Source organism: Pogoniulus pusillus, chromosome 19 (genome assembly GCF_015220805.1).
Source record: "Pogoniulus pusillus isolate bPogPus1 chromosome 19, bPogPus1.pri, whole genome shotgun sequence".
Taxonomy (NCBI): Eukaryota; Metazoa; Chordata; class Aves; order Piciformes; family Lybiidae; genus Pogoniulus; species Pogoniulus pusillus.
The window spans coordinates 22672979-22730899 of NC_087282.1; the positions used below are offsets into that span (position 1 = coordinate 22672979).

At 54.8% G+C, this 57921-nt stretch overlaps 4 protein-coding genes across 13 annotated transcripts; 1 reads left to right on the forward strand and 3 right to left on the reverse strand.

Moving 5' to 3' along the window:
• Nucleotides 1-9769: 9769 nt before the first annotated feature.
• Nucleotides 9770-17224, reverse strand: CNGA2 (cyclic nucleotide gated channel subunit alpha 2). The gene is made up of 7 exons (XM_064158928.1): nt 17211-17224; nt 16978-17100; nt 16643-16753; nt 15985-16152; nt 13584-13691; nt 12917-13023; nt 9770-11747 (listed from the first exon to the last, which is right to left on the reverse strand). Exons 1-7 carry the CDS (start codon nt 17222-17224, stop codon nt 10324-10326), a joined length of 2055 nt encoding a protein of 684 aa, XP_064014998.1. The 3' UTR covers nt 9770-10323.
• Nucleotides 17225-20495: 3271 nt separating this feature from the next.
• Nucleotides 20496-35974, reverse strand: FATE1 (fetal and adult testis expressed 1). Of its 3 annotated transcripts, none has more exons than XM_064159615.1 (7): nt 34941-35974; nt 32907-33203; nt 31046-31212; nt 29701-29789; nt 28576-28740; nt 23088-23169; nt 20496-22535 (listed from the first exon to the last, which is right to left on the reverse strand). In XM_064159615.1, exons 2-7 carry the CDS (start codon nt 33100-33102, stop codon nt 22404-22406), a joined length of 831 nt encoding a protein of 276 aa, XP_064015685.1. In that variant the 5' UTR covers nt 33103-33203; nt 34941-35974; the 3' UTR covers nt 20496-22403. The 3 variants fall into 3 exon arrangements, with proteins under 3 accessions (XP_064015685.1, XP_064015686.1, XP_064015688.1); XM_064159616.1 differs by lacking the exon at nt 34941-35974 and adding an exon at nt 34274-34769; XM_064159618.1 differs by lacking the exon at nt 28576-28740.
• A 27-nt stretch (nt 35975-36001) lies between these two features.
• On the reverse strand, nt 36002-45873 carry PRRG3 (proline rich and Gla domain 3). Of its 8 annotated transcripts, none has more exons than XM_064159620.1 (4): nt 45802-45873; nt 42773-42814; nt 38791-38951; nt 36002-38278 (listed from the first exon to the last, which is right to left on the reverse strand). In XM_064159620.1, exons 2-4 carry the CDS (start codon nt 42777-42779, stop codon nt 37742-37744), a joined length of 705 nt encoding a protein of 234 aa, XP_064015690.1. In that variant the 5' UTR covers nt 42780-42814; nt 45802-45873; the 3' UTR covers nt 36002-37741. The 8 variants fall into 8 exon arrangements, 4 of the variants coding, with proteins under 4 accessions (XP_064015690.1, XP_064015689.1, XP_064015691.1 ...); XM_064159619.1 differs by lacking the exon at nt 45802-45873 and adding an exon at nt 45562-45734; XM_064159621.1 differs by lacking the exon at nt 45802-45873 and adding an exon at nt 45270-45528.
• A 4737-nt stretch (nt 45874-50610) lies between these two features.
• On the forward strand, nt 50611-51892 carry CLDN2 (claudin 2). Its single transcript, XM_064158893.1, has one exon. It carries the CDS (start codon nt 50721-50723, stop codon nt 51414-51416), a length of 696 nt encoding a protein of 231 aa, XP_064014963.1. The 5' UTR covers nt 50611-50720; the 3' UTR covers nt 51417-51892.
• The last annotated feature ends 6029 nt before the right edge of the window (nt 51893-57921 follow it).

The window sequence follows — 57921 nt, forward strand, 5'->3', positions numbered from 1 at the left end:
TCATTTCCCACACCACAGTATCACAGTCTCACAGTATCACCAAGGTTGGAAGAGACCTCACAGATCATCAAGTCCAACCCTTTACCACAGAGCTCAAGGCCAGACCATGGCACCAAGTGCCACGTCCAGTCCTGCCTTGAACAGCTCCAGGGACGGCGACTCCACCACCTCCCCGGGCAGCCCATTCCAGTGTCCAATGACTCTCTCAGGGAAGAACTTTCTCCTCACCTCCAGCCTAAATCTCCCCTGGCACAGCCTGAGGCTGTGTCCTCTTGTTCTGGTGCTGGCCACCTGAGAGAAGAGAGCAACCTCCTCCTGGCCACAACCACCCCTCAGGTAGTTGCAGACAGCAATAAGGTCTGCCCTGAGCCTCCTCTTCTCCAGGCTAACCAATCCCAGCTCCCTCAGCCTCTCCTCGTAGGGCTGTGCTCAAGGCCTCTCCCCAGCCTCGTTGCCCTTCTCTGGACACGCTCAAGCATCTCAATGTCCCTCCTAAACTGGGGGGCCCAGAACTGAACACAGCACTCAAGGTGTAGTCTAACCAGTGCATAGTACAGGGGCAGAATGACCTCCCTGCTCCTGCTGGCCACACCATTCCTGATGCAGGCCAGGATGCCACTGGCTCTCTTGGCCACCTGGGCACACTGCTGGCTCATGTTCAGGCAGGTATCAATCAGCACCCCCAGATCCCTCTCTGTCTGGCTGCTCTCAGCCACTCTGACCCCAGCCTGTATCTCTCCATGGGGTTGCTGTGGCCAAAGTGCAGCACCCTGCACTTGGAGCTATTGAAGCCATCCCCTTGGACTCTGCCCATCTGTCCAGGCGGTCAAGGTCCTGCTGCAGAGCCCTTCTGCCCTCCAACCCAGCCACATCTGCCCCCAGCTTGGTGTCATCTGCAAACTTGACCACCTGCACTCCAAGGGCCCCTGGGGGGAGCCCAGCACCAAGGGCACAAATAAATGCCAGTTTTGACTTGCACAACAGCTTGGAACTGCAGCACTGCTGAAGACATTTGTTAAGTATTGACTGCAGAATCGATAGGCTGTCGGTGTCAGCATCGGTTTTACTGGGCTAACAACAACAACTGTTCATTGCATTTGGGGTTAGACTGTTATAGGTTTTAATTAGACTCACAGTAAACTCTTGGCTTCACCATAAGAAGGTGTGGTTGGCTTTTGACAGATAACATCCCCCAGCTGCATCAAGAGAAGTGTGGGCAGCAGAGTGAGGGAAGTGATCCTCTCCCCCTCTACTCAGCTCTCGTGAGACCACACCTGGAGTACTGCGTCCAGTTCTGGAGCCACTATTACAAGAGGGATGTGGAGATGCTGGAGCATGTCCAGAGAAGGGCCACGAGGAAGCTCAGAGGGCTGCAGCACCTCTGCTATGAGGAGGGACTGAGGGAGTTGGGGCTGTTCAGTCTGGAGAGGAGATGACTCCGAAGTGACCTTCTTGTGGCCTTCCAGTATCTGAAGGGGGCCTACAAGAAAGCTGGAGAGGGACTTTTTAGAATGCCAGGTAGTGATAGGACTGGGGGGGGGAATGGAACAGAGCTAGAAATGGGTAGATTTAGACTGGATGTTAGGAAGAAATTCTTCAGCATGAGGGTGGTGAGAGCCTGGAATGGGTTGCCCAGGGAGGTGGTGGAAGCCTCATCCCTGCAGACGTTTAAGGCCAGACTGGATGAGGCTCTAGACAGCCTGATCTAGTGTGAGGTGTCCTTGGCCATGGCAGGGGGGTTGGAACTGGATGATCCTTGTGGTCCCTTCCAACCCTGACTGATTCTATGATTGTTAAGTATCACAGAATCACAGAATTGATCAGGTTGGAAAAGACTTCTAGGATCACCCAGTCCAACCTATCACCTAACCCTTCCAATTAACTAAACCATGGCACTCATCCAGCCTCCTCTGAAACACCTCCAGGGATGGTGACTCCACCACCTCCCCAGGCAGCCCATTCCAATGCCAATCATTCTTTCTGCAAATAACTTCTTCCTAATGTCCATCCTAAACCTGCCCTGGTGCAGCTTGAGGCTGTGTCCTCTTGTTCTGTCACTGGGTGCTTGGGAGAAGAGCCCAACCCCACCTGGCTCCAACCTCCTTTCAGGTAGCTGTAGACAGCAATGAGGTCTCCCCTGAGTCAAACTCAATCCTCTGCAGCTCTCTGTCCTGCAAAGCAACATTTGTGGTTCAGGGCACAAAGTCACTGCCTCCCCCTTGCACGGCTGCCTACTGCAGCCATTGTTGCCACTGAAAGCCCCTTCAAGCCATCAGTCCCTGCCCTGCATCAGAGACTTTGGCAGGAGAAGGCACAGTGGGAAAGCACAGAGCTTTCACTCGTCTGCTACCATTGCAGAGGCAGGTTCAGGGGTTAACAGTGGCTGGCACACCACAGTCACATCCTCAGGAGCAGCCTGGGTCAGAGGCAGCAAAGGGAAGATCTAAACCTCTGTGAAGGACAAGTCTGCCCATGGGACACCATTTCTGTGTCAGTGCAGATGACAGCTCACTACAGGTTTGTATAAGCTGCTGAGGTAATTACATTACTCTGAGCTCCTGTAACAACAAGGATCCTTTTGCAGGATCCATGCAAGATCCGTTTTCCATGCAGAGGACATCCCCCTGTGGCTGCCAGGGTTTCCCATCTGCATACACCATGCAGGGCTGAAAGGATGCTGCCGAGCTGAGAAAGGGATTCAGGATACCTGCCAGCAAGCAAGAACTCTGCCCCATGCCAGCTCCAAGCAGGATTCATCCCCGTTCGCTCCATCTCCTGCAGCCTCCCCTTCCCAGGGACAGAGATAACAGCTACCATCCTGAAGGCTGGCATCCCAACAGCCCTCCTATATTCTGCCCCTCTTGGTATTGTCTTGGGCTGCTGAACTATGGCAAAGTATCACAGTATCACCAAGGTTGGAAGAGACCTCATAGATCATCGAGTCCAACCCTAAAAACCTTCTCTGTGCTCCTGCCAGCTGCATCCTCTCAGTCCAGAGGCTTTCCTCACCACAAAAAAACAAACCCAACCAGGTAGAGGGCTACAGATGAGTTTGGCCACCTGCCAGAGAGCTGGGTGGCCCCAGGTCCCTGATCTCAGCAGAGCCACTCTGCTTAGCTTCCTCCAGCATCCCCAGACAAGTCAGGCATTTGCATGCCTCTCCCTACCCCTTTTCTCAGCTCCTGTCCCAGTGCCTGGCAGCCTCCCAGTCCTCCTGGGGGCAAGAAACAGCCTGTGCTCACAGCCCACCCAGGGTAAGGGTTCACCACAACACGCTCACTTCTAATTTGCTTACCCAAGCAATAGAGCAGAAACAAGGAATGGCAGCTAATTAAAATTATCGATTCATGTGACATTCATGTGCATGCCAGGGGGGAAAGAGGGATGAGGAGCCTGGAAGAAGTGAGGAGATCAGGGCTGCGATGCCCCAGATGGGTGTATCCTTGTTCCCTATGATTTCTTACCAAGGGGAAGACTCTTCTGCTCTAACAATCCTGCTCCTACAGTGCACTGACCCCAAGACACTGAGCCTTTTCTTTACCAGAGAAGTCTGCAAGGTTCCCATTACATCAGCTCCACGTGAAGATTGGCATGCCTGGTGTGTTATTAAGACTGGCTGGTGGCAGGCAGACAAAAGCCCTGCAAGAGGGGAGAAGCACGGCTGGGATGTGTTTCTACAGCAACAGCACAGCACACTCAAAGGTCACCGCTTGCAGTCCCCTCTGACCTTCACATCTGCAAAGCCCTCTGCAAACAGAATGCATTGTGCTTGTGACTCAGGTGCACACAGGGCAAGGAGAGTGCCTAGGGCCAGCAAATCCAGACAACTTCCAGTCTAGGTGGCCCATAGCTCATCCCCTCTGCACACCACTGAACCTTCTCTGCCTGGAGAAGTGCACCAAAGTCAGGGCCTGTAGCTTCCATGGGAAGGGGAGTCGGGGAGAGGGAGGCCCCACCAAGGGCTCAGGTCTCTGCCCTGGCTAGGTTTCTCTCAATAGAAACACCCAGGTTCATTACATGCTGATGCCAATGACACTGTAGGAGCTGAGGCTGCCTGTGCCTGCCCAGCGTGGGTCTGCTTGGAGAAGAAGGTGGTTGCTGAATCCTTGCTTCTCAGCAAGAGCAGAAGTTTTGTCTCAAGAGACAAGCCAAGTGAAGGGCATCTAGACAGTGCTTCGCCAGAGAGAGAGCTGTGAACAGACTCAGAAGCACCACAGCCACCCATGAGGCATGAAACTGATGCTGTCTTGCTCTGCATTCCCCATGTCACCATCTCCCTAACCCTCTGCCTTGTGTGACAGCTGTCCTCGTGGGGTCTGAAAAGAGACAGAAACTGGGACTGAATTTTTTCTCCCCATCACACACACCAAGCAGATGCCACCACAGCCTGGATTACAAAGGCAGCAGGGTACCCAAGTGCAGCATCACCATCTGAGGACTTAGAAGCAAGGATGATCCTGTAGGCAAGGGCTTTTTCTCTGGATGTGCTCCACCAGAGAAGTGCCAGAATACCTTGCCAGAGACACCAACCAGCTCTACCCAAGCTATTGCAGACTATCCTACCTAGCTAAATGCCCAGGCAGTTCTTAGAGCATAGCTAGACTCTGGGAGGGCCAGTGGCCATTCCCTCTGGGCACTCCCCCAATCCCCTCCCCACCATCTCACACCACACAGAGGGGTCATAGCACTGCAGGAGATCAAAGGTCCTGCTACAACTGCAGGTAATTTGGCAGCAGGCAGAGTAATTTACTCTTTGTCATAGACTTTATCTGGCTCTAGGAAGGATAAGCCTAAATCTTCCACTGTGTTTCCCCTCCCATCTCTCCACCCTCTTACTCAGAAGATGTAATGTGACATGTGGTCAAGTCCAAAAGGCAATGCTTAGGACAGGTCTAGGAAAAAACATGTCACTTGAGGCAGGGAGAGGCCAAGGGTGGCTGAAACCTCAGAGGAAGGAGAGAGAAGGAGACTTGAAGTCTACGGGAGAGTTAGGATTAGAGTCAGAGATTCCTTCCTAGAAGCAGTGGTCGGAGAGAAGGAAGGCAACCCAGTACCACAGAATGCATTTATGGCTTATAGAATCATAGAACCAGTCAGGGTCAGAAGGATCAGCCAGTTCTAGCCCTCCTGCCATGCCCAGGGACACCCTACCCTAGAGCAGGCTGCACACAGCCTCAGCCAGCCTGGCCTCAAACACCTCCAGCCATGGGGCCTCAACCACCTCCCTGGGCAACCCATTCCAGCCTCTCACCACTCTCCTGCTCAACAACTTCCTCCTCCCCTCCAGCCTCACTCTCCCCACCTCCAGCTTTGCTCCATTCCCCCCACTCCTGTCACTCCCTGACAGCCTAAAAAGTCCCTCCCCAGATTTTTTTGTAGACCCCCTTCAGATGCTGCAAGGCCACAAGAAGGTCACCTGGGAGCCTCCTCTTCTCCAGACTGAACAGTCCCAACTCTTCCAGTCTGTCCTCATAGCAGAGCTTCTCCAGACCTCTGATCACCCTCATGGCTCTTCTCTGGACACACTCCAGCATCTCCACATCCCTCTTTTAATGGAGGCTCCAGAACTGGATGCAGTACTCTAGGTAGGGTCTCACCAGAGGTCAGCAGAGGGGGAGACTCACCTCCCTCGACCTGCTGGCCACACTTCTCCTGATGCAGCCCAGGATTTGGTTGGCTCTCCGGGCTGCAAGTGCAACTGATAATACAGACAATTGACAATACAGAACAACTGATAAACAGACAAAGCAGTTGAATGTGTGATGGTGCATGGGCAAGTCTCTGCAGGTCTCTGAGCAGAGAGATCCTCACAGTGAGCACCATCAGTTTTTCTTCCTGGATGCCAGCCTGAGGAGCATCTTCTTGCATCCCTGTGCTCCCCACCTCTAGGAGACCCTTACAGGGGGAAAAGTACATACCCAAACCACCTGTGAAATGGGCAACAGCCAAAGCTGTGTCTGCTGTGCTCCACGTCCACTCTGCCAGGAATTTAGGCAGTCCACAAATGCAGCTGTGCCGTTGTGTGCCTCGCTCCAACATCTGCCCATCCTGCACACTGAAACGAAGCCGTGGAGCTGCTGCTAATCTCATCCACGAGCAGGCCTGCCAAGCAGTTCAGCAGTCGAGGACTTCCTGGCCTGCTGCCCTGGGGAAACAGGCAGGATCTGCTCCAAGTTCCCAAGGCTATCCTCTGGGGCAACTTGCCTGGAGGCTTACAGTTTCTCAAGTGGATTATTAACTTGGATTAAAATGTGGAGTGAGAGTGCATTTGTGCCACTTTCTTCTTCTGCTTCTTCTTCTCCTTCTTCCTCTTCTTCCTCTTCTTCCTCCTCCTCCTCCTCTTCTTCTTCTTCTTCTTCTTCTTCTTCCTCTTATTCTTCCTCTTATTCTTCTTCCTCCTCCTCTTCTTCCTCTTCTTCTTCCTCTTCTTCTTCTTCTTCCTCCTCTTCTTCTTCCTCTTCTTCTTCCTCTTCTTCTTCTCCTTCTCCTTTTTCCTCCTCCTCTTCCTCCTCCTCTTCTCCTTCTTCCTCTTCCTCTTCTTCCTCCTCCTCTTCTTCTTCTTCTTCCTCCTCCTCTTCTTCTTCTTCTTCCTCCTCCTCTTCTTCTTCTTCTTCCTCCTCCTCTTCTTCTTCTTCTTCTTCTTCTTCTTCTTCTTCTTCTTCTTCTTCTTCTTCTTCTTCTTCTTCTTCTTCTTCTCCTTCTTCCTCCTCCTCTTCTGCTTCTCCTTCTTCCTCCTCCTCTTCTCCTTCTCCTTCTCCTTCTTCCTCTTCTCTTCCTCCTCTTCTTCCTCTTCTTCCTCTTCTTCTTCTTCTTCCTCTTCTCTTTTGCCTTTTTTGTTCTTTTTTGCCTTTTGTTTTGGGAAGTGGTTTTTTTTTAGGGGTTGGGTTTGGGGCTTTTTGGTCGATCGTTTTCCCTCCCTCTGCCCTGGAACAAACGCGGATGTGCCCTCAATTGCTGCCCAGCCAGCAGGCAGGAGCTGCCATGTCCCCAGCGCCCGGCAGGAGCCCAGCCGCAGCCCCCGGCCAGCCCTGCCCCACAGCCGCGGAGCCGCAAAGCCTGTGGGCTCTCAGCCCACCGCCCGCGAACAGGGGCGCGGATTAGCGGCGTGAGGCAGGAGAAAGGGCACTGGGAAGGGCCAAATGATAGAAGAGCGCCCAGCTCGCCCCCCAAGGAGCTACCACACAGCTCCATCGGGATGCGCTCGGCAGTGCATTGCCCAGCGCTCGGCTCCCCACAGCGGCGAGCGGCTGCGAGCCCACGGAGGGGCCGCTCCACCCTCCGGCAGCTCCGCGGTGCGGGCAGGCTGCGGGCGGCAGAGACGCAGGCGGAGCGGCGGCTGCCGGCGCTGCCGTCCCGCGGTTCGCAGCTCCCTCTCCTGGCTCTCTCGCCGCAGCCCAAGGGCACGGCAGCGGCCGGGGGTGCCCGCCCGGCGCCTGCCAGCCAGCCGCTGCTGCCCGGCCGAGCTGGGCTGGCCGAGCCGCCCTGCCCACCGCAGGCTGAGAGCAGCTGCAAAGCCTGGACGGGAAAGGGCTGCGGGGAGGAAACCCAAACCACAACAAACCAGAAATCCTACCATTTAATGTAGAGATGACCAAAAGAAGTTGTTCTCTTGCCCTACATTGTAATCCTGGTCACTTCACCTTCCCTCCCCTGCCAGTCCCCAAGAGCAAGGCCACTGGAAGATGCCAATACAAAATGAAGAGAGGCACTGCACTGGAGGGAAAAGCAAGGACAGCTTCTCCCACCTCAGGTTTCCCACCTTGAGCATTTCAGGACTGACACCTCCCCACGTGTCATCTCATTCACCTTTATAAACATGGAAGAGGTGAGTGCCAGCAGGATGGAGCCAGCCTCTTCTCGGTGGTGCCCAGTGACAGGACAAGGGCCAAAAGGTGGAAGTTGAGGCATAGGAGGCTCCATGTGAACCTGAGGAGGATTTTTTTCACTGTGAGGCTGACAGAGCACTGGCACAGGCTGCCCAGGGAGGTTGTGGAGTCTCCCACTCTGGAGATATTCCAGAACCATCTGGATGTGTTCCAGTGTGATCTGCTCTGGGTGATGCTGCTCTGGCAGGGGGGCTGGACCAGATGAGCTTTCAAGGTCCCTTCCAGCCCCTGACATCCTGTGATTCCATGATTTTAGTCAAACTGTTGGCTGAATTTGACCCAGAAAATTAATTTCTCCAAAACTGCCTTCTCCACTCAATGTTCTTCTTGCAAACCAGCCCCAGCCCACGCCATGGATCCAGTGGACAGAAGCAGGAGGTCCCAGAAGCCTGGATGTGGGTCAGGGAAAGCTACACAACAGAAGCAAGAAATGAGGTTGCACTCCCCAGGCCCACCCCCTGCACAGCACCATGAAGCACTGGCGGCATGGCTGCTGGTGGTGATGAGGTTGTGGTTGCTTGCAGCTTGTTTGGATGGCCTTCCCTGCACTGCATCTCTCACCAACAAGCTGCTCACACCATGGAGCCTGCAGGGCTGTAGCTCAGCCTGGCAGAGCTTTGCTGGTGCACATGATGCTGCCACGTTTTCAGCCTTGCACATGTGTCCCCTTGGTTCTGCCACTTATCTCTCCTCCAGAAGGCAACTGGCCTGCAAAGCCCCAAGACTCCCACTGTGTACAAGGAAACCTCCTGCTTAAGAGAATAAATGTGTTTTGCACTCTGTCTGAGCTACCCACAGCAAAGCAAACATGGGCACAGCTGGGTCCCATCACTGTTTTGTTGCTTTGAGATATGTCATTTCAGTCAAACCCTTCCTGGCACATCTGGCCATCATCAGACAGAAGAGAGAGACAGCTACTGTCTTCCCTCTGCACACAGGACAACAGGTGCTGCCAGGCCAATAAGCCACAGGCTTCACCTGTGTTTTGGGCTTGTCATCAGAGACATCCCCCAGTTTAGGAAGGACACTGAGATGCTTGAGCGTGTCCAGAGAAGGGCGACGAGGCTGGGGAGAGGCCTCGAGCACAGCCCTACGAGGAGAGGCTGAGGGAGCTGGGATTGGTTAGCCTGGAGAAGAGGAGGCTCAGGGGTGACCTTATTGCTGTCTACAACTACCTGAAGGGTGGTTGTGGCCAGGAGGAGGTTGCTCTCTTCTCTCAGGTGGCCAGCACCAGAACAAGAGGACACAGCCTCAGGCTGCGCCAGGGGAAATTTCGGCTCGAGGTGAGGAGAAAGTTCTTCCCTGAGAGAGTCATTGGACACTGGAATGGGCTGCCTGGGGAGGTGGTGGAGTCGTCGTCCCTGGGGCAGTTCAAGGCAAGGTTGGATGTGGCACTTGGTGCCATGGTCTAGCCTTGGGCACTGTGGTAAAGGGTTGGACTTGATGATCTGTGAGGTCTCTTCCAACCTTGGTGATACTGTGATACTGTGATCCACAGCCCAAACGGAGATCATACTGCTTACATAGCAGGAAGACTTGGGAACACAGCCTCCCAGGAAGGTGGGGTGCTTGGTGCACTGAGCCACCCATGCCAAGTATCATTTGACAGCCAAGTATCATTTGACAGCACCAAGAATAGCAGAATGGGAAAGAAAAAGCAAGGAGGAGGGCAGCAGCCTTTCCAGCTAGATGTTCAGCCTCAGTGCAGGTGGTGGAGACGACCCAGGTAGTGACAGTGACCCAGACTAGCCTCTCCATTTGCAGACAAAAGAAGCACAGGCTGGGCTGTCGTAGACCAGCTTTGGTATCTTGCAGGTAAGACTGGGTGTCCACTGAGTTACAAAGGCTGAACCCAAGGGTCGTTTGTAAGTATCTAGTCTGTGTTTTGTTCTTTCTTGGTGGGGTGGTTTTATTACCTGCAAGCAAAGTGGCATCTTCCAAAGCCTATCTCCCTTCTCGTCTCTGTATGAAGGGGTAGGTGGTACATGGCACCTGGTGGTACACAGCACTCTGCCTGCTGTGACTCTGCATGTCCTCAACACACATGAGAGGTCAGCGTGTCCAGGTGCCCCTACATGCAAGATTCATGCTCAACTTCTATTAAGGCAAACAGGTGCAAGAAGGTGTGATGAGCACAGACCTTTTTGAGAAGCTGAAAGGAAATGTTAGCAGTGGCATTATCCATTCTCCTCTTTTTAGTGACCCAAGTCCAAGGACTCAGATCAAGGCCACAAGGGAAGGGACAGTCCAGAAGAAGGAGCTAGGACGATCATCTGATGTGGAGCCATCTCAGGAGCTGCCGTGAAGGCAGTGGCTGCAGCAATGCTGAGGACCTGAGAGAAGTCCCTGGCAAGGCAGCCACAGGATCTGCCCTGTGAAATAGCAAACACCACCTGAGCACAAGGCCAGACGTCATCTAACTGACCTCTGCATCCCCTCATTGAGCCCCTCTAGGTAAAACTTTCTCCTCATCCTCAAGCAGACTATCTGAGCTGTCAGAGAAGAAGTCCTCCAGGTCCTGCTGCCTCATCTGGGACTCCAAAGCAGTGATGCGCTGCTTGAGTTTCATCTGGGCATCATTGTGCTCTGTCAGGAGCCAGCCCAGGCGGCTGTGCAGCGTGTCTAGGTTCAAGGCCAGCCTGTCCAGCCTCTCCTCCACGCTCTTCCCCTCAGTGCTAGCCTCTGCAGCCGACTCATCCAGCAGCCCTTCCTTGATGAGGATCTCCCGGCCACGCTCCTCCAAGACCCTTTTGGCATCAGGATACTCCGTGACTGCTTCCATAAGATCTTCCTTCGACAGGCAGAACAGATCAGAGTAGCCCAAGCTGCGGATGTTGGCGGTGCGCCTGTTGCCCATTTTGCTCCCTTTAATGTTGAGGATGCTGATCTCCCCAAAGCAGCCTCCTGCCGTGAGCAGAGCATACTGTGTCGTCCCATCGTCGGCCACCACGGCCAGCTTCCCTTCCTTGATGATGTACATCTCCTTCCCAATGTCCCCCTTGCGGCAAATGTAATCCCCTGGGCTGAACACCTGAGGGCGAAGCTTCAGCACCAGCTCCACCAGCAGACCTGCCTCGCAGTCCTGGAAAATCCTTACCTTCTTCAGCGTCTCCAGGTGAACGTTGATGGCAATCTCTGCCCTTAACTTATCAGGGAGATTCTTGAGGACTTCCCGTTCATCTACTGCCTTCTTGTTGGTCCACAGGTAGTCAAACCACTTGATGACTTTGGTTTCCATGTCTTTGCTCACCTTGCGGAACTGCATGTAGTGCTTGATGGCATCGATTTTGGCCTGGAACTCTGCCCTGGTAGCATTCATGTTGGATATCATGGATCCCACGTTCCCCACGATGGTGGCAAAGATGAGGACGCCGACGAGGAAATCAAAGATCACAAAGAGGTACTCTTCATCACGCACCGGGGGGGGAGTCTCTCCAATGGTAGTCAAAGTCAGCGTCGACCAGTAGAGACAATAGACATACTCCCTGCTCAGATAGCCGAACTCAGGGTCTGTGACATTGGGATAGACCCAGGTGTCCGTTCCAAAGCCTATGGCTTTGGAGATGGCATAATAAATGCATGCATTCCAGTGGATGATGATGAGGATGTAGAGAACCAAGTTGCTGATGCGGAAGACGTTGGGGTGGCTGGTTCTGGTCTCAGTCCTATCAAAGAACTCAAACATGCGGGAGAAGTGCAGCAGCCTGTTGAAACGCACTTCGGGGCGGTGCAGTCCCACAGCAAAGTAGGCCAGGTCTGTGGGCAGGATGGAGAGAGCATCCAGCTTGAACTGTAAGGTGTAGATGTAGTTATCCCGTAACTTCTTCAGGTCCTTAACCAGGAGACCCTGCTCCAGGAAACCTAACAGAGAAGCAACCGATAGGATTGCCTTGGGTTATGCCCAAGTCTTCTACAGGCTTTTGGAGGCACTTCTGAGAAACCTTTTCACAGAATTAACCAGGTTGGAAAAGACCTTCGAGATCATCGAGTCCAACCTATTACCCAACACCACCTAATCAGTTTTATGGCACGCCACGCACACGTGTGCACAGGGTCATCCAAACAGCACCAGTTCCACCTGAGAGGAGAGGCTGAGGGAGCTGGGATTGGTTAGCCTGGAGAAGAGGAGGCTCAGGGCAGACCTTATTGCTGTCTACAACTACCTGAGGGGTGGTTGTGGCCAGGAGGAGGTTGCTTTCTTCTCTCAGGTGGCCAGCACCAGAACAAGAGGACACAGCCTCAGGCTGCACCAGGGGAGATTTAGGCTGGAGGTGAGGAGAAAGTTCTTCCCTGAGAGAGTCATTGGACACTGGAATGGGCTGCCCGGGGAGGTGGTGGAGTTGCCGTCCCTGGAGCTGTTCAAGGCAAGGTTGGATGTGGCACTTGGTGCCATGGTCTGGCCTTGAGCTGTGTGGTAAAGTGTTGGACTTGATGATCTGTGAGGTCTCTTCCAACCCTGATGATACTGTGATACTGTGTGATACTGTGTGATACTGTGATACCCAGTTTATGAACTTCTCTTATCACTCGGGACCTGTATCTGGCAAAAGTCACCTGAGACTAGCACTGATTTAGTCTATTGCCATGAAGAAATGGAGACACAAAGGTTCCCATCCTCCAGATCATCAATTATTGCAGTTCCAGCAGTAAAGCCACCTGCCACATCCCAAGAACATTAAATTCTACCATTTCTCCGTGTAGATAATTCATTAGCTGAACTGGTGCATAATCAGAGCTACAGAGCTTCAAATGTGCCTGAATGCTAATAGTAATGCAGGTAATTTTGTACAGTTATTCAGAGGTGAAGTTGAAAGCTGGGATGATTAATCTTTCATTCAGGAACTTACTCCATTTCTTAGATCTTTTAATTAGATTCTTGCTCTGTAGGCTGCTTCTTACTAGCAAGTGTCAAGGTAGACAAAACCCTCCTCCTAAGAGAGCTGCAGATAAGGCCTCTCCCTTCCAGTTCACCTCCACTTTTGGTGAATTAAAGCAAAGCAGCCAGAAGCCAGGATGCTGCTTCTGCTTACCTGTGTGCAGGCGGATCACTATGTCCCCAAGGTAGATGGTGTCAGAGATGTAGTCCAACACCAGCCAGAGGACAACGTAGGCCTTCTGCAGGTCACTGAAGCAAGCCCTGGAGGGAGGTAATCATAGAATCATATAATCAACCAGGTTGGAAGAGACCTCCAAGATCATCCAGTCCAACCTAGCACCCAGCCCTAGCCAGTCAACCAGACCATGGCACTGAGTGCCTCATCCAGTCTGTTCTTGAAAGAAATAGTGTGGTGAGACCAACAAATCTCTGTAACATCTCCAACTATTGCAGCTGACTCGAGGCTGGTTCTGAGACTGCTAACTCTGCATCAGAGGCTGGCCACTTGATCCTCCTAGAAATTAAAAACCCACTCCCTGAAAAATCTGCCCTCTCTTAACCTAGGTGAAATGATGCCTTGAAACTACTTCCCAAATGCACCTTGCAGCTTCACTCCAAAGTCATGGTCCTTTCTGAGCCGGGCCAGAGGATGTCTTCTGCTCTGCCCCTGCACAGCAGAAGTCACAGTGATAGCAAAGGGCTTCCTTCCCTTTGGGTTCCCACTCGCCCCAGCACCAGCAGTGTCAGTTGTCTGGTCCTGGCTGAGCCACAACAACCAAGTGAACAGGAGAATTAGAGGATGCTACGACCTTCCAGCTCACCTGGCTATGAGCAGGCACCAGTTATAGAGCACAGGAACTGTAATGACAGCCAGCCAGTGGTAATACCAGTCCCCTGCAGGGTCTACCACAAAGATTTGCCATTTCTTCCTGGAAAAGTAAAAAGAAGCCAGAGCTGGCAATGTAAATGTAGAAAACAGGGCTGGAAGCAAACATCTGAGTCCTTCACCTTCTGCACTAGACTGGTTCAAACAGAGCTGCAGCTTGAGTGCCTGTCTGCAAACTAGAACCAATCCAGCAGTGCTGAGCAAAATGTCCAGCACTGCTTAAGCTCCTTTGTCCCCAAAACTGAGCTTGGTGATGTACCAAAAGAGAAACCTGCAGGACCATAAGGCAAAGCAGGTGCTCTACATGCACACAGCAGCCCAGTGGCACAGCCAGAAACATATATGGAAGAGGGTGATCAGAAAACTTCTTGTTACATGACGTTGCCTCTCCTAGATGAGGTATGGGTTGGTGCCAGACAGATCTGAAGAAAAGATTAATTAGACCAAGAAGGGAATTGTGCTGTAGATAAGTAGGAGTGCCAGGAGAGGACATCCAAGCCCCAGAGCAGCGACCCAGGAGGCAGCTGGCACTGCAAGGCTGCCAGCACCATGCTGGTTGCAGCTGCCTGCAGTCTCTGCTCAGCCTCTGGGTCCAGCCTTTGAACTGCTCCCAAGTGTTCAATCCTGCTCATCTTGGGACTCTGGAGATAAGGCATGTGTGTGCTCTAGTCACCAGATCTCACTGGAGAAGCCAAGGGAGAGAAACTCTGCAGCTGGGCTGATAGGTTTTAGCTGCCGCAGCCTGGTAAGGCAAAGCTCCCTCTCCCCCTCCCTCCTTCCCTCCCCTCCAGCTTTTGAACATGCAAAACTCTCCAGTGATAGGAAAAAAACAACCCACCTGCCAACAGATTCCCTGTGCCCACACCGCTGTGACAACTTCAAAAGCAAAACCTCTGCCTTGAAGCTGCTTCCCCAGTGGCACAGGCAGCAGCACCCGCAGTGCCCAGAGCATGAGGGCTGGCACTCAGCACAAGGCCAGCAGCTGTCCTTCACATTCACTCTGGGTACAGCCACAGCCAAGCAATACTCCCATTGCCCACGAAAGTGCTCAGCCTTTGCTCAGGAGGTGCAGCTTCCATGGTTTGAGAAAGGGACTCTGCTCCCTGGGACATGCAGCCCCGAGACATGGAAGCACGGATTTACCTGCAGCCAGCCACCAGCACCAGCCACCACAGTAACCCTGCTAGTGACAGCAGCACTTTCAGCTGTACATCACCAGTGCTGCCCACAGCAGCGGCCCAGAGTCACTGCCAGCGACAGTGGGGCCAGAAGTGGAAAACCAGGGCTCTGGGTTAAACCACGAGGAGAGAATAATCATCTGCCTCTTGCCAAAGGCTTTGCACCCAAGTTTGCAACCATGGAGGCTCCCGTGGCTGTGAACGGCAGCTCATGCTTGGAGTTACCACACTTGGGGTTCCTCTACGTGAGAAGCTGAGGATCTGGAGAACAGCAGAAGTTGCCACCCTCCCCCAGGAGCCTCCTGGCAGCACGCAGCCCTCTCAAGCAGCAGCCCGCAGCTGCCTCTGATAATTAACAAGCTCCCCTTAACTATGCAGGGAGAACATTTCTTTTTGCCGTGACTGGTAAAGACCCAGATACGAGGCTCAGATATTTTTCTCCTACAGAAAACAATTCTTTCTTGGTGGTTTAATTACCATCTACAATGTTAGGGTCTAGAGTAGTCCCTGAGCTTTGCCCTTTAATTAGCCAGCAGAAGAAAAGCCAGGTTATTGCTTTTCACCAGGAGCCTGGGCTGAGGAGATGAAAGGGATGGATTTGAAAGAGCCCTTTCAGAGAGCTGCTGACACTGTGTCTGCTCCTGGCGGGGGTGGGGCACGGGCAGCAAACACACTCCCTTCAGCTCCTTTCATCCCGCAGATGATGAATGAGACCGGCAAATCCTTTGCGCTTGTGCTCGCTGCGGTCTCCTGGGTGCGGACCTCGCATCCCTAGGCTTGGCCCCAGTTCCTCATGGGCACAAGCGGAGGGTGTGCCTGTTTACAGGACACCGGGGGGTCTGCCAGCCCGCACAACCCATGCGCTGTGCCTTTCTCCTACCGGGGCATGGACCGAGGCACAGAACACCCCAGGGATGAGGGACGGGCCACGTCTTTTCCACAGGGACAGCCTACCAGGTCCCGTGTGTCTGTACAACAGCTCGGAAAATCAGGCTGGCTGCGAGGACAGGAGCCAGACAAGCCGAGAAGGACCCTTCCCACCACTGCATCCTACTTTCCCATCTACCTCCCTTAGCTCTCACTGCTGGGAGCCCCCAAGCACCACGCACAGCTGATCTCCAGCTAGGGATGGCTGGAAACACAGGAAAGGGACCCTACTTTTTGGGTTTCTCCTTGTTTTCATCCTCTAGGTCATTGCCAGCATCCACCGACACTGTCTGGAGCTCGGGGCCCTGGAAGCGCTGGAGGAAGGGGTCGGGCCTTTGCTGCTCCTCCTGCAAGCTCCTGCTGGCCCAGTCCCTCAGCACCAGCACCAGTCGGACTACCCTGGACAGGGGAGAGAGGCAGAGTCAGGAGGTGTCTGCAGAGCAAGAAAGCAAAGGCAGAGAAGTTACACCCCTAATTAAAGTTGTCACATCTCCCTCTCAAGCCCAACTGTTTCCTTTTCCCCCTGCCCTGCAGCAATAACACCAGCAAGACAGCCCACCCTCACCAAGTCCCTCAGCTCCTTCCCCAGTCCTGCTGCCATTCCCACGGGGACAGGAAGAATGTGTGGGTGACTGAAGCAGAGTGAAGCTGCCTGCAAGGGCAAGTTGTTCCTGAGCTTTGCTGTGGCCCCATAGGTGACAGAGCCATTCCTTCCCACATAGCACCCACGGGCCTCAGGGCACCTAGAACATCGTTCCCAGATGCTGATCCCTGCAATCCCTGAATGTCCTCCAGCAGAAAGCGATCCTGACCCTAGGCAAGTCCTCAGTGTGCAAGCCAGACGCAGCAGGCTCAAGCCTCACCCCAGGCCAGCAGCACACACAGGTACCTGGCCAAGGTTTGCCTGCCTCGGGGAGCAGAAGCAGCCAGCTGCTCCCCACCATCCAGGGGAGCTCCTCTCTGCAGCTCTGAGGAGGTGGCATCTTGGGGCGAGCCAGTCCTGCAGCGGGAAAAAGTGGGGGGTCAGAGCCACACTGCACTGTTGTGGCACTGTCTGCAGCCAGAAGAACTGAAGGTCACAGGCAGCTGAGGCTTGGCACCACAGCCCTGCCCATTTCAGCAGACACACCAAGCTGGCCCTCCCCTGCCCTACCACTGCCTCCCTCAGCCAGACCAGGGACCAGCCTGACCTCGTGGTGCTGAGCCCTGGCCTCTCCACGTCACCTTCCACTCGAACACGGGTGGGTGGGCAGGGGTGGGGGCTGGCTGCTGAACTGTGTAGACCATTCCTCTTGGCTGTCATTCTCCATGCGAGGAGGCCACAGGCACACACCCTGCACCAGAGACCTGCAGAGAGCAGAGAACAGCCACAAGAAGAGCCATGCAGGATACATTGTGTGGCTGGAACACAGACACAGCACAGCAAGAGAAGGTCAAACTTCACAGACTGTGCCCACCCCACGCTGTCCATCGGCAGACATTGCTGATGTTGCAGTAGGAGTCCTGCAGCCTTCCCTAAGGGATCACACATCTGCCTGTGGCCCACGGAAGATGCTCTCCCTGTTGTTCAAGCCATTGCCGGGGCAACAGCATCCCCAGTGAGCTGTGCCATAGCAATGAGCCCACAGCTCTTGGCACCGCTGCCTGCTCAAGGGCAAGAAAATAGGCTCAAAAGGGAAGTAAGCACAAGGCCAGCCCAGGTCAGGAGATGGAGCACAGGGTAGATTTTGCATAGACAAAGGTGTTTTCACCCAAGCAGTCACCCTCCTTCCCCAGAGCACTGCAACCTTGCTTGTGGTCTACCCAGAAAGCTCCACCTCTCATGATCACAGAAATCTCCCCCAAGCTGGAAATTGGGGTTTGCTGCTGAAAAAAAAGAGCCTTGCTGAGGTTTCTGCCAGCAGGAACTACCACCTGGCCTCAGAAAGCAGCAGAAAGCCCTGCATTAATACCCAGAGGCTGCTGTGAAGTTCAGTTGTGGGGTTTAACTGGGATTTGTTTACCTAAAAAAGCAAGAGATGCCCACAGGGCTTGCCCAGCCTCATCATCACACACAGCCCTGGCTGTTCTGCTGCACCCTAGGACAGACCACAGCAGACCAAAGCACCCCACAGACACACAGACTGGCACACGCACCGAGGCAAAGGCATTGTCCCGCCCCACTCACAGACCAGCCCCCCTGCCTGCTCCCCTCGGGGGCACGGTGCACCCCCCAGACCCGCAGTGCACGGATGAGGCAGGCTCCTGGAGACAGCACACCCAGTGCTGCCACACGGCCCAGAGCCTGCTGCCGGGCAGGCAGTGCCCTCTGCACCCCTGCCAGCACGCACACAGACTGCACGCCCAGGCACACTCCAGCACACCTGAGCCACCTCCCCCGGGTAGCAGAGCCACTGCGGAGAAGCCACCGCTGTCCACTTACAAGCCTGGTGTCCCCCGAAGCCTTCAACGCTTGGCTGCTGCCTAACGCAAGCTAGCAGAGGTGGTTGGGGAGAGTCTCTCCCTTGGGAGCCTTCTGGGCTTCTAAGAGGTGTGCTGCAAAGCCAAGCCAGCACGAGTGGAGCTGCCCACGCTCCTGCCCTACTCCTTTCCCAGGCAGAGAAGCAGGAGAGGTGGCCAGACAGCTCGGCGGCACTAGCAGAGGATGCACACACACGTGTGTAGGTCTTGTCACCAGAGCATGCCCATCCCCTGAGCATCCTCAACAAGGTGCACTTCACAGGAGTTAATAGCTGCCAGCTTCGTGCCTGGGAGATGAAAGGGGAGGAGGGAAACATGCTGCTCAGAGATGCTCCACTTCCCAACCCACACCTCCTCTTCTTCCCCTGCCACCTCCTCAGGGGCTGGGGAGACTCCAGGCATCTCTCAGGGCAGAGCCTGGCTGGAGATTGCAGCTGAACCAAGCAGCTCTGGGTCCAGAGGCTCCTCAGTCCCCAGAAAACACTGGGGAAGGGCCACTGCCCACTCAGAGACACGAACAGCTGGCGAAGGTCTGATGCATGAAGGGATGCACCAGAATTGTCTACTGGGCTGCCTGCTCCTGCTCCCATTGCAGCCCTCTACCCTAGGGAAAAGCAAAGCTGGTGTCTTGCTTCACAGCCTATGCCACAGCTACCACTGTGATGGGAAATTTGCAGCAGCCATACTATAACATCCTCCCTTCCAGCTACATCTGCTCATGCTCAGAGAGTAGGAGACCTGCTCTGGCAGAGTGCAATTGCACTAGGTTGGGCTGGATGATCTTGGAGGTCTCTTCCAACCTGGTTGATTCTATGACAGATGAACTCCTGAGGTCTCTTCCAGCCCCTATCATTCTGTGAGACCTTATGTGCTGCTCTGGAGTTCCAGTGAAAAGAGCTGCAGAGTTTGAAGATGACCATGAAATGCAGCTTCCACCCACTCCTGCCCTCATATCTTGTTCACAAAGCCATTCTAATAATCAGTTAGCAAAAAACCATTGCATCCCCGAGGCAGCAAGGGAAAGTTAACTTTTACACCCCTCCTCCAGCATCTAGCCACTGGCAGTGGCTGAGTCTGGAACAGTCCCTGTTGCACCCTGTGCAGGGCTGAGTTGAAAGCATCAGCACTGGGAGCCCTCTCACTATCAAAGGTGCTTTTCAAAGTCTTAAATCCCACTTGCTCTGATCTTGCTGAAAGCCTGGACAGCAGGGAGCCCAAAGGACCACAGAGTTTTTGCTGCCTTGGCCGGGGCTGCTTGGTGCCATTGGGTGCTTCTTGGGTGAGCACCCAGCAGTGAGGGATGCACCACCCTGCTCTTGACCCTGGCACTGGGGACAGCTGACAGACCAGGAGCACTGGCAGTGGCTTCCTCTTCCCTTTTGGCTACCTGCCTGCAGCTGCCTTCAAAAGCAACATGGGAACTCCAGGAGCTGGCCCTTGCCACTCTCTCCAGCATCATGTAGAATCTTAGAATCAGTCAGAGTTGGAAGGGACCACAAGGATCAGCCAGTTCCAACCTCCCTGCCATGGGCAGGGACACCCTTCCCTAGAGCAGCCTCATCCAGCCTGGCCTTAAACATCTGCAGGGATGGAGCCTCAACCACCTCCCTGGGCAACCCAGTCCAGCCTCTCACCACTCTCCTGCTCAACAACTTCCTCCTCACCTCCAGCCTCCTCTCCCCACCTCCAGCTTTGCTCCATTCCTCCCAGTCCTGTCACTCCCTGACAGCCTCAAAAGTCCCTCCCCAGCTTTTTTGTAGCCCCCTTCAGATGCTGGAAGGCCACAAGAAGGTCACCTGGGAACCTCCTCTTCTGCAGATTGCACAGCCCCAACTCTTTCAGTCTGTGCTCACAGCAGAGGTGCTCCAGCCCTCTGAGCATCCTCCTGGCCCTGCTCTGGACACACTCCAGCATCTCCACATCCTTCTTGTAATAGTGGCTCCAGAGCTGGATGCAGTACTCCAGGTGGGGTCTCACCAGAGCGGAGTGGGGGGGGTCACACAAGTGACATTAGGAGACACCCAGCCCTGCCACATCTGCTGTCCTGAGACAAAGAAGAGCCAGGAGGAGAATGCAGGGAAGAGAAATTAAGTAACTCCAATGGGGACAGCATTAACCAGAAACTCTCCTCCTCCAGATCCCCCCAGGCAGAGCGGGAGAGACATCCAGCACTAGGTCAGAGTCCTGACGCCAAGGGAAGGAACCTTACCTCTGCCCATCCATTGATGTGTGCATGATCAGACTCCACGGCTGGTAGAAGCAGCACACCCAGAGCACACAGGTTTTATTAGAACATGTATTTTAGCAGTGAGTGTTTCCAGATTCACAGGACCTCCTGGACATTTGATTTATGCAGAAGTCACACTGCATCCCCCACAACCTGCCAGCAGTTAGCCCATGGCTTGATCACCTCTCCAGCAGGCATCCTTACACTTGGCAGGTGGTGTGCCCCCCAACCCTGGCCCAGGGTCAGCCCTTCTCACCCCACAATACAGTTTATACCCCCCCCCCCCCAAAACCACAAGCTTCCTCCAAACACATCCACACCTCCCAGCCAAACACATCACCTACCTTCCTGGCATGAGTCACACAGTGGGAGCCCCCTCATACAGACCCCTTGTGTAAGGTCCCCTGCTGGCCCTGACCAACATCCCTCAGCCACAAGCCGCAGGAGCCAGCCCTGATGCTCCCCTCCTTTACATACACCCCAGCACAGCACACCAAGCCCACCACATGATCTTGGCTCTCCTCTGCAATAAATCTGAGTGCTCTCCTCAGCTCAGCTATCAGGCACAGGTTCAGACCAGCAATTACCTGTGGGACAGTTATTTATTAGTCAGCATCCAGCTGCCAGATTTACAGTCACAGATGCTTGATGCAGTTGCAGTCAGAAAACAACCAAGCATCCATGTCTGTAAATAAGCTATGGAGGCACCTGGACGACCTGCAGATTCAGCTACCATCAGGAAGAAGAGGAGAGGTCCTATTAACCCAAGTCAAACCTGCCCCCAGAGCCTGCGAGCACAACTCCAACAGATGTGCTGGAGGAAGCAGCAAAAGCATCTTGAAGTCACATCAGATCCAAGCGCTACTGAAGTCCACAGAAGGAAAGAAACAGCAAAGGTGCTGAGTTGGGCTTGTTTTTAAGCTAAAGAGCAGATGGGCCAAGGATTGCCCTCCCTTCTGCCCTTGCACCAGGGCTGAAGCCACAGCTTGGCAGCAGAGCTGGGAGCAACCTGCCCTCTGGCGTTTGCCAAGCTGATGAACACCCACTGCTGCCCAAACGGGCAGTTTTCTGCAGCCTGCCTGGTGCTATCACTGCTGGTACAAGGTCTTACAATCCAGAAAGTCATCATAGGAATGTCTTCCATGTAAATCTCTCTGGGAAAGAGCCAAGCTCTTGGATAAGCCCAGACCTCAGCAAGGCTCTTACAGCCACTTTGGATCTGAACATTTGCAGAACTGCCTCCAGCAGGATGGGAGCTGAGATGGTGGCACAATAGCAGCTGCAGGGATGGGAGCTCCTGGCTCCCCTGGCTCCACTCCTCCTCGAGCAGGAGCTATGGCATAGAAGAACTGGCAGTTCTAGCTCCACCAAAGAGCACTGCACGAGAAACAAAAGCAAACCTACTAGCAGCTTGGAAACATTCAACCGCTCTGCAGAAGCTTTTGAGGTGGAAGATGAGGAACAGTCCACAGCAGTTGGCTAAGGACCTCTATGGGATCAGAATTGAGTTATTCAAGCTGGGGCACGGTCAGGGGACTGGGCCCACCACAGTTTAAGACAGCAAACCACCTTGGTTCTCTGTCTCCTCTGGCAGACAGCCCAAAGGTCGGAGGGTCTCCCACTGCAGAGCACTTGCAGCCACAGCCCAGCACTGGCACTATTCCTGTTGGGCCATGCTACTTGTAACCCACCTCTCCCACACTCATCTCCAGCTACTCTGGCACAAGGTCAAGCTTCATCACCTCCCCTCACCCACCTCTGATGCTAGAGCATGGGAAAGGGATGCCACCTTCATTGTAGTCTGGATCTAAAGGGCACAGATCCTCAGGGGCCTGGGCTGCAAAAAGCAGGGCAAGAGAAGAACAAACACCTTTCTACTGTTTGCAAGTATGCAAGCAAGGACCTTCTGCCTGCCTCCACCCACCCTGCCAGGGCTGGGGAGAGGAGGTGGAGGCATGGGCAGTCATCTCCTCAGCCAAAGCCAGGTGTTGATGAGGCAGGCAGAGATCATCACGGAGTAGACCAGGGCTTCCTTCTGGCGCCAGGCGTGGCACTGCTCCTCCAGCACACGCAGCCTCCTGGAGATCCTCGTCAACTGCAAGGGAAGCAGTGGAGCTGCTGTCAGCCCTACAAAGAAGTGCAGGACACTGGCTACAGCCCAGAGGCCTGGGACAGCAAGGGATAGGAGCTGCCATCTCTTTTAGGTCCTCCTTTTCTAGAGCAGTGGCTTTGTGGGGGATAATTTGCAGCAGTACCTCAGCAGATACTTCAGGAAAGGTCTCTTTCATCATAAGAGCACCTGAGCCCTTTACTGCCAGCAGATGAAGGGGCCTGGCTGTCTCTTGGAGCCCCACAGTCCCTGAGGGTAGGAGCTTGATGGGTCACAGAATCACAGAACGTTAGGGATTGGAAGGGACCTCAAAGATCATCCCCCCTGCCAGAGCAGGACCACCTAGAGTAGGTGACACAGGAATGTGTCAGGTAGCACACAGGTAAATCCTCCACTGCTTCTCCAGCAGCAGCAACAGCTGGGATTACTTTGGCAGTGCTGTCCCACGAGGACTGAGCAAAAGAGGCCTGGAGCTTCCTCACCCACCCTCCTACAGCTTTGCCAGGAGGTGTTTGCAGACCTTTACCCCCATCTCACCTGTTTTCTCATTGCTGCCATCTCACCCACCCCGACCTCCTCCGAGATGCTCTCTGGAGCTGAGCTGGCCTCCTGGGAGCTCCTGAAGGAAAACAGAGATGCAGGCAGACAAACACTACTCAAGAGGTGCAACTGCCTTACCACACATGTGGCACTGCCACAGGCAGCTCATCAGGATGTGCTGTCTGGATGCAGCACCAGGTAGAGAGGAAACAGCACCTGCACAGCACCTATCCATCATTCTAACCCCCTCACCATGCATATTTATACCCCTCCACCATGCACCCCATAATGACCAAAACAACAAAAAAATAGAGTGCATGCCAGGACAGACAACAGGTCAAACATGTGCTGCTGTTTCTTGAGAGGTCAGAGAGAAAGTGCATTCACTGAGCATCCATTCTCTACAGTCAGAGGAACTCCCTGAGGGTTGGATAAATCATCTTTCAAGGCACTCAGGTAAATATGTAACGCAGGCCTGATGCCAAAATGGAGGCAAGAGCTTGTTTACATCAGCAGACAAGGTCTCTGCTGGTAGGAAGCATCCATCAGCTATGGGAAGCATCTGAGCAAGGGCATCATGCAGCAGAAAAAGCTCTTGTGTCTGCTGAGAGGAGGATTTGTTCCTCTCCAGGATCTCCACGTACCACTGCTTACTTTCTCCTCCACTCCAACAGCCACAACAACAAAAACAGCATCATTTTTTGCTCCTATAGCAAGTGTTAGCTGCAACTGGACACATAAATAAGCAACCCATGCAAGAATCACTTTCTTCCATTCCTGGAAGCAAAGAGGCCACCCCTGAGATAGAGACAACAACCACAGATCTCCACCTTATTTGGTGGCTGGGTGCAAGGCTGCAGGGCCCACAGCACCAAGCCACAAAACAAAGCAGATGCACAGTTGTTGGGACTGGTGGGACTTTCAGTGGGGTACAGTTGCTTGATCTTGACCCATGGGAACATCAGCTATGGGTTCAGAATGTATAAAGGGGAAAAGTACTGAGTTAAGTAAATAGAGGGTCGAAATGACCTTAGAGAGTGTTGCAGCAGACAGAGTTATAGAATCATAGGATCATAGAATCAACCAGGTTGGAAGAGACCTCCAAGATCATCCAGTCCAACCTAGCACCCAGCCCTAGCCAGTAAACCAGACCATGGCACTAAGTGCCTCATCCAGGATTTGCTTGAACACCTCCAGGCACAGCCACTCCACCACCTCCCTGGGCAGCCCATTCCAATGCCAATCACTCTCTCTGCCAACAACTTCCTCCTAACATCCAGCCTAGACCTGCCCTGGCACAACTTGAGACTGTGTCCCCTTGTTCTATTGCTGGTTGCCTGGGAGAAGAGGCCAACCCCACCTGGCTACAATGTCCCTTCAGGTAGTTGTAGACAGCAATGAGCTCTGCCCTGAGCCTCCTCTTCTCCAGGCTGCACACCCCCAGCTCCCTCAGCCTCTCCTCACAGGGTTTGTGTTCCAGGCCCCTCACCAGCTTTGTTGCCCTTCTCTGGACACCTTCCAGCACCTCAACATCTCTCTTGAATTGAGGAGCCCAGAACTGGACACAGCACTCAAGGTGTGGCCTGAGCAGTGCTGAGTACAGGGGCAGAATAACCTCCCTTGTCCTACTGGCCACACTGTTCCTGATGCAGGCCAGGATGCCATTGGCTCTCTTGGCCACCTGGGCACACTGCTGCCTCATCTTCAGCTACTATCTATCACTACCCCTAGGTCCCTTTCCTCCTGGCTGCTTTCCAGCCACTCAGTCCCCAGCCTGTAGCACTGCTTGGGGTTGTTGTGGCCAAAGTGCAGAACCCTGCACTTGGCCTTGTCCAATCTCATCCCATTGGCCTCTGCCCACCCATCCAGCCTGGCCAGGTCCCTCTGCAGGGCTCTGCTATCTTCCAACAGCTCCACACCTGCTCCTAGCTTGGTGTCATCTGCAAACTTACTGATGCTGGACTCAATCCCCTCGTCCAGGTCATCAATAAAGATATTGAACAGGACTGTGCCCAGCACTGATCCCTGGGGCACACCACCAGTGACAGCTGCCAACTGGATGTGGCACCATTCACCACCACTCTCTGGGCTCTGCCATCCAGCCAGTTCTTGATCCAGCACAGAGTGAATCTGTCCAAGCCATGAGCTGCCAGCTTGGCCAGGAGCTTCTTGTGGCAGACAGTGTCAAAGGCTTTGCTGCAGTCCAGGTAGACTCCACCCACAGCCTGCCCCACATTCACCAGGCAGTAACCTGATCATAAAAGGAGATCAGGTTGGTGAGACAGGACCTGCCCCTCCTAAACCCATGCTGGCTGGGCCTGATCCCTTGGCCATCCTGTAGGTGCTTGGTGATGGCACTCAAGATGACCTGTTCCATGCCCTTGCCTGGCACTGAGCTCAGGCTGACAGCTCTGTAGTTTTCTGGCTCCTCCTTCTTTCGACCCTTCTTGTGGATGGGAATCACATTGGCAGCTTCCAGTCTCCGGGGACCTCTCCAGTGAGCCTGCAGCTTGTTAACCTTTGCTTATCTAGTTCCTAATGGACGAGGTCTGTCTCAATGAGGTATGTACTGAGGTCTGTCTTAATGACCAATTAGGATTTGGCATGATCTTTTAGCTTGCATGTTAAGGTATATAACCAAGTGCTGAAGGTACAACAAACGGAAGTTAGCTTGCACCAAGCTGCTCCCTGCCTCTCTTCACCACGGCACACAGTGAGAGAAAGCAAAATTGCCACCTTCAGTTTGTTGCCCCTCTCACCACGGGCTGGCCCTACATCAGCTCTTCCAAGCTCCCCTGTGCACACCAGTATGGTGCCCAGCATGGGTGCTCAGCTGGTACCGTGCAGGCTAATGAGTGTCTCTTCCAGAGACCTTGGGGAGGAGACAGAATTTATTTGTGCTTGCAGCATGGTGCTGATCTCACCGAAGGCAAGCATGAGGAGATTCAGTGACTATCTGTCTGAAATGGATTTATGAGGTAACACTTCCCTGGAAGGTAGCTGCAGCATAAAATGAAAGCCACCACAAAGCACAAATCCTCTTTGCCCTAGCACAGAGCCATTAAAAAAGGACACATTATGCAACTTCTGACTGAAAAATCTCAGCTGATAAAGGTGAACCCTTGAGAGCAGAGACCAGAAATTATCTTCTGGTGACTCAGACCCTTCAAGAGTTCACTGTCAGGAAAATATTCCAGCCTCTGTCCAGGACCAGACTTTTCTTGACTGAAATTGCAAGGCAAACAAGTCAGCTCATTAGTATTATTATTACTACTACTATTATGGCATAAGGGTACAGAGCTGTACTGAGTAGACAACAGAATGTATCTGAAGCGATGCAAAGGGTCAAACAAAAGCATTTCAAGGTGTCTGGCTTCAAAGGAATATCAAGACTTGGGGATAGTCCTGAGACTCACTCCACTGTGTCACAGGAGCTCCACAAGTCATCACTTCTCAGGGGGCTGGAACACTGCACTGGTTAGACACACCTTGAGTGCTGTGTTCAGTTCTGGGCCCCCCAGTTTAGGAGGGACATTGAGATGCTTGAGCGTGTCCAGAGAAGGGCGACGAGGCTGGGGAGAGGCCTTGAGCACAGCCCTACGAGGAGAGGCTGAGGCAGCTGGGATTGGTTAGCCTGGAGAAGAGGAGGCTCAGGGCAGACCTTATTGCTGTCTACAACTACCTGAGGGGAGGTTGTGGCCAGGAGGAGGTTGCTCTCTTCTCTCAGGTGGCCAGCACCAGAACAAGAGGACACAGCCTCAGGCTGTGCCAGGGGAGATTTAGGCTGGAGGTGAGGAGAAAGTTCTTCCCTGAGAGAGTCATTGGACACTGGAATGGGCTGCCCGGGGAGGTGGTGGAGTCGCCGTCCCTGGAGCTGTTCAAGGCAGGACTGGACGTGGCACTTGGTGCCATGGTCTGGCCTTGAGCTCTGTGGTAAAGGGTTGGACTTGATGATCTGTGAGGTCTCTTCCAACCCTGATGATACTGTGAGACTGTGATACTTCCACAAGGACAGGCTGGAACAGCTCTGCTACAAGGACAGGCTGAGGGAGCTGGGGTTGTTCAGCCTGGAGAAGAGAAGGCTCTGAGGAGACCTACTAGCAGCCTGCCAGTACCTGAAGAGAGCCTATAACAAGGCTGCAGCATGACTGTTTGCGTAGCCCTTCAGTGATAGAAAGGGAGGCAATGGTTTGAAATTAGAGAGGAATAGATTTGGATTGGATATTGGGAACAAGTTCTGCACCATGAGGGTAGTAGAACACCAGAACAAGTTGCCCAGGGAAGTAGTTGATGCCCCATCTCTGGAGATATTCAAGGTCTGGCTCAACAAGGCTCTGAGCAACCTGCTCTAGTGCTGGATGTCCCTGCTGACTGCAAGGGGATTGGTGTAGATGACTTTTGGAGGTCCCTTCCAACCCAAACCTTCTATGATTCTATGGTACCACGACCTAAACTTCCTTTATTGCTGATGGGAGATAGAAGAAGTCTTGCATAGCCCCCATCAGATCTATTGATAATGGCCAGAGTTTGTCAACAACAACAACAAAAAGGCACACAGGGTTTAAAGACAGTCAGCCTACTGTGGTCAAAAACAGGGGCATCACTTTGCATCCTCTGCAGAGAGAAGTCAGTTCCACTGCCTGCACCTCTCCACCAGCTGGGTAGGGAAGGCAGGTTGTGCCACCCATGATGGATGCTCACTCTCCTCCCTTTCTGCCTAGATGATTTGCTCAAGGAGAATTGGAAGTATTTAGACTTCCCTCTGGCTGCTTATGAGCATTAGAGTAGTGAGGACACCTCAAGGCTGCAACGATGTCTTTGAACATGTTACATTTACTGCCCTGGCACAGGGCATGGCAGGGACAGCTGCTCCAGCACATCCAAAGAGTCTGAGATCATTACATACTGGCTCCAGCGAGCACACAGGCATACTGCACCCTGGCCAGAGGCATCAGCTATGGAATGAGTAACTCAGTGCAGGCAGTTCGTGGAAAAGCTTAATTAAGAGTGCCCAAGATACAGCCAAGGGTGGTGGAAGCCTGTAGGAGAGGGTGTCTTGGGGGCAGGGCTTGGGGCAGGCCGTCTGCTCTGGATTTTGGTTCCCTTCACACATTACTTCCATCAAGCTATCAAGGCATGCAATAAAACCAGCACTTGCTTAGTAGTGAAGAGCAGATGAAGTCCCAGCAGTGCCACAGGCAGTGTCCCATCACTCGGCTTGCCCAGGGGACCGGCACTAAGCTAAGCAGCAGACGCAAGCTGGGCTGGGTTAGCAGCGTGCACCCAGGCTGGTGCACCAGGCACTCCTGGGCCAGGCAGACAGGACAGGTGAGAAGGAGAGTCTGGAGCAGCCAGGCAGGATCATCCTGCTCCTGCACCAAGCAGCCTGAGGCTTACAGAGTTCGTGCCTGGCTCACGCCTTAGCGAGGCAAAGCCAAGTCCTTGCAGAATGCCAGGGAGGTGGCTGGAGACAAGCTAAAGTCACCTGGGCAGCACTGGGTCTTGCAGAGAGCCCTGGACACGCTGGAAGAGCACCTGGCCCAGAAGGTACATGGTCTGGAAGATGTTCTGCATGGAGTAGATCCTGCCTGTCTCAGTGAGGAGGGGAACTGGCGGGGCACTGCCTGCAGGCTGGGGGCATGTGTCTGGCCTGGGGTGCACACAGAACCACACCTGTTATTTCCTGCCCTGGCACAGCATGGGCACAGCTTGGCCTTTGGCAGTGCTCGTCATCTCTTCAGCAGCAACAAGCACCTCTGGGCAATGCCTTCAGTATCCACGGCCCCACTGCACCAGGTGGGAGAATGCCCCCCGGCAGCCTCTAGGCTCAGAGGCAGTCCCTTGACTCCTCCAAAGCCATCCACGGCTGTAAGATAATCAAACCTTCACCAGCTGCTCTAACAGAGGTCACAGAAGGCAACTCTACTGCCACCCAGGACAGCCCTGGATGTCTAAGGGGAAAGTGGCTCTGCTCCTGGATTTCTCTACCTGAGAGTCGCTGGCCCAAGGCCATGAGCCAAGGATCACTCTCACCATGCTACTGCTCACATGCTCTAAGAGCTGAAAAGCAGTTATGCTCTCAGTCTGCAGGGCACCACAAGCTTCAACAACCCTTATAGAAACCTGTTTAATCCCTGGAGCCTCATTTGCCAGTGGTCACCTGCCTGCAGATCCCAACACTCTGCCATGCTGGTGCTAGAGCAGGAGAGTACACTGCAAAGCACTGAGAGGAAGATGGGCAGAGCCAGAGTGACTGGCACAAGCCAGGGAGGGCAGCAAGATCCTCTTGGCCTGATGGCCAAACAAGGACCACCAGTGCTCCCAGCCTGCTGTGAAAGGGGGTGTGGTGGTCTCCAAAGTGCATCTCAGCAGAGAGCTCATCACCCTGGGGACCATTGCAGCTGCCTTCCATGCTGCCTGGCACAAACCTCTCTGACATCAGAAGATACATTCATCTCAAGCAAAAGTAGCACTTGCCAGGTATTGCCTTGCCCCGTTCTAGACACTGTCTAGACACCTCAGGGCCCCAACACTAAAGAGCATTAAAGCAGCACAGATGATAGGAGATGTGAGCCCCACCCACTCCAAATGGCTCTGGGTTTGTGCTCACCGCTCATGCTGCTGTCCTGGGCTGTGCAAGGCCAGCTGGGCACAGTCACTTGGAGTCCTCTCTCGCCGTGACCTGCTGCTGGGATGGCCCTGTTGGCATAAAACACAACCACATCAGCCCAGGGGCCCTGCAGTGCCAGGAGCCCATCAGCACACGGAACACACTCAGTGGTGAGACAGTTACATGAGCTCCAAACCCGGTGAGCTGATGCTGGAGTAGGTGGGGAGGCACTCTCCGAGCAGGGCAAGGGCCACCAGCAAGAAACCTGCTGATCCAATCTCTATTCCAGATTGAAATTCCTGAACCTAAGATCCAGAAAAGGCTCTGGAATCTCAGTAAGATGAAAGCACTTGAGAAGGCAGATAAGCAGCTCCAGCAGGCAAACCAAGTCTTTGCCTGCCCATGTCAGGGACCTCTCTTTGAATCAGTGTCACACAAGTTTAAAACATGCTCTTGGCACTGACACTTGAAGCCTTTATGATGAAACAGCTCTGCCTTGCACCTCATCTAGGTAAAACAGGAGGTAACAAGGGACTTCAAAAGTAGGAGAAGGAAGCCAGGGAGGGGGATGGCATTGGAACCTTGTGATGGTTTGGGTGTTCTCTGCCCCCCCACACTTTAGAAATCACCCAGACTAGACTCGGCCAGCTCTGGAAATGGAATGAAGCTTTTATAGCTACAGCTTAGCACATTATACAAGCAGACATTTACAATCTATACAGCTAGATACAGAAATAGACAAGATAAAAGGTAATACAGAAACACAGCAGCCCTCCCAGAAACCTGAGTCCCCAGGAGGGGCTCCCAACCACCCTTCCACCTTCTCCCACCCCTCTCTACCTTACCCCAGACATTGCCTTGTGCCCAAGGAAGAATGGAGGGTTGGCTAGGGGGGTTAGGAAGCAGGTGGATTAATCAGGTTAGGTTAGAGAGATAAAAATGCAGCTCAAAGCCCAGACAGAGAGTGTCTCCCTTATCAATGTTTGGATTCTTACCCTTATCCATCTCAGCAAGCCTATGAGTGAAGTAGACATCACCACTGTTTCTCTTTCACAGCCTGTAATCTAGTTCTTCTCACCAAAACATTCTAGCTAGCTTCAAACTAGCACAAACCTACCCAAACCTATCTTCTTCTCACAAAATGCAGGAGGAAAGCTGGCTAAACTGCTGTCCCAGCACACCAGACTGCACTGGCTATGGGGCAGAAGGATCCCACCACTCCCACGCCCTCAGTCCTAAGTCTCCTAGGACCTCCTGTGAGGAGAGGCAGCACTCTGGCTTGGGCTGCTGTCTCTGGAGAAACCCCAGGCTGAGCTTGCTCCCCCATCTGCTCCCAACACCTTACCGATCGTTTGCGTTTCTGGAAGCTCGACCTGCTGGCTACATGCAGAAAAGGGAGCTCCCCGGGGAGGGGGGGGTCAGCAGAGCAGTCTGGGGACATGTGCACCACCACAGAAGGGACCTTCCTTTGCTGGTTCAGCAGAACGGGCCTCAAACTGGCATCTGATATTTCTACAGGGAGGAGAGAGGAAAGAATTAAACCAAACGACCTTAAAGGCAGGAGAGGAGAGAGATCCACCTCTGCAGGGGAGCCTGCCCTGGGTTATAGCAGGGGGACATCAAAGCCCACATCTTGCAGGTGTGAGTGGCAGGACAGCCCAGAGAGGCACGGGGTGGAAAGCAAGTGGACATACTCCTGAGGAGAGTGAGGTTTTGGAACTGTTTTCAGAGACAGAGCCATGCCTCTGCATCCCAAAGCAGACAGCCTTCCAGGTTTCAGCTGAGATAGGTGCTTGGGATTTTTATTCCCCTTCTTAGGAGCCAGAGTAGTCTGTGCTTTGGATTCAGTGTGGGATCTGGGATAAGAAGAATGCCAATAATACACTGATGGGTTTAGTTGTTGCAAAGGAATCAAAGACTGAAAAGTCCTTTCCATGTCTTGGTACTGTGCAGGTGCACAGAGAGCAATGGACCCCAATCAGCCAAAGAAATATCCCACTCCATACCACCTCATGCTCAGTACAGAGACAAGGGTCAGCTGGGAGCTGAGCTGGCTCTCACTTCCAGGGTCTCTCTCTTCCAGGATTGCAGTTTCATGATTCTATCCTCTGGGATCACTAATCAGGAACGGGCTGGGCCTCAGGCACAAGTCTTCTTACCTCTACCCCTCCAATTCTCTCCCACTCCCTGGGGCAAGGGGAGAGTCAGTAAGCAGCTGTGTGCCAGCTAAGCTCAAACCATGACAGGAAACTATCAAAGGCCAAGAGGGAACGGCAAGAGATACTGAGGGACATGCCCTCAGATTTTGTTCTTCACCTTCTGGAACTAAGGCCCATTCTGCTTTATATTGGTTACCTTTCCCAACCTCTCCCCAGACATCCCATCCTACCTTCCAGAAGAAAGCTGACTATAGTATCTGTCCCCATCCTCTTCTCCTGCAAAGCAAACCTCTGGATGTTTTACAAAGGGATTGGACTCCCTGGGATGTTGCAGAGCCCAACCAACCTTCAGCCACTCCAAAAGGCAGGCTCACAGGATGTCAGGGGTTGGAAGGGATCCAGGGAGATCATCAAGTCACAGTATCACAGTATCACCAAGGTTGGAAGAGACCTCACCGATCATCAAGTCCAACCCTTTACCACAGAGCTCAAGGCCAGACCATGGCACCAAGTGCCACGTCCAGTCCTGCCTTGAACAGCTCCAGGGACGGCGACTCCACCACCTCCCCGGGCAGCCCATTCCAGTGCCCAATGACTCTCTCAGGGAAGAACTTTCTCCTCACCTCCAGCCTAAATCTCCCCTGGCACAGCCTGAGGCTGTGTCCTCTCGTTCTGGTGCTGGCCACCTGAGAGAAGAGAGCAACCTCCTCCTGGCCACAACCACCCCTCAGGTAGTTGCAGACAGCAATAAGGTCTGCCCTGAGCCTCCTCTTCTCCAGGCTAACCAATCCCAGCTGCCTCAGCCTCTCCTCGTAGGGCTGTGCTCAAGGCCTCTCCCCAGCCTCGTCACCCTTCTCTGGACATGCTCAAGCATCTCAATGTCCCTCCTAAACTGGGGCAGGACCACACAATCTAGCACAGATCACAGAGGAACACATCCAGACAGGCCTTGTCAGTCTCCAGAGAAGGAGACTCCACAACCCCCCTGGGCAGCCTGTTCCAGTGTTCTGTGACCCTTAAAGTAAGAAAGCTCCCCCAAGACATTACCTGCAAGTGAAATCCTATCAGGGATGTGCATCCGAAAGGAAGCAGGGATATCCTCTGCCACTGGCTCCTGGTCCACAGGGCTGAAGCTGTCTGCTACCTTCAGCCTGTTGGGAACCTGCATTCTTTGATTGATGGCTTCTGTGAAGAGCAAGTCACAGCGGGCTCGGCTCGGGTCCAGTCCCCAAAACGACCACATCTCCTTTGATATCCTCAGACTACTTCAACACCCAGGAGCTTCACACAGAAGAAAAGAGAGCTGAGCAAGCGTGGCAGCAAGCAGCTCTTCCAAACTGGCACCTGCAGAGGGACAACACATCTGCTCGTAAGACAGCTAAAATGCAGGCAGAAACACCAACACCACAGACGTTGTCTGAGCTGCCCTGGAGAAGAGGGTGTCCCACAGAGGCTTAGCTGGCAGGGGAAAGGGTGCAGAGCCACTGCAGGTGGGAACCCAGGTGTGACAGATGTGTCACAAGCATGCACAGCCTCCTGCACTCTCCTTGCTGCCACTTTTTGAGCTCACTGTGGCCAAAACCATGCCACTTCACTTCCAGATCAAAACCCCCACCGTAAGAGGGGCCATGCACCCGAGCACAGCCCAAGCAACTGGAGGCAGAAGAGGCTTTCCAAGGGGAGGAAATGGGAGGAGGTGAGCAAGCTGGAGCATGCAGAGGCCCTGCCTTCTTTGGTCACATCCAGTCACTATATTTAGCAGCCAGGTCTCTGTTTCAGCAGCTCTCACCTGCCCTAGCCCCTGTCACCCCCAGCTATCACCCAGAGGAAAGGAGCAGAGGGAAATCCCTGAGGAAGAGCCAGGACATACATGGGAGACATGGCCCTCGAGCCACCAACCCCATCCCCTGCGCCAGCCAGGCCCTGTAACCCCAGGCACAAGAGGGTGGCAGAACAGGCTCCGTGTCTGCAACAGCCAGCAATGCCAGTGGTCACCTGCCTCGCACTGCTCTCTTCCCTGTCATTGTAAGCCTTTAAATAAGGAGACTGAAAGCTGCCTAGTATCAGCTGCAGTGATTCCCTTCTTCCAGCTGCAGAGAGACAAAATCCTGGTCCCTGCAACTGGTTCTGCTCTTCAGGACCTCAGCCCGTGTTAATAGCAACGCATCTGGAGAGGGCAGATGGTTCCATTTTCCAATCACCTCTGAAACTGCTACAGCACAGAGTACTGAAGTGGCTGGATTTCCTCCTGTAACTTTCTTTAAGGCTTCCTCTAGCTGATGCCAAACTCCCCTGGCCGGCAGAAGCAGCCTGCACCTCAGCCTCAGCTCCTGCACTTCTCGCTTTTGCAGCGAGAGGCGATCTCTGGCTCACTAAGCCTGTGAGTAGGTTTAAATCCTGAAAGCCGGCAAAACCTGTGCTGGGGTGGGAAAGTCCAGCGACATCCTTCTCTGGGTCCCTCCGCAGCCGAGGATGCTCCGTAGAAAGCAAGGACAGAGCAGCCTGACGCAGTACCCTCCTGCAGCGCTCAGGATAGGGTGCCGGACAGAGCAGCTCGCAGCTACAGGCACTGCCCCCGCTCCCAGCGCTGCCCCTAGGCATGGCAGAGGGGGTAACGGGGAGGCGAATGGGGGGAACGAGATCCTGCCACAGCAGAGCCGAGGTGGCCCCTCTGCCCTGCCTCGCCCCCACGTCTCGGCTAAGGAACGTGCCGGGGAGCGAACAGCTCCGAGGACCGCGGACGCGGCGCCCGGCTCCGCTCACCGCGCCGGGGGGGCGCTGAGAAACTCAGCCCAGGGCACAGGCGGGAGCGGAGCCGACCCCTCGTGGGGCGGGAGGCGGGACGGGAGCGGGGCTGGGGCCGGCTCCAAGGCACGGAGGGCTCCCACGCCCGGCCACAGGAGGCACCCGCCCCGGGCCTCCCCAGCATTCCGCCCCGGGCCGGGACAGCCCAGCCCCCCCCAGCGCCGGCCGCGCTCCCCGGCCGGGACCAGCGCCGCCCGCGGGCGCCCGTCCTGTGCGCGGCTGCGGCGCCCAGCAGCTGCGCGGCGTGCGAAGGGGGCACCGCGGGGAGGCACTTACTGCTCGGGGTTTTCGCAGCTGCAGACAAGTGCCCGGGCCCGTAAACAGCCGCGCCCGCTGCCAGCCGGGGCGGGGCGGGACAGGCCCTGTCCCGGGGGCGGTGACCCTCCCGCCAGCCCCCCCGCCGCGCTTAAAGCCACAGCCCAAGGGCGGTGTCGCTGCCCCGGGGGTGCCCCCCGGTTCGACCCCGGTAGGAGAGCCTCTTTCAGCACCGGTGGCGGAGGAGGAAGCATGCGAAGCGAGAGGATCGCTTTTGCCAGGGCGAACCCGCATCTTCACCGCCCCCGTCCCCACGTCGCCCAGAGTGCTGCGGACAAACCGAGCCACGCATCAAGCTAAGGGCTCAGCCTGGCTCCTCTGCTACCCGGGGCAGTCCCAGCCACAGCACGTCCCCACGCCGCCGTGGGAGCCCGGCAAGGAGCAGGGACGGCGGCTGTCGAAGCGTCGAGCGGTGCCAGAGCTCATCTCCTGACTCAGTGGAGTCTGCGGTGATAAAATGATCCGTTCGGGATGAATGATGGCTTGAAACACTTCTGAACGAGGACAGAGTCCAAGACCTGACCGTAAAATCTGGGTTTGAAAGGGCTTAAAATAAATCCCAAGCTGCCCTAGTCTTGCTATTTAAAGGGGATTAACTAAGAGGTTTAGGAACACACAGAGGTACAGCAAGGCAACTTGAGCACCTAAATCTCCTCAAAGACCTTCGGGCATCCCTTCACACTTCACAGCCAAGGCTCACAGGACACTCTGCATCTCTCACCAAGAGTTGCACCACAGGCCCAGGGAAGTCAAAGGTACCTGTCAGATGTGTGGGGCTCATTCTCAGCTCCTCAGGAGCACGTACCTGATCTCCAGAGCTGGTCCTCTCCTCACTGAGGACTGTGCTGCTGCTGTGTCTGGGGAAGGGTGCGGTGTCATCATCCCATAAGGGGAAGAGCATGGTGTCATCATTCCATAACTGGCCCCTGCAGAGCTGAGCCCCAGCAACCCCACGAGAAGGAAATGCAGCTGTGACGAGTGAGACATGCCCCTCGCAGGAAAAAGTCACCCTGTGCCACTCAGACTGTGAGGGTTTTTTAATAAATACCTTTTTCTGCAGAGAAACAGATCAGGTTGTACAGAATACAAACGGCAGGGACAATGACCGAGCAGCGAAGACAGAAGATACTGAGGGCCCTTCTGTCTCACTCTGGTCTTTTCCAGGCTGTGACCCTGACACTCAGTCACATCTGCCCATAACCCCAGCTTACTATGGCCAAAAGGCAGAATAAAGGCCTGGGAAGGGACAGACAAAAGTGCCAGCAGCTGCAAACACCACAGGTCCTGCCTCAGAGATGGCCGTGCTGGGCAAGCCTCAGCTCTGGGCTGAGGGTACCTGCTGTGAAAGCATCGCTGGGACCGAGCCCGGTGCAGGCAGCTCATGGATGTACAATAGCCTTTCAGTGCTGGTGGAGGGACTGGTGCTGGGGTGAACACCAAGAGGTGGCAGTACTGGGAGCTTCTGGACTAATCTGGGTGGGTTGGTGAGCACAACCACCTTTCTAGCCCATCAGACACGATGGGGAAAAAGACAGCGCTGTTGCTTGGACCCCAAACGCAGCTGCCCATGAAAAAGGGATGCTCTGGTCTCACAGCAAAGCACGTGCTTCTGTCCTGCCTTGGCACCACAATCACCTAAGTCAGGATTTGGCCTTACTCCCGACACGCTGGCATCACTGGATCATGGCATCGTCAGCCATCTCTCACCTCTGCAGCTGTTTCTGTCACAAGGCACTCCCACACCAAGACCATGACCACCAAGCACTCTGGCCACCTGAAGGGCTTGCAGGAGAGTAGGGTTTTGCATTCCCATTTACCTGCTCTGGAGGACAAAGAGCCCTGAGCAGAAGAGGTTTGGCCCATCCACATCCAGCATCCTATCTCTAGGGCAGACACCAGACTGGCATGCTCCAGGAAAGAAGAGCATCCCCATCTCTTAAAGCCATGGGACTACCTTTGGCTTGAGGTTAGAGATGACCCCCATCAGCCAACTTGGCTGTGGCCAGCCCTCCAGCTGGCTGGCACCCCACAGGGGGAAAGCAAAGATCATCAGGAAAAAGACCCACTACTCCAAAGTCACTTACCTGACATACAAGAGCACCACAAGCCTTTCCACCTTTGCAAAGGCATCTAGGAGATCCAAGAGCACCTCCCTGACTGCTCCTCCATGACCTCTGCACAGCAAACATCACTACAGGTACCGGCAGGATGGACTGGGCTCCCCACTCCCACCTGGCAGCAAATCCACACAAGGTAGGAACCTTCCCCAAAAACAGAACATGGACACCAACTGTGGGGATGGGCAGAGATTAACTGCACCTCTCCTGCACCCCCAACTCTTAATCAGAGCCCTGAGCAGCAAAACAGGGCCCGATGAGGATGCAGGGTAAGGCTGAGCAACGCCCTAGGGAGGCTGTCATGGGAAATGCTATGTCTATTGGAGAGGGAAGTGAGGAAACCAAATGCACCATGGGGAGAGCCCCACATTGAGCCAGGAACAAGCTGCTCTGGCTGCTACAGCACTTATGTGAGCAGGGAGTGAGGGGCGGATGGCTGGCTGGCTCCAGAGCCAGCCCCTCAGCCCAGCCTCACCCCACTTGGGGACAGCTGGTTTTGGTTAGGAGGGTAAGGCTATTGTGTGATGGCACCAGCTTGTACAAGTGAAATGGGGTGCCAACTGGCACCTGAAGGGGGTCCCAAGCACAGCAAAGGGAGGGTGGGTAAGCATGAGTGTGTGAAGAGGCAGGAGGGAGGCAGACCCACTATTTGCCCACGGCAGGGGCAGCGGCCATGATCTCTTCATACTTGGGTGGTGGGTCACTGTAGGAGACGCTGGTCTCTTCACCACTGCTGCTCTCTGGGTGGCCTGTCACCTCCTCATAGGAAGGTGGAGGGGTGGCACTGGACAGTCTGGAGAGGACAGAGGCCGAATGCTCTGGCGGGTAAAGGGTGCCATCGTGCTGGGCTGTGCCCCCAGCTCTGCCATCTCCAGCTCCCCGGTTGCTGGTTTCTCGCTGGTACTGGGTCTCGCCTTGGCTCTGCGACCGCTCCCGATACACCATGACCCTGGGGAGGCTGCGTCCCGTTCGGCTGGCCAGGTAACGGCTTTGAGCATAGGAGGGGCGGTGGCGGGTGGCCTTTTGGAGCTGGCACCTCCAGATGATGAAGAGAGCGATGACTATCAGAAGAGCCACTCCCAAGAGCGGTACCACCACATACATAGCGTCTGAGCGCTCCGTGCTGTGCCCAGGGTCCTTGACAGAGTAGACAGAGTTGGTGTAACTCTTCCAAAACTCCATCTGTGGCAGGAACAGATAACAACACGCATTACAGGTGGGACAAGCATTTCCTGACCACCACCACTCATCATTGCCCTTCCTAGGTCCACAAAACAAGCATTTTTGCCCCTCAGCACTCTCACCAAGGTTGCCAGCATGTGGGGCACTCCGGGAACCAACACAAAAGATCATGGGAACCATCCCTCAACAGCAGCCAAGAACCCCCACAATGAGCAGGGAGCAATTTGTCTAACACCAGCTCCAGCCTAGAGAGTCAGGGACAACAGGACAGATTTCCCACACATGCCATGGGAGTAGCAGCTCGACCTGCAGCTGTGGCCATGTCGAGGACGGGGAATTGCCTGGGAAGGGAAAGTCATGCTGGAAAGTGAAGTCACAGCCCACTGCTTGCAGAAAGGACAAAGCCATCAGGAGAGGCTGTTCCCCCTGTGCTCTCCTTCCCTGCCTCCAGCTTGCTAAAGCTAAGCCCTCACACATCCGCTGGGGAGCAGGGCAGGACAGGACAAACTCACCGTCTTCTCCTTGTTCTCGAACACTTCCTTGACCTCCTCATAGCTGCAGACCTCCTCGATGCACTCCCGCTCGATGGTGCCCTGCCGGATCTCCTCCAGGAAGCCGTTGGCTCGGGGAAAGCGCTTGAGGACCGAGTGCGCGTTCCTGGCCCCCAAGAACACTGCAAGACAAAAGACAGAGACCTGCTGAGCAGGGACAACCCCACACTTGTCCTCTGCCCTGCCAGGCTTTCCCACAGAATTTTGGTGGTGCAGGCATACCGAACACTCAAAGCCCAGGGCCACAATTCAAGTAGCACAGCCGAGTGCCCACTGTGGAAGAGCACACCCAGAGTGGAACAGAGTTCCTGGGGTCCTTCCCAGGGACATGTGGCACCAGGAACATGCTTCCAGCAGGGCTGAGATGCTAGAGGCATTGGAAGTGGTAGCTGCAGACCACACAGGACAGATGAAGAAGAGACAGAAGGCTCCAAAAATACTTGCTTTCAAAACCTTGCCCTGGGAGGGATTTCACTTTGCTGTCCCTTTGCTGCAGGGCAAGGGAGATGCCACTGGATGAGCAATGGCTGGTATGCAGAGGCAGGCTTCTCTGCCAAGATGCAGGGCCAACAAGATGGGCTCACAGCTGCACATCATTCCACAGTCCCCACCCCTGTGCACCACCCTAGAGCCTCCTCTCTTGTTTTGCACCTACACAGTGTCCTAGGAGGGCAGCCAGCCTTCTGGAAGCTGGTATCCCTGCTGGCAGTTGCTGTGGAATCATGTAAGCTCAGGTGTTCAGGCACCAGAAAATCCACTGTTTTTTTCCCCAGGCCCAAACCCAACAAGAGCAACACATGGAGACAGCACAGGGGCTCACGAGTCAGATACTGAAAGGATCTTCAGCAGTCTTCTCAGATGACATCACATTCTCATCCCCACTGCATTTTGGTGCAGAGGCCTCACAAACCTTCCTCTGCTCCCAAAGCCTGGGAGACATGGGAGACTGTGTTGTTCAGCTCAGATCTTCCCACAAAGCACGCAGTGAGGAAGCCAGACTGCAGGAACAGCACTTTCCTGCCTGACCTTTCAAAGCCTCTCCCCCAGTACTGCAAGAGGGAGACCTCCATGGGGTGCAGGGAGCAATTAGCTACCAGGACCTGCAGCAGCACATGAGAGGCAAACAAGTTGTTGCCCAGAAAGCAGACACTCCATACAAATCACAGTCCTTCAAGGATGCCAACATCCCATGCACTCATTTCAGAGAGGAGTTTCTGTAATGCAGCTCAAGACAGTCAGCTGTAGGCTGGCACCATCTCTTCCCAAGCCAGCCACAGAGTCATGCTGCTTCCCTCGAGGAAGACAAATAGGTTCAGCTGGCTGATCTGCAGAAACCTTTACCTCCTTCACACTCAGGCTCAGCCTTCCATTCAATCAACCAGATGAACCAACTTGCACTGCAGCAACATCAACAGATGCAGGGCAAGCAGGCAAGGGGACAGCCAGAGTCTCTCAGCAGAGCAGCTTGGCTGCAACACAAAGATACTCCTTCAGTAAGGAGCTTGGTGAAGATCAAAAGATGAAACACTTGGTGAGAAGCTATCAGCTTCTTTCATTAGGAGCCTTTTACCAGAGGGACTGGCAGGTTTCCTCCTCCTTTGCCTGCCACGTGTCCTGCTCCTAAAACAACACAGCAAGGTATTTTGTAAGAGTGTATGTAAATAAGAAGGCAAGGACAAGATCATGGCATAAGGAACTACTACTGTGCTACACCATCCCGTGCTCAGAGGCACTGTGCTCTTCTCGTGCTGTGTAGGTGCATTTTCCCTCCATGACTTATTAATGGATTGCTTCAGTGAGAGAGTTTGCAGAGGGCAGAACTGCTGAGGTGTGAATGAAGAGCAGTATGAATGATGTGAGTCAGAGACCTTTCTTCAGAATCGACTTTATTATGCAGACTTTGGGGGGAGTTGATTCTATTTTACAAGGACAACCAAAGAAAAGGCATTTTCAAGAGGCAGAGAAGGCATCTTGCAGGAGGGCTTTGACTTTTGCAGCTGAGGAGAGCTGTTCTGGTTGGAGAGGGAGCAGGCTGCCAGACCAACCTCCTCTTGAGCCTTCCCAGAAGGAGATGAAGTTTTACAAAGACACTATTGGTGCCACAAATGCCTCATTCCTTGCTGGAGAAGTCTGGCCTCACCTCCTTTGCCTCCCAGCTTGATCAATCTGGGGGTATCAACTCTCTTCTTCTCAGCACCTGAGTCTGAGCCTTCTTCTAGCTTCCCCAGCGCACCTTGGAGCAACAAGTTTGGCTGCAGACCTCACTGTCAGTTTTCCATCCCTGCACATGACCCTTCCCTGCTTTACCATGCTCAGCTGGGCAGGAAATCAAACCAGATACACGAGCAGGTGTCACAGGCAATGCTCTGAACAAAAGCATGCCACAGCGCAGGTGTGTGCCTCTTCCCACATCCAGTTTCCTTCAGGGACCTAGAAATGGTAGAAAAGCAGAAACTAAGACAGTGTTCACTCCCCTCCTTTACAAAGAGTTCCTAAATACCTGGAAGCAGGGCAGGAAAACGACCTTCATGAAACAAGAGCCTTGCCCACTCTCTTCTCCAGCCTAGATGCCCAACTGACCCAAAGAGCAGACAACTGAGCAGGTACTGTGCTCAAACCGCAGGGCACAAGAGCTTCCCAAGGCCCAGCAGCCTCAGTACTGACCTCTCCAAGTCTCCCCGCACCAGCTGGAGAACTGGTGCTCAGGAAAGATCAGAGCTTTAGGCAGGGGAAGCAGGCTGGCTTCACTGCATCCCTGCTGGGTTTCCTGAGGTGCTGCTGGCCCCTGGTGGAAGGCAGGCTTGGCCACACCGCCACCCCACAGCTCTGCTGCCCGGCTTGTGGGGACATCCCCCCGGGCTGCTTCTCTGCAGAGCGTGTGCCTGTGCCTGTAGAAGGCTGCACGCCGCTGGAGAGCACATGACGGTGAGCACACCGACCACCACACTGCGGGGACAGCTTCGTGGGGAACACTGCCACCACCGGGGGACACCTCCCACAACCAGTAAGCGCTGGTGAGCCAGCACCTGAGCTCTGGGAGAAACGGCAGCAGTGGAGGAAGGCAGGCACCCAGCTGTGCACCCACCTCATTAACAGAAGATTAAACCTGCCTTTTAAAAACACTGCCTGAAGCCCTCTGCTCCCTCCCCAGCCCGCACAGCACAGATAACGAAGCGCATACCTGTTATCCCTCGGGTGCTCCTCCTGCCCAGCGTGCCTACTGCCTCCACTCTCAGAGGTGGCTCTGGCGGCTCCTGAGCCCCGAGGCAGATCTCTGCAGCTCCCTGTTGCCATCACATCACTGCGTGCAGCCTCCGCACAGGCTGCCCGGAAGAGCGAGGAGGGAGGGTTGAGTCTAGCTCATCACAGACCACTCACCAGCCGCCACCCTGCACCCTCCACTGCCTCAGCACAGTTCTAGCTGCTGGCCCCGAGCAGGCACATGGTAAGCTCCTGGCAGGGCCAAGTTAGGCAGCTGCCCATCCACTGCCAACAAAGACCCCCCGTGCCACCAGCCACACAGGCACCCAGAACGGGCAGCTTGCGGGATGTTAGCCACAGGCCGTGAGGAGCACCACTGCTAGGACATTCAGCACACAGCAGCAGCCCCTGGAGAGAGGCAGGTCAGTCCAAAGAGCTTTAGGGAGCCTCACGCAGCAAGCATCACACAAAGAAACACTGCAGCATACGGGCAGTCTTGCAGAGGTCAGCCCTTCAGCACCTCATCTCGACTCACACCTTGCACGGGGAAGACAGAAGCATTAAGTCACGTTGGACTTCAAACCACATCCAGGGATAAGAGCTCTGCTGAGCTCTGCTACCCAGAGACTAACGCCCCCCAAGAAGCACAGGCACTCCTTCCTTGGAGAGATGACTGCCAAATATTCCCCTTCTCTTCTCCAGCACCACCACCACCTCTCCATCTGGACTGGGGAACACTTACTTGCCATGCTGCCTCACTCGGCTACAGGGGGCTCCTGCCTACCTGCAGAGAAGAAAACAGGAGAATCACTGACAGCTTCAATTTCACCCCTTGAATCCCAAGAAATCCATCACCCAGGGTGAGATTCATGCAGAAAGCATGGAGTGGATCCACAACAATTCCCAACCCAAGCAGTGATGCTGCCTCCTCACTCATCACATGCCTGGAGGACTGGAGCAGCTGAGGACACCCTTCAGCTTTCCAAGAGCCCGGGGCAGGTCTCTGAGGTACTTGTGCTGCACCAGCCCACGGAAGGCTAATGCACTACCCAGGAAGCCCAGAGGGATGTGGGCAAGTAAAGTAGGGAGAGAAGAAAGGGATGAAGGAGAATCCCCATAACTCATCAGCAGACAAGAAGACTCAAGTTATAAGCTGCTGGAAGCAGCCTGATGCCCTTCCCTCACACAAGAGATGAGATACAGGTAAAGCAGTCATGTTTTAAATCAACTTCACAGCCATACCAGTTCCCACTTCTGCAACTCCTACCCACATTCTGCAATAAACAAGGCCATACTGTTTTCTGCACTGCCAAAAAGCTGACTACACAAAGGGAAAGAAAAAGATAAGCATCTCCTAAAAGCTGTTGGGCCAAGCTAAGGGCAGCAGCAGGAGTGACAGAGCTCCCTGCACACCCAGGACAATAGCTTCAAAAGCAAAACTACACTGAACTAAAGTAAACGTTCCCTGCAGAAGCAGAGTACGTCCCTCTCTGCTTGCAGGAGAAGTTTCACTCACGTATTTTTCACCCTTTGTCATCTTCTTGTGCCCAGTGCCTCACCAACCACTGTGCTGAGCTCTAACTCCTCTTACTGTGCATGGCGCCAAGCTGTGGCAAAATCACAACTCTGTCAGCAGACAGAGAGGACAAAACTAACCAGCTCCTGCAGGGGTTTATAGAGGATGAGGAGCAAACGTGGCTAGAAACGGCAGGAACTAAGCCACATGCTGGTTTCAGATCCAAGACTTCAGATACTCAAGTTATCCCAAAAGCACTTGAGTCCACTTGGCTGCAGCAAGGTCAGGGAGACAGCACAGAGCCACTCCTGGGGTCAGCAGGGCTAGAAATGTTTCTCATTTCACATCAAAGGCAGGCATTAAGATACACGGAAGAGCTGGAGCAACCCACCACAACAGGCACTACCACTCCTCTCTGACATACACCTGCTTCAGCTAACCTAGTACCTCTCCTTGCCAGCATCAGGTCTCTTGTAGTTTCTGAGGTTCCTGCACCAAAAGTACCAAGAGGCAATGCAAGCCTGGCAATATGTGCAGAGGCAGAGAGCAGCTCCTTTCCAACAGTTTGCAAAACTCAGATTGTAAACTGCAGTCCGGAGTTTAAGTAGGAGGAAAGCAGCAGAGCACCAGAATTGCTCAAGATGGGTCTGCTACCTCCTGCACCCCACAACCCATACCAGAAGTCCTTTACAAGCTGTGCAGACAGTCCCACCTCTCTGAGCTGTTCTGGGGGCTGAGAACAGCCTCTGAATCCATGTATTTCCCCACAGCTCTGAGCAGGGACCACCTGATCTGCTTTTCTTGTCATCAGTTTTCATGAAGAGACCCAAACCCAGAGGGTAGAAGCACACACACGTGGAAAAGTTGCCACAGTTCCCACACACAACTATCACCCATCATGGGGAGAATATTCTCCCCTTTAACAAATACGACAGAAACACAGAAATAAGGATATTCAGGACCAGACTTATCAGGATCTCCAGCTCCGTAAGCCACACCACACATCAAGAAACACATTTATTAAGTCAGGAAGGCTTTAATTGTTTCCCAAGTATCCGTGCCAAGGCACCCAGTGTCAGTGCTCAGAGATGGTTTATTCCAGTGTAACAGTAAGCCAGGTCTACACAACCCTACAAGCACAGGCAACCCTGGGAAGGGCAATACTCCAGACACTGACTTTTATTTACACATGCAAAATCCTAACCACCTCCCCTAGCTCCGATGAGCAGGACAAGCTGGACCATACGGCACACAGTGACGCCGAGGCCAGCAGCATCCCTCCTGTCTCCGCACAGCCACGCACACCGAGAGCAGACTGAAGCTGGAGGCTGACCTAGCAGTCGCCCACGGGGTCCCGGTCCCACCGCCTCCAGCTTCCTAACACGCGTTGGCCTCCTCTATAAATACCCCATCGATAGGAGGTTGCCAAGGCAACCATGAGGAGGCGCGGGGGATGCAGCCGGGAGTGAGGATGCTGCAGTCGCACATTTGTGTCTCCCCCGGGCTCCCCCCCATCTCCGCCCCCGCTCCCGTCACCGATGCCAAAGGAGGAAATCGTGCTGGGAAAAGCTGGTGCGTGCGGCGCCGGCCCCCCGCAGACCTCAACCGGGTGAGGGGTATGGGGACCACACCTCTTCTCTATGCTGGGGGGCACAGGTACAAGTCAGGGGGATCCACAGACAACAGTGACGTGCCACAGGACGCAGGGAGGCTGCCCGCTTGCCTGGTATCACGTAGCCGCGGCTGCCAGCCGCTCAGCAGCATCTCAGCAATATTTGGGGTTTTCCGTGCCAAGATCCACAGCGAGGAGAAGCTGCACCGACTCCGCTTGCCAAGGATCGTGGGATCCCCACAAGGCGCTCCCAAAACAGCCTTTGGAACCCATCCGACCCCACACAGACAGTCCCCCTGGCCAGTCCCTGCCCCGGCCCCTCCACCCAAACCCAACTCCAAATGACTTCCATCACCTCCAGCTTCCAGTGTTATCCTACCGCAGGATCCCCCTCCGAACTCACCTGTCCCATCAGCCCGAATGCCAATTCATCCAACTGAGAGGCACTTTGTGGTCCCAGATGAACCCCGCCTCCACTCCCTGCCCCGCTGCCACAGCTCGGGCCAATGTCCCTAATACCTTCGCCAGCCTCACGACCCCCGACTCTCACCCGCGGGGCCCCAGCCCCTTTCTTCCTGCCCCGGCCCCACGCGTCCCGCCCGCCGCCTCCCGCCCCGCGCCGCCAGCGCCGCCCCACCCCTACCTCATGGCGCCCTCGCCGCAGCCGCTCCCGCCCGTGCGCGGGGAGGGAAAGGCCCCGCCCCCTCCCCCCGCCCCTGCTCCCGGCCCCGCCCCTCGCCCAATCAGCCCCTCGCAGCCAGCGCGCGCCCACTGCCTCCTCCTGCGATTGGAAGGCGGCGAGGGGCGGTGGGCGGGGCCGCGCGCTCCTCCCCCAGCCGGTGGAGCCTGGCGGCCAATGAGGGCTGCGGCTGCCGAGAGGCGCCGCGGGGGCTGCCGGCAGGTGTAGTCCCCCGCCCGCGGCGGCGCTGCCGGGACGTGCCGCTGGGCGCGGCCCCGCCGAAGCCACGAGCGTCGCCGACCCTGGGCGGGGAGGTCCCTGCCCGCTGCCTGTCTACGAGCTGCCCGTAGAGGGGCGTCTGCCTGTCTCCTCAGTGCTGCCGGGCCTGTCCTCCACCACACCCTCACACCGGCTTGCCTGGGCTGTTTGCCTGTGGCGGGGGATGTTCAGCGGCGTATTGTGCCGCCTCCTCCTCCTCCTCCTCCTCTTCTTCCTCCTCGCTGTCCGAGTCCTCATAGAGGCAGAGGGTGGCCTGCACAGGGAAGTTCTCCAGCAGCTTCTCCCCCACGCTATACAGATAGTCGAAGGACTTGGACTTGGGCCAGAGAAGCCTGTGTGGGGAGAGCCGGGATGAGAACCCCCTCCTGCCCACTGCCCTCGGTCCCATCCGGGGAGCCAGCAGCAGCAAACATACCTGACTGGGTGGTGGAAAAACAGCAGCGCTTTATCGGAGCAGCCATCCCCCGCCACATCCCGAGTCAAAGCCTGAGCAGAGAAAAATCAGTGTAGGACCTATCCCAGGGCTCCTTCTTCCCCCTGCTCCTGGCACAGCAGCAGCAGGGCACAAGGGAACACGGGCTGGCAGTGAGCGCAGGGACTTTCCTCTCCCATCAGAGGGGCATGATCCCCCACAGACCTGGCAGGGTCAACTTGAACTGAAACTGGCATTTCCTCCCTCTTCTGCCCCTGCGTTTAGATCCTGATGCCACCACCAAGGAAACAGACATCTACCCTCCCTGATGGGCTTTCTGCCAGCATAATCTCCTCGCCTGCCCAAAAGCTCATGCCCAGGCATCCTGCTAACCCCCTGAGGAATGCCTACCAAGCCTGGGAACAGGTGGCCCTTTCAGGTCCCGCAGCAGGGCTGTGCTGGTTGTGGGCGCCCAGGGGTTCTGCCTGGCCCTGCCGCAGCAAGGCTGCGTGGCTTGTGAGGCACAGGGTTGACAGGCCAGGGGAGGCAGGCGCAGCACTGTCATGCAGCTGTGCCGGGGGTGAAGAAGACTAAGGGGAGAGGGTTGTCTTCTGCCAAACAGGGACCTCAGCCCTAAGAAACTAGGGGGACACACACACAGCATGGAGCATAAAACTCACAGTGTCTGTCTGCACCCTCCGCTGCTCAGCTCCCTCCTCTGCTCGGGGCAGCCATGGTCTCCAGAGAGGCAGGGATCTAGGTGCAGGGAGCAGGTTCAGCACTACAGCCACCCACCCTGGCCCAATGCCCCATTCCTTTCCTTCCCCCTGCTGCAGCACACACCCCCAGCCCCATACTCTCAGCCCTGCTTAGCACCTGCCTGGGTGCATGAATATGGTGTCAGGCTCATGCAGGTGCACATGTTACACCTTGGCTTCAGTGCTCCACACCCAGCTTCAGCCTACAGAACCCCTGAGAGCCCCTGGCATCTCCCCATGCTCTGCACCCTCTCTCCCACCCGCGGCTGCTGGGATCAGAGGGATCCCCACCATAGCAGGCAGCCTCACAGCCTTTGCCCCAACCCAGACGGAGCCTTTCCCATCCCACCTCCCATGTACCCTCTGTTCTCCCCACCCTCCCCAGTCTGCACAGCATCCAGGTACCTTCCCCCTTGCTCCGCTTCTGGGGATGGATGAGCACTGGCCACAGGCACATGGAGTCTGTGGGGAGGCAGGCAACCAGCAGCAGCTTCCATGGTGGCAGGCAATGATGTCCCCTCTGATGCTGCAGACGCTTGACAAGGACACCTTTATAGCCCTGCCCTAGTCAGTGACTCACAAATTCTTCAGGGCAGGGGCAAGGGCAAAGGAGTGTGGGGAGAGTGGTCCCCAGTGTGTGAAATTTGTCCCAGTTGTGTAAACAGAGAGTCAGGGGATGGCTGGAGACAGAGGAGCTGCAATCCCTGGTGGAAAAGCAAAATACAGAGGAGAAAAGTTAGACACCATTTGTGAGAAAATCCCCAGGGGGTAACAGGGGAAGGCAGAGACAATTAACAAGGATGATTAAGTGCTCTTTGTAGCCATTTGCATAAGGGAGTAGGAACGTGGGGAAGAGAAATGCTGGGGCAGCAGAAAGGGCACAGAACAGGGACAGTGTGGTGGGCTTGTGATGAGGACAGCACAATGGGCGTGATGAGGACAGCACAATGGGCATGATGAGGACTATGTGGTGCACATCAGCTTGTCACCAGAGCACGTACATGTGATGGGCTGCAGTGAGGACAAGCACAGAGCAATTAGGAAACTGGGGATGGGATGCTCAAGAGGGGACAGAGAGGGAAGATGAACAGCAGGGGTGGATCTCAGGCACATCCAGGCTAGTGGTCCCACTCAGGCATCCATGGCTCCTGCTCAGATCACCCTGGGGAGTTGACAGGCCCCATTCCCACACTGCTGTGCACTGAGAGGAGCACACACTTGCCCATGCTCCCTACCCTCTCCTGTGGCTTTCTGACATGTGGACCATACCAGGAGGTACAGAAAAGATTCTTGATACAAGAGTGCAAAGCTGGGGCACCTCCACCCCTTCAGCACCACCACACATCTTGTCTCTGCCCACTACTCCTGCCCAAGCTCTCCAGGCAAGGTGCTGGCTGGCAGAGAGATTACCTCCCACTCCCAGGAGGGTTTCAGTTTGGGACAAGGAAAGAAAATAGCAAATGGTCTCTGCCATAGTTCTGCTATCAGCATCCAAACACCCCTGTCCAAACACTGGCTGAACCCTGCTCAGCTCTGAGCACAATTTGTCACCAGAGGCCCTCCCTGCCCCTCTCCATCTGCAGCAGCCGGTGAGCAGGAGGGGGCACGGGGCCAGCACAGCCTTCATTACCGTCTCCATTTGCTCCTCATTTGGGCCAGGAGTCTTAAAACAACAAACCCCACAGAGGACCAGCAGCACCAGAAGGAGTGAACCAAAAGCCCAAGATCACCCTGCAAGCATAGGGAGTTCAACCTGCTGGCATTTCACTGCCCCTCCGGTACCTGAACAGGCAACACAGCCCGAAGCAGACACACGGACACTAGCAAGCAGTCACCTGCTGACCACCAAGGCTGGCCAGAAAGGTGACAGCAAGCCACACACCTGAGCCACTGAAGCAAGCCTACCCTGATAATTAAACAACGAGCAAAAGAAGGCATCCCAGCTCCTCAATCCTTCCCGACACTGAAAGGGTTTAATTCTGATCTGCAGTAAGCCTCTGATCCAGGCTGACATTTGCAGATGGATTTTGCAAAGCTGTAGCTAAACAATTCCCAGCCCCTGATCCCCTGGGCTGGGGGCCCCGGCCACTCGCCCTGCCCCAGCCAGCCACCTCCAGTCCTGGGTGACCCCTGGCCACAGCCACCCTCGATCTCACCCTGCGTCTCCAGCCCCCTCCGTAAGTACCGCGGCGTTCCAACACCACCCTCCCCTGCCTTTTTGGCCAGCACCTTGAGCACTCCAGGTGTTTCTTGTGCAGCAACACCCCGAGGCAGAGTGGGAGGTCTTGGTTTGCACATAGGAAAGAAGATAAAAAGTTGGGAAACTCTGGTATTGAGCATCTGACTTGCCAGCAGAGGAGAGGGAGCGGAGGGAGAAGGAAAGGGAGGCGCTGGGTGGTGGTGGCACTCTCAGCTGGGAGCGTTCCCAGGGTGAGAGGCCGCTGGCCGCGGTGTCAGCCTGGTGTGGTGTGGGCTCGGTCTGGTTTCACAAGGCACTGTGGGAGGAGGCAGTTTGGAATAAGGCCCGTGCCTAGGACTGTGGGTAGGAGACTGGCACTGGCAGGAAAACCCCACCAGTGTCAGAGACCATGAGCTGCATCCCTGTGTGCTCATCCCACTGAGGGACAGGTCACCTCGCTCATCCTGGGTGTTCCTGGGAAGCATGCCCGAGACACTGCCAGCATGCTTTGCCCTGGTGTAATTCTGCCCTCTGTGGACCTCCAGACTCTCCTGGAGATGTAGGCATCACTGTGTCCCTCTCCTTCATTGCCCCCAGCAGCATGGAAAGGCCAATAGCCAGGAGTCAGCCTCGTGTAGGCACATAGCATTGTCCTGCCATAGCAGCTCAGAGTGGGTGCTGAGTGGCTGCAGATGCCTTAGGTGAGCCCCATGCAGATGGTGACAAGGTCACAATCCCCCTTCCTCAGTTTGAGGAGCATCAGGGTCACCACCTGAAGCCAGCTCTGGCAGGTCCCAAATAACATGGCAGAGCAGTGGCATTTTTGCTTCCCAGGGATCTCCAAGAAGGCAGTGGGCATTTCTTCCCCTCCAGCATCCAGCTCTCCATCCCTGCCCACAGCCCCAGCACGAGGGAGGGCTTTGGCATCCTTCCTGGGCAGCACTGCTCTGCCTCTCAAGCCTTGCTGGGGAGATAGTGGAGGTGAAAGTGCACTTGGCACACCTCCACGGGCTCGGGTCAATCGTTAATCGGGGAGGGCTCGCGTTCCACTCTTGCAGGTAGCTTCTCCTCCCCCCGGGTCCCACCCACGTGCCGGTGTCCACACAAAACCAGCACCCCTGGGAGCGGGGTGGAGCCGTGGCACTGCAAACAGAGCCGCCGGCATGGCCATGGGAAGGTAAGCGTGTGGGAGCAAGCCACTGGCAAGCCAGACGGGAAGCCGTGAGCCCCAAGGAGGTGACAGCCAGCCACCAGCATGGTCTCTCTGGGGCTCCAGCTGCTGGGCTACGCCGTGGCCTTTCTGGGCTACATTGGCACATTGACAGCCACGCTGCTGCCCAGCTGGAAGGTCAGCTCCCACATCGGCTCCAGCATCGTGACAGCCGTGAGCTTCACCAAGGGGCTGTGGATGGAGTGCGCCACGTACAGCACAGGCATCACCCAGTGCGACATCTACAGCTCCCTGCTCAACCTGCCTGCCGATGTCCAGGCAGCCCAAGCCCTGATGGTGAGCTCCTGCACCGTCTCCTCCCTCGCCTGCCTCCTCACCGTTGTGGGCATGAGGTGCACGATCTTCAACCAGGGCTCGCCGGGCAAGGACCGGGTGGCGGTGGCAGGCGGTGCGGTCTTCATCCTCGCGGGACTCCTCTGCTTCATCCCGTTGGTGTGGAACATCCACGTCGTGCTGCGGGATTTCTACAACCCTACCCTGCCTGACAGCATGAAGTTTGAGCTCGGGGAGGCACTTTACCTGGGCATCATCTCCTCCCTCTTGTCTCTCGTTGGTGGCTTCATCCTCTGCACCTCCTGCCCGCCCCGGGACACAACCACCACCTACTCAAGTGCCCGCCAGGTGCAGCTGCTGACAGGCAAGAGTCACACGCCCTCCGTCAGCCAGATACAGAAGACCAGGAGCGAGGTCAATTCCTACAACCTGACGGGATACGTGTAGCAGCTGTGGGTGGGAACAGGGCTGGCATCTCTCCTGGCTCCCCAAAGCATCTGGGCTGACACCAAGGGAGCACGGTAAGAGGAATGGACATGGCAGCATCTCCCATGCTCAGCCCTCTCTCTCACATGCTTGGTGGGGAGGGGGTTGATTCCACTCTCCCCAGAGCTCCTGAGAGCTTTGTGACAGCTCAGATATCCCAGCTGGTAGCTTGCTCTGGTGAAGAGCTACAAATCTAGCTTCTGTTCCCTCCTCCATGCTGCTAGCTTGCAGGCAGCCCTCGGCAGAGCTGGATCCCAGCCTGCAGCCCCAGCAAGACTGCCTGGATGGGAATGGGTGGGCTTGTGCCCCTAGAAACCAACCTACTGGCTGTGGAGGTATCACAGTAGGGTCAGGGCATCTGCATGGGCCCAGAGCCACACCTGTGGGGGTTATGCTGGTTGCAAACAGATATCACAATAAATTTGTGTTTCTAGCTAGGCTGTGGCTGAGCTTTTCTCTGGCACCAACGGGCCCTGCCAGCAGGGCAGGCTGTGGTGGGGGCCACACTCACCTTGCCAGGTCCATTGTGCAAAGGCTGCCCCGAGCCTTTGCTCTGACCTGTGTCCCCACACACCTGCCATGGCTTTACCACCGAGGAGGTGAGTGAGAGCACTGGGTGGGTGTCACTCCCCTGCACAGTTTGTCCCTGGGCACCACGCTGGGAGGCTGCAACGTGCCACCATTGTGAGGGTGCCACAGTGACAAGCATAGGTCCCCAGGGGCTAACAGCAGGCAACACCTCCACTTCCCCCAGCCCTGCTCACTTCTAGGCATGCAGGTGTCATGGGACTGGGACAACTCACAGGGGAATTTGCTGCCCCCAGATCTATATGGCACATCAAGGACCCCAGAGCCCACCACTCTGGGAGCACCAGCACCCAGGAGGCAGCACAAGCCTGAGCACCCAGCACAACTATCAGCCTCAGCAGAGGCTGAGCACTCCAAGAGAACTGCAGAGGGGTCTTGCAGATGGGTCCTGACCCGAGGAGTCCTTGCAGGGGCTGCTCTGGGAGTAAAAATGCCCCAAGCAAGAAATTGGTAAGCCCCAAGGGATGGACCAGCAGGTGCCAAGACTGCTCCACGTGGTGGGACATGCTGTGTGGTTGCAGCCCTGCACAGCAGCAGCATGACAGCTGAAACAGGCTGCACAACCTCACAGCCCATGAAGGAGCAAGTGCATTTTAAATACCATGCCTCCTCTGAACTCCCATCGCCAGCTTTTGCTGCTCTGTCACAGCACAGGGCCACATAGTGACCCCTTGCCCTGGATCTCTGTTCTCCAGAGAGCATGATGCTTTGGTCTACCTGCTGGCCCCCCATAAAGCAATTCAGGCTAGAACTCAGAGAGGAAAGACACATTTCCTGCTCAGACGTCACCACCATTACCCTTGCACCAGTGAAATCATGTTTGATGGAGGGTTTACACTCTCCTGATAACAGTGAGTTACTTTTCTCCTCCTCATGGAGCAAGAGGCCACCTGGGGACCTGTGCCCAGGGTGACCCTTGTTGGAGGGGACCGGCACAGATTTTGTGGCAGAGGCCAGTCACCCCCTTTCTATGGCCAAGGGACAAAGCATCAGCTCAGTCCTGGATTGAGATACTTATTGTTGCCCCAGGGGAAAAAAAAAAGTCCTGGGTGCAGAGGATGGAAAGCACAGAAGTAGCTTAGCCTGCCAGCTGCATCCCTCTCGGAGATGCCATGAGTTCGTATAAGTCCTTCAGCCAGAAATGTTTTGTTTCTGGGCAGCTGATGAAGAGAGGAGGCGAGAAAATAGTTGGTATGAGAGGTCGCATGCCCAAAGAGGAGGAATTCCTGGGTGCTGTGTCCTTGCCCCCCACCTCCTACCCTGGGCTGCAGGGCCAGACAGCATTGCCTGTGTCTGAGGGCAAAGGCTCCACTAATTAAACAAAGGGGTATTTGAATCAGAGTTTGATTGCTGCTGGGCTTATTAGCACTTTAATTTAAGCAGCAGAAAGGAAGATTTCTGGTTTTAAAGGAGTCAGCTTTTGCACAGCCAACCATGTGAGGTTGGCTTCCCCTCTGCCCCCCAAAAGGAGAGAGGCAGCCAGCACAGGCAAGTGCAGGCAGAAACTGGAGCTAGGTACAGGAACCCCTGTGGTTTGGGCAGGGGAGTGCAGAGCAGAGGCGCTGCAAGGGGCCCCAGCAGCCCTTCCTATTTCTTTCTCACCCGTTCAAGGCCAGACCCCCATTCTCTGGGTGCAGCACAGCAGTTTCAGCAGTGGCACAGGAAAAGAGCTGATGAGATTCACACTGCACAGGGGGTGAGTCTTTCCCCAGCCCCTCCATGCCTCCATTCCTGCCAAGGAATTAAGCATGGGTGGGCTCCCAAAGCCGTGAAACTTGGCTACAGGGCAAGTTGAAAAGGGTTTTCCATTTCTTTAGCAGCAGCAGCAGAGGACAAGGAAGGGAAGGACACTGGGTTTATGCATTGGGTGGTTATCTCTGCCTTGTGCAATAGCTGCCTTCCCCATTATTCATAATCAGGGTGCTTGAGGGCAAGTTGGATGCAGCCCAGCTCAGGACCAGAGAGCATGGGAGCCCAGCCTGACCCAGAATCCAGCTCCACAAAGAGCGAGTGAAGTGATGGAGCCAAGCCAGGCAGCAGATACACAGAAAGCCTCTTGAGTCACCTCAATGAACCACTGGAAGCCATAGAGGAGCATGGGCCCAGCTCAAGACAAGAGCAGGATGCAAAGGGGACAAGCAGTCATGGGAAAAGCAGTGCCAAGAGGGCTGGGTAGAGAATGGCTCCCTCCTCTGAGCTGCAGGGCTGGAGCCCCAGCCTCACAGCACAGCCTTGCAGTCCCTTGCTGGAGGGCCAGGCTGCAATGCCATATTGCCTGTTCCCTTTCCCTCTCTTCTTGCTTTGGATGGTGCCCCAGATGAGGAAAGGGGGCAATAAAATACTAACATGTCCTTATCTTCAAAAGCAATAGAGGCAATAGAGCAATAAACACGCAACACATGCAAACCTGCAGCTGCCCTTGGGCCAGGGGCTGCAACATCACCAGATGGTCATGAGAACCATGCTAAAAGTCCCATCCATAACTTCTGCAGAGGAAATGGCACATGTGCAGGGCACCACATCACTCAGCACTCCTGGTGATGCCCTGGCCAAAGCACCCCCACGCTTTCCCTGCCCAGCAATGCCCCTTCTCATGTAGAGCACGGGGTAGGGATTCCTACAGCATGAAAGGGCACAGATTTATCCCAGACCCAGACAGATCCCAGACCTCCTGCCTCCCTCAAGCCCTCCATGCAAGTACAGCTTGCCTAGCACCTTCTGGCCACCCTGACCTGCCTCTCCTTCCTGCCTAGGACAGCCGATCTGAAGCAGCAGCCAACAACCCATGCAAGCTCTCTGAGGAGTATCAGGTCAGGTGCTGGGAGAGCCTGCCTCTGCCCACAGCCCTTGAGAAGTGCTCAGATAGGAGGGCCAGGAGTGGTATGGAAATTTAGGCCAAGTTCCTGATGAGTTGAGGCACTTGGAAAAAGCTTTCACATTCCTCTCCCCTTCTCTCTGCTACAGCACACTCCTAGCTGCCTCCCGTGTCACGCCAGAGCCTCCCAGCCACTAGGCAAGCCAGTGCTGGTGGGGAAGAGGACAACTTCTGCTCACACATGTCACCACAGCTGCCTTTTCAGCAGCAGCAGAGGATGTGCTAAGAAGAGGGACTGTTCTCAGGCACTTAAAATCCTCACTCCTGGGCTAGGATAAAGCAATAGCTCAACTCCTGGACCATGCTGGTGAGAAAGGGTGATGTGTTCCATGCCCTACCCTATGTCCCCACGGTTGGCCACGCTCTAGCCCAGGACACAGCCTCATGGTTTCACATCAAGGCACCTGTAATGCATGCAGGCCACACCTTGAGTGCTGTGTCCAGTTCTGGGCCCCTCAATTCAACAGAGATGTTGAGGTGCTGGAAGGTGTCCAGAGAAGAGCAACAAAGCTGGTGATGGGCCTGGAACACAAACCCTATGAGGAGAGGCTGAGGGAGCTGGGGGTGTGCAGCCTGGAGAAGAGGAGGCTCAGGGGTGAGCTCATTGCTGTCTACAACTACCTGCAGGGAGGCTGTAGCCAGGTGGGGTTGGTCTCTTCTGCCAGGCAACCAGCAACAGAACAAGGGGACACAGTCTCAAGTTGTGCCAGGGTAGGTCTAGGCTGGATGTTAGGAGGAAGTTCTTGTCAGAGAGAGTGATTGGCATTGGAATGGGCTGCCCAGGGAGGTGGTGGAGTCACTGTCCCTGGAGGTGTTGAAACAAATCCTGGATGAGGCACTTGGTGCCATGACCTAGTTGACTGGCTAGGGCTGGGTGCTAGGTTGGACTGGATGATCTTGGAGGTCTCTTCCAACCTGGTTGATTCTATGATTCTATGATTTTGCCTCCAAAGGCTTCCTGCCCTCCCAGAACCTTGGGAGTTACACAACCAGGACACTTCCACAAGACTGTTGGTACCTGGCTCTTCTGGTTTGAATGGAAGATGTTGCAATGGAGGTGAGAGGTAGTGAGAAAGCAGGTTCTCTATGGAAAACACCTTCAGTTGAAGGAGAAGCTTGTCCACAAACTCCTGGCTTTCCACAGCCTCCTGGAGCAGACCTGTTTAAAGGCACTTCAAAAGGATCTTTAAGGAAAGCTAAGTGAGAATTAGGCCAGAATGACCTTGATGTTACTGTAGGAAAGAGAGACCTTTGGGCGGCCCAGAGAAGACTGCTAGTAAGTACCTCCCTAGCTGGCTTTGAACAACAGCTCAGAAATCATATCAGGAGAGTTGTAAAAAGCATTTATCTCAGAAGGTCATGATACCTGTGAAGAGGGCTGGGAGGTTTGACCTTCCAGGCATTACAGCAACATCACAATCAGATTTTTTCCATTATTTGAGTCTAATCTACACTAGAGGAAGCTGCAGGTTAGCAAACTCACTGAACCTAGCACGCATACCATCTGCAGCAGCAAGGGCAGGCTTTATCAGTAGAACCTTCAGCAATTCAGGAAGCAAGATGAGCTCTGTTAATAAGAGACAGCTGTGGTGGAAGCAGAAGCTCCTTCAGGGGCTCTACAGAAATATTGGTAAAACCAGAGTTCATCTCTAGCCAGAATCTGCCCTGGAGAACTGGCCTAGGAGAAGAGAAATTGTCGTGCACTACCAGCAGCTCTGCTGCCAACTGATGGTTAAGTTGCACTGCACAAAAAGATGGAGACCAGAGAGTCCCAAACACCTTCACATGGACACACTGAGCTGCAACCACATCAGCCAATCTGCAGAGACATCCCAGGCAATCCAGTTGCATCCATGCTCAAGGGACACTTGAGGGCATGCACTTCAGCAGCTGCTAACCTAGGTTCCTCCCTAGAAGACACTCAGCCTCCAGACACAGCCAAGCCCTGAGCTCTCTGCTGTGCACCAGGAGCCTGGAAGAAGCAAGCCACTCTGTAAGCAGAAAAATCAGGAAGCTTTCCCCATCACTGAGGTTTTGACTCTTATCTCCACTCAGGATTGCAGAGGAAGAGTATGCTTTGGTGGAGCTTCTCCCTCACCAGAGAATCAATCTTTCCTCAAGGCAGGTGTCTTCTTCCACAGAATTTACACACACCCTCTCTTTCTGGGATGTCCAGCCTGCTAAAAAAGGCTAAATGCAGGACAAGACCCACGTCACAAACACTGTCATTGCCTTGAACTTGCTTTCCTAGAAAAGCTGTCTCTCTAGGTTTCTCAGGTCACTGGAGCAAAGTTCCACACCACCAGCTCCACCTGGAAGGTGCTCCCAGGATTTCCCTGACAGATGCATTTTCATTACCATTTCATTGCCTTTCCTTTTGAGGGGAGAGAGAGCAACTCCAACATTCAGTATTTACAATGCTTAGAGAAGCCCAGGAACATGCAGGCATTACAGAGCTAAGGGCAGGCTGCAATCATTGCTGGCTCCATGCCCGTGATGCCCCTGTGCCCTTTGAGCTATTCCAGTACACTTTCACAGGAACAAGGGCACTGTCTTTTTTCTCTGAATTTTCCCCTGGCTGCAGCAAAGGCCAGGCACCACATTTTGCAGAGCATGGGCAGGCAAAAGGGCAAATTAACCCCTGATCTCCCCCACAACAGAAGGCTTCCTCATTGATCTTCTCCTCTTCCCAACCCACCCTTGTTTTAACGGTGTTTCCAGATTGCAGACTGGCCAGGTCATTTCTCCCCAGGCCCAGCCACTGGGCTGTGCAGGGCTGCTCTCTCCACCTCCATGCAGGCGGAGGCAGCACAGGCTGCCTGCGTCTGGGGCAGGCTGACAGTCAGAAAAAAACAACTAGCTCTTTGTTTTCAAGACAAGAAGAGCAGGCACTTGGGGCCCAAGGATGTTCCTCAGCAAGGAGATGGACCTCTCTGCTGCAAAGTCAAGCCCCTGGAAGGTGAAAGCAGCTCCCAGCACAAAGCCTCCACAGGTCAGCCCTAG

What these genes read in the sequence shown, in the direction of transcription:
- CLDN2 (XM_064158893.1), top strand. Translation starts at nt 50,721, where the DNA reads ATGGTCTCTCTGGGGCTCCAGCTGCTGGGCTACGCCGTGGCCTTTCTG.
- CNGA2 (XM_064158928.1), bottom strand. An exon ending in CACCCGTGTTCGAGTGGAAG is followed by an intron (nt 16,754 to 16,977) that starts GTGACGTGGAGA and finishes TTCCCGCTGCAG; the next exon opens with GACTGGCTCGCCCCAAGATG. An exon ending in TGGTGCCTGCTCATAGCCAG is followed by an intron (nt 13,024 to 13,583) that starts GTGAGCTGGAAG and finishes ACCTCCCTCCAG; the next exon opens with GGCTTGCTTCAGTGACCTGC.
- PRRG3 (XM_064159620.1), bottom strand. An exon ending in TCGAGAACAAGGAGAAGACG is followed by an intron (nt 38,279 to 38,790) that starts GTGAGTTTGTCC and finishes TTCCTGCCACAG; the next exon opens with ATGGAGTTTTGGAAGAGTTA.
- FATE1 (XM_064159615.1), bottom strand. Translation starts at nt 33,102, where the DNA reads ATGTGGTCGTTTTGGGGACTGGACCCGAGCCGAGCCCGCTGTGACTTG. An exon ending in CCAGGACAGCAGCATGAGCG is followed by an intron (nt 28,741 to 29,700) that starts GTGAGCACAAAC and finishes TGTGCACCCCAG; the next exon opens with GCCAGACACATGCCCCCAGC. An exon ending in TGGCAGCAATGAGAAAACAG is followed by an intron (nt 22,536 to 23,087) that starts GTGAGATGGGGG and finishes CTTCCCTTGCAG; the next exon opens with TTGACGAGGATCTCCAGGAG.